The 72,089-nt window shown below is 35.4% G+C and overlaps 1 protein-coding gene across 3 annotated transcripts; it reads left to right on the top strand.

The window, feature by feature from the left end:
* Window positions 1–22,198: 22,198 nt before the first annotated feature.
* LOC145693073 (synaptic vesicle 2-related protein) lies at window positions 22,199–69,264 on the top strand. Of its 3 annotated transcripts, XR_014132708.1 has the most exons (14): window positions 22,199–22,353; window positions 34,233–34,445; window positions 35,622–35,806; window positions 36,601–36,672; window positions 36,950–37,074; window positions 40,476–40,539; window positions 43,595–43,720; window positions 47,011–47,219; window positions 49,667–49,848; window positions 52,234–52,345; window positions 60,929–61,013; window positions 62,656–62,791; window positions 66,015–66,104; window positions 68,799–68,845. XR_014132708.1 is itself a non-coding variant. In XM_081768753.1 (13 exons), the coding sequence occupies exons 2-13, from the start codon at window positions 34,256–34,258 to the stop codon at window positions 68,946–68,948; spliced, it is 1,590 nt and encodes a 529-aa protein (XP_081624879.1). In that variant the 5' UTR covers window positions 22,199–22,353; window positions 34,233–34,255; the 3' UTR covers window positions 68,949–69,264. The 3 variants fall into 3 exon arrangements, 2 of the variants coding, with proteins under 2 accessions (XP_081624879.1, XP_081624880.1); XM_081768753.1 differs by lacking the exon at window positions 62,656–62,791 and having other exon boundaries at window positions 68,799–69,264; XM_081768754.1 differs by lacking the exons at window positions 62,656–62,791; window positions 66,015–66,104; window positions 68,799–68,845 and adding an exon at window positions 61,933–62,231.
* The last annotated feature ends 2,825 nt before the right edge of the window (window positions 69,265–72,089 follow it).

The raw sequence follows: 72,089 nt of genomic DNA, 5'->3' as shown, positions 1-72,089 counted from the left end.
AATGACGATGACTGTTTATTTACACAAGCTATACATACAACGAAAGGTCACTACTGCTTATCTTTCGGTCACGATCTGTTGGTCACTACTGCTTATCTTTCGTATTTAGTAAGCATGCTAAACCAAGGTCAACTTTTAATGTTGAATGTAAATCAAGACCGGACTCTGTGTGTCATAAAAGTTAGTTCCACAGAGTTTAATTAAATAATAAAGATTTTGTCTATCTTACAAAAATCATCATATTAGCAAAGTGATTTGAAATGATACGCCAGGCATATGATAAGCCTTGGGCTATATCGCTTAGAGCTGCCTTAAGAGTGAATCTATCATTTATGCATTAAATTCCATTACTGGCTACTTACATGTTTCCGCCTCGTCTGTGGGTTGCAGTCCACAACAAATCTCTTTGTGTGGCTACGGAGTCGGAATCGAACTTTGGACCTCTAAGGATAGCATCAGTGGTAACCCACAGCAAACCTCTTTGCGTGGATATATAGAACTGGATGGATCTCAGGACATCTGAGGTAGGAAAGTCACGGCCCACAGCAAACCTCTTTGCGTGGCTTATGGAGCTGGATAGAACTGGATTCAACTCAGGACCTCTCTCTTCCGAAATCGAGGAATGGAATGGAGAATTAATTTGCGGAGCCCGTTAATCAAGAACTCATCTGCGAACGTGCAGCACCTTGGCCTACCATCCGAGAACGATCCCTGTGACCTCAAAACCCGAAGTTTAAATACTGCTTGCTGTTCTTGGTTTCCAGGTCACAAGCTACTTTCTGTGACTAAATTTTACTTAAGAAGTTAATTTTTAGCTTGTGTTCCGTGTCTTAATGCAGCCACGGAAGCTTTTCCAACGGTTTCCTACTGACTTGTAGGAAAGCACAGGTTTATTTTGTTTAATATTGGGATTAAAGTTTTTTTTATTTATTTTTTTAATTCTTCCAGTGTATATTGTCCTGATCCTAGGTGATCATTACATTCCTCTTCCAAACAATACTACTTTGGCCAATTATGATAATGAATGGCACAGAACGTCCTTTTTCATTCTTCCAGTGTATATTGTCTTGATCGTAGGTGATCATTACAATACGATGTCAAGGGTTTGTTGCATTATTCTTATTCTTATGTTTCTTGTACTATAACCTCCGTTGATGACGCGTCTGCTCCCGACGGACGTACTCTCGCTCTGGCCCCTTCTATGCTCGTGTCTTGACACTGTTAAATAGCATTCTCGATTTTGATAGGTTTTTATTTATTTTTGCATATGTGGCATATGACTGAATGCGCATATGTACCTTACGGGAAAGCTCTCGTAAAATTAATCTGCATAGGAAAGCGACTCTTGCCTTAAGAAATAACTTCTGAAATATTATGTGTGAATTTCGTTATAAAATAATTGCATATATTGTAATAGTATAACATGTGATCATTTTCAGGGTACTTTAGTTTGCGAGCATATTATCAATCTGTGCGCAATTATTTGTTACTATCGCAGATTAATAATAGTACAAAACGTCTTATTAAAGCAAGAAAAGTCATATATATATATATATATATATATATATATATATATATATATATATATATATATATATTGATGGACTCTTCTTTTTTAATCTGCACCTGATGTTCTTATATATTAATACTTACACCTATCATTGCCTCAAAATTTAACAATAGTTTTGGGCATGCAAGCACTGTAACTACGTAAATCGTGTATATTATCAACAAAAATACTAACAATATCTTCCAGCGCAGATATTAGCTTCTGTTTATTATTATAATCACACTTTAAACATCAGATAATTATGGAAAAGAGTAATAAAAATATACTTATTCAACAACAGCTGCTCTCTCATGACGCCATCATAGTTTTGTTTTGTATTTTCCTGCACTCAACTCGAGCGCTGATTGGCTAATGAATACTCTTAAATTGGAATGTTTAGAGCAGGACCGAAACGAAATCTCTTGAACGAAACTATTGAATTTAGGAGAAAAATGACGTTAGTCCTAACGTCTTTTTCATCAAATAGTCTTGAATGGTCTTGAACAAGAGTATTGTTCAAGCTTTGTTTGATCGTCTACAAGAAGTAGTATAATTGGCGTTCAAACATTTGGGCACCCGTTTCCCCCGAACGCTTGTGCATACCCAACGATCACATGGATTATTAACTAGATACGTTACGTTCGTGTGATATATGGAGGTCTCAGCTATCGCTTTAAGTGAAATTCGTCTCTTACTCAAGATCAGGTCATAAACGTGATCCATATTTTCCTGAGTTGGCACTGATACTGATTTCCCACACCTTTTACCATCTTCTGTTAAAGTCACCACACGAGACCCATTTCTTCACAGTGGAGTTGAAGGACAAGTACATTCAACGTGTTTAGCATTTACCATCAATATCCTTCGGCGACTTCTGTTGCAGGAAGAAGGACTTCACGACACCTCGAAAATCTCCTCGGTGAATTTCACATTTTGCATAGCATGGTTCAATCAATAACCTGTAAAGGAAAAACCGTTATTGCTACAATCATTCCCAGCTGGCACTTACAACTTACAAAAGATCAATGTTCTAAATACAATGAATGATATCAGGTTGACTTGCGGGCCGAGAACTCAGCAGTTTCCTCATAGTTCACAACAGAAGTCAGTCGTAGCAAATTGCATACAAGGAGGACAGAAATTTCGTCTATTGTTAACATCATCTTGCACGCTATATGTTCTAGGTGTGAAGAAAAATCGATATTTTGTAGTCAGGCTAATAATTAGACGTGTAAGTCAGAAAAATATTAGTTTTGTTCTGAGTGCCCTAGTGGGTCCCAGGGATCTGGCATTACTTGTTGCCAGCGTGCAGTTAAGGAGTATTTGACCTGGTATCAAGTGATGCCACATCCCTGGAACAAACTGAAAGAATGTTTAATGTTCCTCTTAAGTGATGATGATGTGGTGTTCTGACCGACGGCAAGTTTTAGATCCAGAATGGTTTGCCATTTCCTTGCATGGGATGAAGGTAATGAAATCCTTAGGATATGACCACATCAATAATAAAGTTATTTACTTGGCAAAAAAATATATTTACTAGGAATATTACAATTTTAAAAAATCTTTGAGACATAACATTGATACAGAGCACAATACATTTGTATAGAAAAGTGACTTCACTGAAAAGGAACACAAGACTACTGCATAATTGATACTAGTCCATAGTTTTTTTTTTCTGCTGACCTATATGAAAGTTCTCCATGCAATCTGGACACACAGGTTCATCACATTTCTTGCAAATGTACCTGGTTCTCTTGCGACACAATCAGTCATGGCATCTAGGAGCCTGGCTGACCCTCACTTTTAGTGGAAAATGGTTTATACCATCGTATCGGAGTAGATTTGGCGTTTTGAAGATCTTTTTCTTCTTTGGTTGAGGTTCATCTTCGATTGATGGACACCTTCGTTTCTTTTCATTGTTCTTTCCAAGGTATATGAGTGTCGAAACGATAACGGCTTTGAATTCAAGTAATGAAACATTTGACTCTTCTTTGTAACATATCCAAGCGTCAATGATGCTCATGTTCAGGAGATGAAAGAACGCTCTCAGGTATTACTTTCTGGTTTTGAATCCATGAGAATAATGAGTAATCAATCTCTATATTAATCTACGCCCTCCGTAAATCTGTTGTACTCAGCAATAGCGAATGATCTAGGTATTTGAATAAGAGACTTTTCCTTTTCCATCTTTGTACCTCATCTTCTGGCTGGGCACCTGCGTAAGACGATAGGGTATGCATACTTCTCTCGTGTCCTTGATCGATCTGGGATTGATCTGGTCATTCACTTCAGAGATATTAGGGTCGCTGTCATCTTCACGTGAATGAAGAAAATCTTCCTCACAAGTGGCACGACTCTCATTGGGTGGATAGTCATCTTCATCACTACTGCAGAAGCCGGCCTCGGAATTCGATGGAAGTTCTGAATACAAAAGGCTGGTAATTTCACCCTGCCTCAACCCTTGAGCCATGGAGATGCTGCGAAAAAATAATTAATATTCAAATACAAGTAGGAAAACATACGATTATTCCGCCTACTAATACATGTGTAGCAAATTTCATTGGCGGATCTAGAACCCCAAAATTTGGGAAGCTATTGCAAACGATTCGAGAATGTGACACATCACCTATATACTATTTCTTAATTTAAGATTTCAAAAAATATGTGAATAATAACATGATTTAATTTTTTTTCCAAGAAGAGAGGGGAGAACTAGCCCCCGGACCAGAACTAGATCCGCCACTGAGCAATTTACTGCCAAAAACTGTGTAGAATTTAATCTGCCAAAAATATTTTATTTCTTGTAATCTGTGCTATGATAATCTAATTTTGCGGTGTGATGAACTACCGTGAACCAAGTACCAAGTCTTTGCAAGGACGCCGATCCTGGGGAGCCGGGGTGGGGCAAAGCTCATGTGGGCCCTCTGCATTGTTATGAATATGTATTTTTATGTGTATTTTTCTTGTTATATGTATTTTTATGGATGTCCCCCCAAAGTTACAGAGAAATCGTGTAACGATCCCGTTACGAAGAGCTATGGCGAGAGGAGAAAATAAGAAGATAAGGATTGTAAAACATCTGATCAATGTCAACCTTGCATTTCTCTTATAAGAGAATGTTAAAATTTATCTGTATTTTCATTTTTGTTTCTTTTTGTAAAAAGACTGAAAGGTAAGAGAGGAAAAAGAATGAAAGAATTTGTAAGTTGCGAGCTGTTATCAGTTGAGTGTATTTAAGGAGAGAGAGAGGGGAGGTAAACTTCTTACTGCCTCAAGGTCGTGGTCGCTACGCGTGTATCCCGTGACGCGATTGTGGCGCCAGGAACCATGGTCGGTACGATCGTCCGTAGGGACGGCGTACTAGCTATGTTGTGTTGAAGACGTGTAGATGTGTTGGTATTGGTGTCTGGGGCATGCAGGTGCCTTTGGTTTTCGTTGTTCAGAGGGGAGAGTACGTCTGTTCTGTTAATGTTCGTTATGGTAGAAGCGGACTTCTGTTAATAGGACTATTATTACATCGTTTGTTTCTACCTAAAGTCCTTATTGGATTTCTTCCTTGTGTGTGTAATAAAAAGGAATGAGAATAGTGAATTGTTGCCGTGTATTGAATTTACCAAATTTTCAAAAAAGAAGTGCAGCAAAAGAAGTGAATGAAGAGGATTATTTGTGAACGTAGTTTAAAGCTGCTTGTGCCCAACTGTTTTTCAAGTCGAGTGAAGTTTTATTTTTTTTTCACTCGTCATTTTGTTCCTCGCTTTTTCCGTGTTCGGGGTGAGTGTAAAGAAAATAAAGTAAAGAGAAGTATATTTGACTAAGTCTTGTCAAACGGCGAGTTACCTTGTCCGAGGAAATTGCCCATTGAAATCGTTTTTTTTTCAGTTCTCAATTTTTGTGGAATGAGAACGTAGGGGATTTGCGAGTGAATAGGCTGAAAGATCCTGTGTTAGTTTCACTAAGCATTCTATAGAGATATTTATTAAATCCAACTCGCTTTATGCTAGTTCTCAATGAGAAACTGCGGATTCATTTTTGGTTGGTGAAAAGGGGATGTGGGAGGCGTAAGTACGCTCAGCAGTTAAACTTTTATTTTGCCTTAATAAGGTTAATTGCCATCATCCTTGGAAAGTATCATTGCTGTAACTTTGACATTTGTTGGACATACGTTGACGTTCTAGAAGTAGTGGAATGCAAATGTGGGAAGACACTAGCCTGAATCTTGGCCGATCGATCAGTAAGAGGAATATTAATTGTGGAAATATCTTCATTGGGCTTAATAAGATATTCTTTGGAATATTAAGTATTTGCCGCTCAATTGTAATTATTACAAGGGAGTGTTGCGAAGTGCGACAATTTGAATGTCGATTGAAAACCTGTGTTTTCGCAGAAATTGACTAAGAATAGTCGGAATCTTAATATTTCCTGTCTTGTATATGCAACAACAATTAAAAATTATTCTCTATTCCTCGTTATCACTTGAGAGACGAAATGCAGACCGAGGTTCAATTGCATAAGGAGGTAAATATGAATCCAAAGGAACTGTGAAGGTGAGTGCTAAACCATTTATTATATTCTTTGGTTGGTCCGTTGTGTGTGTTTTATGTTGTGTGGGTTGTTAATTTGCATCCATTGTGGTTATTTGTGGTTTATTGTGGTTCAATTCGTCGCCTATGCGTTTTCATTTTCCGAGAATTTGATAATTCAGCATTTATCATTTTTGGCTATAAGCTGATATTACTTTTCGTATTTGTGGTAGTGTTATTACTTCTCCATTATATTTCTATTACTGAATTATTTCTTATAGTGTAATTAAGTTTGATTAATTTATTGATTAGTCAGAGATTTAATTGAAAGATTTTTGAACGAGATAAGACATTTCGGGGTTCGATGTTGAAATTTACTAATGACAACCTTTGCTTTAAAATTTAAATATATAAGAAGTATTATTGTTGAGATTGCATTAGTATTCATCCTCCCCAGAGCTTGGACTTTTACGAAGAACTTAATAATTCGAATGATATATATATTGAAACTACTGAGGCATTTTGAATCTCGATCTCTCTCCTTAATTGAAATTAAATTTAGTAAATACATTGATTTTTGGATATAATTATAATATTGAAGAATTAATTTTTGACTTGCATTTGACTTAAATTGACATTGAACGCAGTTAAATTGAAGCTGATGAATAGAATCTATGATACAGTACTTCGACGGTAAATTTATTGTTGTTTTTAGATATCTGAGCGATCAGATATCACCCTGTAATTTAATTTGTTAATAAACCATTGTTAAGTTGATCTGAGTCTTTGGTTATTTATTAGATATAAGTGCTTTATATTTGTGGTATTTCTGGTATAATATTGAATGCTGAATTATCACTTAATGCCTGCTTTTGCTTTGGATATCATGGAAGGACATCAGCTCGTGTAGTTCCCTCTGTAGTTGGTTGGGGGAGCTGCTGATTGGTCAACATATCGTGCGATCTTTTGCTAATCCACGTGTGTTGGACACTCGGCGGGTTTCCTGGCTTCGACGGCGGATGGGAACGCTACAAAATTTGCAACATAGCTAGTACCATACCATTTTTTTTGCATGGTTAAATTATTAGTTCCATTCCATTTTTTTATGGTTAAAGATTCTATTCCATTCTTTTTGAGTAAGATTAAAGTATTGGTTCCGCTGTATGGTAAAAGGTTTTTTTTGAAGTTAGTTTCACTTTATGAGAAGAGTTACAAATTTTTGAATTAAGTTCCGATGGGATTCCTCTCTTTACCGAAATTTGTGAAAGGTTATTGCTTCCGAATTGTTGTACGAAGTATTTAAATAGTTCAGAATTGGATAATTTATTCAAAAAAAAAGAAAAAAACGGATTGTTATAATGATATTGGTAATTTCAAATTACTATTATTTGAACGGTCGTGCTGGTTGATGTTGGACAATTATTATAAATTGTTAGTATTTTTGTGAGGCTGCCATCGTTTAAAAAAAATAAAAATAATAATAATAAATAAAACAAAACCTAAATATATTTTAATTCAATTGAGTTAATGTTAAAGGTTTTTTGTTCGATTGATCCATTCTGTTTCTCCTGGTTTGTCAGTAGTGTCCGTAGTTAGTTTAATATTAAGTTTATTTATAATATCTTGTGTTGATTCTTATAATATTATATTGCTGTTTGTTGAATTTTTGAATACCTAGTTACAATGAATGATCGGTCTGAATATGTTAGCATTGATATGCCTGAAGGTTACTCGGAATTAGTCACACGTGACAGAACGGGTTATTGTGAAGGAGATACGCATTCGGATTTTGGTAATTTAAGTATGTCTCTTACTCCGACTATGCAAGGAAGCCTATATGCCAGGCGAGTTTCTTTAGGAAACAATAGTAATTTGGGGAGAGTGAATGAAGACTCAAACTCTATAAGTTATGGTTTCAGTAGGTTGGCAAATGCTAGTAGTTCTAGAGAACCACAGAGGGATATGAGACAGGTTACCTTTGAAGCTTCGATGAATCAACCCATGCAAATGGGTTTTGGAAATAGGAATTTTTCGAATGAGCATGCTGTTGGTAATATTCAAGGTAATGGTTCAAATAGATATCTGAATCTTAGGAATTATTATCGAAGAGTATCTCAAATTCGGAATTCGACTCCTAAAGCTCCTGTGAGTTCTCCTATTTTTCAGCCTATTGGTAAGTCTATAGAGACACATAACCTAGAACCAGGTGCTTCTAGTGGTAATAACAGACCTGATATGAATGATGTCGAACATAATCTGATGATTAAATATGCATTTAAACGAAATAGTGAATCTCTTGAATTAAGATTCAAGAATTTAGTAGTGACTGATGGGAGCAATAGTAATTTGGTTTTTCAATTGTTGCTTAAGATCGAAGATACTCTCTTGGAGACTAGTTATTCCCTTAGTATGATATTAACAGTGATAGTTGCCAAATGTACAGGGGCCTTATTAAGGGAAATACTATTTGCTATTAATAATAACATAGGTTGGCAGAATTTAAGAGAGAAATTATTACATAATTTTGTTACTCCTATTAGTCGCCATGTATTTGTTTCAGAATTTATTTATAGAAGGCAAAAATTGTCCGAACAAATAAACGATTATGTGAGATCAGTTATTGTCGCGATGAATGTCCTAGGTTTTTCAGGTCCAGAGTCGGAATTAATAAATATTATAATTTGTGGTATAAACCCCAATCAGAGGTTTCGAATGCTTAATAACTATATTCCAGCAACTCGTTTGGAGTTATTAGATATAGCTGATAGACACGTGTTGAATTTCCGAGAACAATCTGATTATAATATGGAGATGGGTACTAATAAACGAAAGGTTAATACATTTGTATCCAGTTATCAAGCTAAAGGTGTATATCAGAATAAATTAAAGGAAAATGAATCTTTGTTAGAAAATAATAGTAGATCCACCCTTAATAAAAATAGATCGGGTAGAATAAATGGAAACTCAGGGAATTTTCGGAATTCCAATAGAAATTTTTATAAATCTGAGCCTAGACGAGACGAGAGACTAGGTCAAACGCAAGTTCCTTCTGAGATGAACAATACAGTTGCTTCATTCATTGTGGGGAAAGTTCATAATCAAGTGACGGACATATGCGTAGATGGCGGTTCGAGTTTCAACTTAGTTCGGATGGACTTGCTTCGCGCCTGCGGTTTGGAGAACAAGATAGTGATTACGCAAGAAAAACATGTAAATGCTCCTTTGGGTTTGCATTTTACTACGAACCAAGAAATTAATTTGACTTTGAATCTTTCGGGTCACTTCGAAAGAGTGGGGTTTAAGGTTGTTAACCAATTACCATGTAAATGTTTACTCGGAACTCCGTTTTTGCGTACTACATGCTCCGTCATAGATTATTCGAAGAATATTTTAGTGCTCCGCAATGGGAAACGGCGTATATCATTGAACTTTAAGAAGACGGTTCGTCAACCTGAATTTCATCCCAAAGGATTTAAATCAGTATCTCGAGATGGCCAGTCGAACTCGGACGATACTAGGGAGCATCATAGAAGAAGTCAAATTGAGACCAATGATAATATGGTTTCGATTTTCATTTACGAAGATATGTTCAACTATGGATTACATGATGAGGGCATCCAATGTAATCTGGATTCATCAGAGACTGAATCGAGACTGTTGGAGATTCGAATGCCAGATGACATCCAGTTAGGACAGATTAGAGCCATGATTGACTCCGAGGTGGACTTAGGGAGTCCTATAGAAGATACGTTGGCTAGTATGGCAGATGCTTGTCGCCAGGAATCGTCGACCAGTGGTTCAGGTGGAGCGAATGATGTGTCCGAATTCCGGTTTTCATCATTGGAAAATTCAACTACAAGAACTTCAGGAAATTCTAATACTACATCAAGGAGTTCGTTGGAGCGAATTGGTGTTAGTGGAATGACATGTAGGAGGAGACCATTGAGTATTAATGAACAGAACTACAGACCAGCGGTCAGTCGTGCTACATTTCCAGCTGGAAGAGTTGGAAGTTCAGCTGATGTTGTGGTTGCTTCCAGATCTCATCATCGTGGTGCTGAAAGTTTGGCTTCAGTTGACTCTCAATGGAACTTTGAAAAAAGTTCTCCTTCGAATAGGATGCAAATTGGTGCGCAAGAGGTTTCCAACATGGGACATCCGAATTGTTGGGCCTCTGGATTTTCGGATGGACTTGGTGGTTCAAGTGAAATGTCCTTCCAAGGATCTTCATCTGCGGAAATAGTTTCGCCTGTGAATTCTGCTGGGAGGCATAGTGATATTGAAGTTTCGCATTCCTATAATGGAGTTGGTGCGAGTGGAATGTCCAATGATCATCGAACCTTTGCTGATAGTGAACCATCGAATTGGGTTTTGAATACCGAAACTCAGGATGATGATCGAAGAACTTTAGAACCTGTGTCTGGTGGTAATCCTATATCAGATGGTGCTCAACCTGTGGATAATGTGAATATTGTTCACAATTCTGATTTAACGATAGGAAACGTTTCGAAGGCTGGACAGTCTGAGAATTACAGCAAGAAAAGACGTGAACGTCGTAGGAGAAGGAAGGAAAGAAAGATGAAAGAAGTTACTAAATCATCTAAATTAGCTGATGGGGTTGAAGGATCTTGTAGTGATAGTGATCCAAATAAGGGTGATAAGGTGGATGATTCAAATCGAAAGAGTGTTTCACCAGGTCAGTGTAGCAGTGGATCAGAAGCGTCAGACGTGGATTTTGAACAGTCTGAGAACTTTCATAAGCTCATACAACGTAATAAAAAGTTCCAACCTATTGACCATTGCTTGGGGTCATCAAATGGTGCTCAGAATAACACACAGGTGTTTAACCATTTTAATACACAGGTGAAAGATCACGGCTTGGGTCAGGATTCTCGGAAATACGAAACCCCTGAGATTTCTGAATTTATCAGCTCGATGAAGATTAGGTTTGCTGATGTTATTTCGGAAAGGGTTGGATGCATTAAAGGGTATGTAGGTAGACTCTATCTAAAGGAGAATAGACCATTTAAGGATACACCCTTCCCAATTCCCAAAAATAAAGAAAAATATTTTTATGAGCAAATTAATGATCTTGTTCGAGAAGGGATATTGGAAGAGGTGGACCATTCTAATTATGGTAGTAGTTGTTTTCTTGTCAAGAACAAGAATAATACGTTTCGAATTGTTGGTAATTACATCAAGGCCAATAATTTGATAGTGAATGATGTGTATCCTTCCCCAAACTTAGAGGCATGTCTAACTGGATTAGCTGATAAGAAATTCTACAGCAAATTTGATCTCAAGCGGGCATATAATCAGATATACCTCGATAAAGCGTCTCGTGACATCACTACTCTTGTTACACCTAAAGGGTGTTATCAATATACAAGAGTACCCGTTGGTATAAAGACGGGAAGCAATATTTTATCGAGGGCTATGGAGAAAGTACTTGGAGATCTTACTGATAAAGGCGTCAAGGTGTATTTTGATGATGTATTAGTAGCCAGTAATTCAGTAGAAGAACATAAGGAAATGGTGGAAAAAGTTCTACAAAGGTTCAAGGAGTATAATATTACAGTGTCACCTGATAAGTGTTTTATGTTCTATAAGAGAATAAACTATCTAGGATATATAATTGAGGGAGACCAGATGGAGATCGACCCGAGTAGAGTGTCCGCAATTAGGAATATCCCACCTCCTCGTAACAGGCGTGGTTTGTTAAAGATTTTGGGTGTTTTCAGTTATTATTCCAAATTTGCCTCAGAGTTACAAGAGCTTATGGCTCCTCTTAGTGCTCTTAAATCACCGAAGGTAAAATTTGTCTGGACACCCGAACATCAAGAGATCTTGGATAAGTTGAAATGTATTTTGATTGAAAATATTGTATTGAAAACTCCAGATCTCAATAAACGCTTTGTTGTGCATGTCGACGGGAGTGGTAAAAGTATAGCGGGCTGCGTGCCTCAGAGAAATGCGAACGGGGATCTTCAACCCGTGTGTTACTATAGTAAAAAATTGTCAGAGGCTGATAAACATCGTAGCATCTATGAGATTGAATTTATTAGTTTAGTTAAAACCATTTCTCGCTATAGACTCTATCTTATAAATGAATTCGATGTTTTGACCGACAACAAAGCTCTGTCTTGGATCCTCAACAACAGTAAAAGACTTCTGAAATATGGTCCCTTTGTGGAGACTCTTTGTCAATTCAACTTTAAGATCCGGCACATAAAATCAGGGGAGAACATCATAGCTGATTTCCTAACGCGGATGTACGATCCCTTTGAGTTTAGTGTTTTGGACGGCCCAGTTGGATTGGCGGCTTTTAAGAAAAACATGAAATTAGCGCATCTGTGGGATCTTCCATTGGTGAAGGAGCCCATTAATAAATTGCAGCGAGAAGATCCAGAAGTGGAAGACATCATTAAGAAATTGGAAAATGGCCAGGAAGTTAATGGATATATCCTGAACAAGAATGTGTTGTTAAAAAGAACTAATTCAGCTATCAATCCATATAAGATAGTAATCCCTAAGAATTTAAGACGATTGCTTATGGAATATCATCACGAAGACTCACTAATTGGCGGCCATGCTGGTGTTTTTCGAACACTGGGCAAGATGATGAAGAAATTAACGTGGGACGGTATAAAAGATGATGTTAAAAATTTCGTCAGAACCTGCGATACATGTCAGAAAGTGAAGGAATCCAATCAAAAGAAGATGGGACACTTAGCTTCAAACTTTAGCCGGAGGATTAACGCACACTGGATGTATGATATCGTTGGAGCATTACCTAATTCCAGCGGTTACAAGTTTATTCTCATCGGGGTGGACAGTGCAAGCAGATTTGTGGTGCTTGAACGTCTTCGAAGTTTGAGTTCTGGTGTGGTGGCCAACAAACTGATGGAAATTTTTAGTAGACTAGGCTTTCCGGAGGCCCTGTCTACTGATAATGCCTCTATATTTGTATCGGAATATTTTAAGAAGTTCTTATTTGGCCTGGGCATTAAACACATTAGACTAAGTCCGTACCATCCTGGTGGTAATGCAGCGGAAAGATTTATCAAAACGATGAAAGCTTCTCTCAGGGCTTATATTTCTACAAAGCAACATCTGTGGTCATCCCTTATCCCAGAGCTGCAATTTACCTTAAACATCAGCGAACATTCGGGATTGAAGATGTCACCAATCGAGGTCTTTTATGGACGTCCTTATAACACACCGCTCGAGAATCGATGGTGCATCAACGATACCGATTTCGGAGGTAAATCTTCAGCAGAGCTGTGGAAGAAGGCGATAAGTAACATGGAGAAAAGCTGGGCATCTAGACGAAAATTAATGCTGCAGAGGAGAAATCCCGTTAATCTAGACATTGGGTAAAGGTGCTTTTGAAGGCGCATGTAAAATCGTCGATTAAAGACAAGATAGCTAAGTCGCTGAGTGACAAATGGTATGGGCCATTTGTCATCAGAAAGTTTCTTACTCCGAATACAGTTTTAGTGTCGGATGAAAACAATAATGAAGATTCCTATAGACGTTCGCATGTTTCTGAGATCAAGGTCTATCGAACTAGACGTAATGAATAATGCTAAATAGGAGCGTTTATCAGATATATTGGAATTTGTAAGTATGTATAGGAATATGAGGCTATAATTGTTATTTATTAGTGTGTCAAAAAGTCTTTTGTCATTTCGTTGTTATTTCATCATGGCCATGGTGAACAAAAGTCTGTGCTTATCATGTTAAATAGAAATATTGTGTATATAGAATTTGAGACTTATTATATGTTATGATGATTTCGAGATGAATAAATATTCTATATATATGAATCATTAAAATTATTGTGTATAGTAGTAATTTATTATTAGTAATTGTATATAATATTGTATATAAATTATGGTTTTATATAGTATTTATTTGTGTAATTTATTACTTTGTACTTATGATGTTTGTATGTTTCGTAGCCTCCCTGTTCTATCATGACGAAAAATTCCAGGATGAAGAATTTTTCTTTTCCATCGGTGGCCAGCCTGTAACGATCCCGTTACGAAGAGCTATGGCGAGAGGAGAAAATAAGAAGATAAGGATTGTAAAACATCTGATCAATGTCAACCTTGCATTTCTCTTATAAGAGAATGTTAAAATTTATCTGTATTTTCATTTTTGTTTCTTTTTGTAAAAAGACTGAAAGGTAAGAGAGGAAAAAGAATGAAAGAATTTGTAAGTTGCGAGCTGTTATCAGTTGAGTGTATTTAAGGAGAGAGAGAGGGGAGGTAAACTTCTTACTGCCTCAAGGTCGTGGTCGCTACGCGTGTATCCCGTGACGCGATTGTGGCGCCAGGAACCATGGTCGGTACGATCGTCCGTAGGGACGGCGTACTAGCTATGTTGTGTTGAAGACTTGTAGATGTCTTGGTATTGGTGTCTGGGGCATGCAGGTGCCTTTGGTTTTCGTTGTTCAGAGGGGAGAGTACGTCTGTTCTGTTAATGTTCGTTATGGTAGAAGCGGACTTCTGTTAATAGGACTCTTATTACATCGTTTGTTTCTACCTAAAGTCCTTATTGGATTTCTTCCTTGTGTGTGTAATAAAAAGGAATGAGAATATTGAATTGTTGCCGTGTATTGAATTTACCAAATTTTCAAAAAAGAAATGCAGCAAAAGAAGTGAATGAAGAGGATTATTTGTGAACGTAGTTTAAAGCTGCTTGTGCCCAACTGTTTTTCAAGTCGAGTGAAGTTTTATTTTTTTTCACTCGTCATTTTGTTCCTCGCTTTTTCCGTGTTCGGGGTGAGTGTAAAGAAAATAAAGTAAAGAGAAGTATATTTGACTAAGTCTTGTCAAACGGCGAGTTACCTTGTCCGAGGAAATTGCCCATTGAAATCGTTTTTTTTTCAGTTCTCAATTTTTGTGGAATGAGAACGTAGGGGATTTGCGAGTGAATAGGCTGAAAGATCCTGTGTTAGTTTCACTAAGCATTCTATAGAGATATTTATTAAATCCAACTCGCTTTATGCTAGTTCTCAATGAGAAACTGCGGATTCATTTTTGGTTGGTGAAAAGGGTATGTGGGAGGCGTAAGTACGCTCAGCAGTTAAACTTTTATTTTGCCTTAATAAGGTTAATTGCCATCATCCTTGGAAAGTATCATTGCTGTAACTTTGACATTTGTTGGACATACGTTAACGTTCTAGAAGTAGTGGAATGCAAATGTGGGAAGACACTAGCCTGAATCTTGGCCGATCGATCAGTAAGAGGAATATTAATTGTGGAAATATCTTCATTGGGCTTAATAAGATATTCTTTGGAATATTAAGTATTTGCCGCTCAATTGTAATTATTACAAGGGAGTGTTGCGAAGTGCGACAATTTGAATGTCGATTGAAAACCTGTGTTTTCGCAGAAATTGACTAAGAATAGTCGGAATCTTAATATTTCCTGTCTTGTATATGCAACAACAATTAAAAATTATTCTCTATTCCTCGTTATCACTTGAGAGACGAAATGCAGACCGAGGTTCAATTGCATAAGGAGGTAAATATGAATCCAAAGGAACTGTGAAGGTGAGTGCTAAACCATTTATTATATTCTTTGGTTGGTCCGTTGTGTGTGTTTTATGTTGTGTGGGTTGTTAATTTGCATCCATTGTGGTTATTTGTGGTTTATTGTGGTTCAATTCGTCGCCTATGCGTTTTCATTTTCCGAGAATTTGATAATTCAGCATTTATCATTTTTGGCTATAAGCTGATATTACTTTTCGTATTTGTGGTAGTGTTATTACTTCTCCATTATATTTCTATTACTGAATTATTTCTTATAGTGTAATTAAGTTTGATTAATTTATTGATTAGTCAGAGATTTAATTGAAAGATTTTTGAACGAGATAAGACATTTCGGGGTTCGATGTTGAAATTTACTAATGACAACCTTTGCTTTAAAATTTAAATATATAAGAAGTATTATTGTTGAGATTGCATTAGTATTCATCCTCCCCAGAGCTTGGACTTTTACGAAGAACTTAATAATTCGAATGATATATATATTGAAACTACTGAGGCATTTTGAATCTCGATCTCTCTCCTTAATTGAAATTAAATTTAGTAAATACATTGATTTTTGGATATAATTATAATATTGAAGAATTAATTTTTGACTTGCATTTGACTTAAATTGACATTGAACGCAGTTAAATTGAAGCTGATGAATAGAATCTATGATACAGTACTTCGACGGTAAATTTATTGTTGTTTTTAGATATCTGAGCGATCAGATATCACCCTGTAATTTAATTTGTTAATAAACCATTGTTAAGTTGATCTGAGTCTTTGGTTATTTATTAGATATAAGTGCTTTATATTTGTGGTATTTCTGGTATAATATTGAATGCTGAATTATCACTTAATGCCTGCTTTTGCTTTGGATATCATGGAAGGACATCAGCTCGTGTAGTTCCCTCTGTAGTTGGTTGGGGGAGCTGCTGATTGGTCAACATATCGTGCGACCTTTTGCTAATCCACGTGTGTTGGACACTCGGCGGGTTTCCTGGCTTCGACGGCGGATGGGAACGCTACAATCGGCGCCCTAGGATCTTTGGCGCATGAAATTTCAATATATGGGTAAATTACTGTATATGTAAAATTAAACACTAAGATCAGACTCACTTTTCAAGTAAGGCTTAGATTTCAGGAGTCTGAACCCCCACAACACCCCTCCAATCCGTACTTTCCTCATTCTCATGTTTCTATGTGATTATTGTGGAGAAATATAGCCATCACATATGACTAGTGTTTTATTGTGATTCATAGGCGACCCCCGTGTTACAAGTTCAGGCTACGACACTGAAAACACGTTTTATGAACCTCTGCGATTGTTTCAAATATATATTGTTACATAATGTGGGCAAGAAATTGTTGTTAGATATTATTTTTATTTTCAGTTTCAAAATATTTTCAGTTGCATAAATACGACCAGTCAGAACTAAATCTGCACAGAGGTATCATTTGATGCCATCATTTAATTGGTTCATAATTTTCGAAAGGATCGACATAACGACATACATACACAATAATTTGGAAAAAGGAGATACCAGTGCTTCAGAATATAATTTTTACTTACCTTCAGTTTTCAGTCTTCTTCGTGAAAAAAAAAGTATCAAAATCGCGGTGAAACACAGTAGGCCGTATGCAGAGTCATTGTGATGCGTGATTCAGGGACGGCGCCAGAAACGCTTGATGGGGTGGGCGGAAAGAGGTGGACCTAGTTGCAAAGACATGTTTTTGACAATAATTAAGTTTCATTTTTTATAATCTTTAGTTAGCTAAGGCTATGGCCGAAATAAGGAAGGAACAACGATGTGGAAAACAGCTGTCTTGGCCTTATAGAAGGTACAATTCCGGCATTCTCCTTGTGGGACTGAAGAAATGCAGGACTTTGGATGGGCTGCGGGATTTCGTAGCTCGACCTACCGAATTCCGCGAGGCAGACACACTACCTCTATTTCCAGTTTTTTAAAATAATAATAACGGGTCTACTGTGTAGTCGATAAAGTTCAAGACAGGTTTACCTCCTCTCCCTCCAAGAATAGGGGCCGCTGTGGCTCAGTGGTAGAGCGTTCATCTCTGATGCTTGGGGTCCCGGGTTCGATCTCAGCCCCCGCCAAGTAAACTTTGTGGTGGACAAACACCGTGTGCGTGGGTTTTCTCGCGGTTCTCCCGTTTCCTCCCACTTTCTTCATTCCACCATTTCATTCATCACTTATCATCACCGTCTCCTTTAGCCTAACCGGCATAAACGTGGGACGTAAAACTCAAAGATTTCATTTTTTTCCCTCCAAGAATGCACATGAATGCATAGAAATAAAAGAAGGTTCAAACAACACAGACTAACAAATAATACTCTATATTTCGTTAATAACATAAAATACACAATAAGTAGGTAAAGTAAAACAAGCTTTCTGACGTGATGTTTATATGCAACAGCAAAGACCTATGCTACTAAAAGAATAGGGAAATTCGACAGCATGATTGTTTGATCATAGCTTACACTGATATCTTTGAAACTGAAACCCAAGTTAGCAAAAATAAATCAAATAAAATAAATAAAATTAAAAAATAAAATAGAAATTACTAAAACAATTATAAATTGGATAAAGAAGTAAATAGCAATTAACAAAACTTCATCATGATCCACAGAAAGAACAATGCATTTTAAACTATGAAGGGCTTATCACATGGTACGAACAAGTTTACAATAAACTTTTATACCTACACCTTAATGAACAGCAATGCGTCAATTTTTATAACCAGCATCGAATGTGTTTACCACACCCTTTACAGCAATATTCATCACAAGTTTTCTTTCTACTGAGAGGAAACAAAGATCGCTTAGGCGACCGTTTGCTATTCGATTTCTTAGATATATTTTAACTCGTCTAAGACACGAGGGAGAACGTTCACATAGTGAACTAGATACAGGAATGGTGACAATTATGGCTAATTTGTGAATTTCATGAAAGCAATCTTGAAACGATTCGTTACTTCAGTAAACTGACAAGTGAGAAACGGAAGTAATTTTGCATTGCTTTCATTCATCATAACGTTTCAAAACTTCCGTAGAAGTTTCAGTTTCACCTCTACACTATCGACATCACATCCATAATGACGTACAAGTGGTTCAATTTTCTCAAATCAGAGGAAGCGTTTAGTTTTAGTATGAAGACTGCTTATCCCACACAGATTACCTGTATTTCCTGTAAAACGCCTATTTATTTCTGCAAGTATTCTGTCAACTACAGGAAGAAATATCCTAAGTCTGTAGTCTTCTTGGGATTGGATATCTTCTTCCTCAACCGATATCTGCTTAGCCATAATATACTGACGTAAATGATGGGGTAGTGACCGTGTTCTGGACATTGGACCCGTTAGAGATATACCGTTATTTTCAGCAAGACTCATTCTAAATTTTTTGGAACTCCTCGACTGTGTTTCGAATTTCAGTAAAATAATCCACTACACCCTTCGTAACTAAAACAGCATTAGCCAGTGTGCTCTCCTTATTTTGTAGATAATTTGACAATCTTTTCAACTTTCCAAGAAAAAGTATGAACAAGTTGAGTTCGAACACAAACTGAAAATTCACTTCATTCAATAGACGTTTTGCTTCAGAAGGGCGACTGCGATTTTTCATTGTGTATCTCAGGAAGTGATAGAATAACTGCCCTAAACGTTCTCTTCATAGCCACATAAACTTCAACCTAAGATAAACGGGAAAAATATTTCGTTAGTGGTTCAAAAGATACTTAATGTCAAATAATATATACTTTAAAAAATGAAATCTTTAAGTTTTACGTCCCACGGTAATGCCGGTTAGGCTAATGGAGACGGTGATGATGAGAGATGAATGAAGAAAGTGGGAGGAAACGAGAGAACTCCGAGAAAACCCACGACACGTTGTTTGTCCACCACAAAGTCCACACGGCGCGAGCTGCGATCGAACCAGGGATCCCAAGCACCGGAGGTGAACGCTCTACCACTGAGCCACCGCGCCCCCAATACTATATATTGAATACAATAAGAAGATCGTACAATAAAGCCGTCATTTTCTGTGTAGTATCACTGACGACACCTCAGCAATCTACAAAGGACTCGATGACCGATTAGTGGAAGGCCATTATGATGATGCGGTGTCCTGCCCAAAAGTCGATCTTTGACCCGAAGGTCCCTGGGCAAAGTGAACCCATGATGGCTTGCCATAAACTTCCATGGAACGATGATAACGTCCTAAGAACGGGACCTAGAGTAGGATCCAAATCACTTGTATTTCCACTGGGAATCGAATCCGGAACTCACCGAGGACACTGGAAGGTCAATAGGAGTAACATTATTAAGCATATGTTTATTTTCATGGTAACTGTGTGGACAAAATGTGGACCAGTAATAATCTTCGATAAGTACAGCAGGAAGCGCGAGTTAATCCGAATATTTGCTTGAGCTGTTCAGGTTATTAAATTGTTTGGCGTAAAAAGGGAGTGTTCAGAAACCACAAATCTAGTTACAAACGAATATTTGTCAAGGTTTAGTTCTAATCTAAAACATGTACAGTACCGTATATGTAGTTAAGCATTCAAAAGTCATTTGAAACAGTCTTGTATTCAAGAAAAGTGATCTGATCTAGTCCAATAATTCACAACTGTTTCTGTTCGAGCAAGCAGTCTAAAAATATCAACCCCGCCGGCTAAATGGCATTCGGACAAGCGCAGGGTTCGGATTACGATGAGTTTGGATTAACGCAAGCAGCCTGTACTGCCAATGGAGAAACAAAATACGGAAATGTGTAATTAAATGAGCTCGAATAAAAGCAAGTCACCTATACTCATGTTTAATAGAACAAGCTACTGTATTAATACAAATCATGTTTACACCATGCGAGGGGAAACAATATTAGCAATTCTCGCCGTGATAACTTTATTGGTCCACTGCAATTTGCGAATTATCTGGGAATGATGGGGAAATCCCCCTTTAAAACTGGATACAAAATGCAAGTTTTGTTGTTGTTGTTGTTGTTGTTGTTTTTGTGTTATTTTCTCCTGGAGTAAAAATTGGAATTAGAAAGGAAGGTTTACGTGGATTATGATGCAAACTAATGAATTCAAGGAATAATAAATACATATTCCTCCTATCAGTATATTTGAAGAGGGGTGGGAGGAAAATTTTAGTTTTCTTTCCTAAAAAGGAAATTTACAGTAACAACAATACTGATAATGCATAAAACAATAAAAATCACGTATATGTCAATAACTGAAATTCAAGTAGAGATATTAAGCAGGGGTGCCCACAAGGGGGGGCTATGACGCAAATTGCGTCATTGAAATATTGTGGGGGGGTTAAAAATCCATATAAATATGTTTGATGGGGGGGGGTAAAATTAATCGAAAAGAAGATTTTTTTCATGGAAGAACACCTACGAATAGACACTTGGGGGGGTGCGTCATGGACATAAGGGGGGGTGGGCACCACTGTATTAAGTAACAAGTTTTTTTGTTTGTTTTTTGTTTCATGTGTCTGCGGCAATTATGAGTGATTATTCTTACATTTCTTCCAACCCTTTCACGAGGTGCTGGAATTTAAAGCCCGCGTAATTTAAAGGTTAATCACGACTTTTGGCGTCATTATATCACTACAAGTATCTGTTTTAAAATCATTATTCATTGCAGAGTTAAACAGAATCCTAGAACCTTTTACATTACAATCAAAGTAATACCTATTGCTTTTGAAATACAGGATGTCACCTTCATTACTCTACTTTTGTTGGGGCTCCCGCCCACCCTTAATGCCGTCCCTGGCGTGATTAGTGCCATACTAAAGAGTTCGACTAACATAAGGTTCCTGTAGTGGTCAGACCTTTTGTATGACTCTAATCATACGTCAAAAAGACTCTGCATAAACCAACAGCTAACCGCGCCAAAATTTTATACACATTGTGATTGCTCCAGCCATTGAGTGGCGCGTCAATAAGTCACCCTGGCAAAGTGGCAACAAGCGTTGCCAGCGTGCAGGAATGGATACTATCTCAGTGCACTAAAGTACATTAATTTCCCAATAAACATTTGGAATCATTTGATGCCATATTCGTGAAGTTGTTAAGGACTGAAGTAGTTACAAAGTAACAGGAATGTTAGAGACATTATAAAAGTAATAACCGTCAGTGGCATTGAAATGCATTATTGCACATAACTACTTAGTGTAGAACAGTGTTATGTTGCTTCTATAACAAATTTTGGACATTCTGTTAGGTAAATCTGACAATGTACTTTGTTTTTGAATGTCGGTGTCATTGATGTTGTAAGGTTTTCTTCTATTTTATATGAAAATAAAAATAAAAACATGTTTGAAAGTTTACAAAAGTATTATTTTCTAATAAACTTTATGCTTCCGTTATATCGGATGCAGTTAATAAGTTAATTTCATTAAAAGTTTAAGTAACTCATTTTTAATTTCCTAGTTCAGGTGTTAAATCATATAGTGAGAAGACTGTTCTAAGATACTATGGTTCCATTACAATGTTGCCACCTCTGGTAAAGACGTCAATGTAGTTCGACGTAAACAAGTGCTGTTGATCGTAGTAAAGAAATAATTCGTACTACAATAGTTGAGCTACAATAACATTGCTTTAGAATATTAAATTACAATGTAGTTATAAAATCATGTGTGCAAGTGGACTTTTACTTCAAAATGGTTATTTTATTTATGAAAGACGTCAATTCTGGACATTGAACTGCAAGAAGTTTGTAAGTATATGTACTTCCGCTTTGTCGTGTCAATTGTAACGGGTCTATCTGAGCGTGGAAAACGTGTTATGGTACAGATTTCTGATGTATTAAGTAAAATATAGCTTTTGATTGTGAAGCAAAAAATTGAATGGAGCGTGTTTTGCATAATGTATTGAAGGTCATGTATTGTCACGCGATTAAAAGATTTGAAGAACAGTCTTTGACAGCTTCTGATATCGTGCATTATTTGTTGTAGTATCATGTATTCAACTTAGGCGTTATTCTTACCGCTTTTAATTTTCGTTATATTTACATCATGCATGAAATATAACCCGTAATGTATCACATTCCTAACCTCGTTCAATTTGTGAATTGATGCTGTTAAAATACAAAATTTACCAATTGGCAAGCAAAATACATGTACGGTGAATATATTTTCCTAAGAAAATTTGTGTTGGTTGTAGATTATTTCTATAGTATATGAGCTGTAATAAAATTAGAATAACATAATATTAGTTATGTTATTAGAATAACATAATATTCTTCAGTGGGGAACACTTACATTCAACATCACATGTACTCTTCCTGCCTTACAAAGTGTTTCTCAAAGGAGCGGCTCCATTTAAAGGTGCAGATTGGCTTCACGAAGGCTGAGTATAAATACAGACTGGGACGTATGGCATAAGAAGTAGAGTATATTAAGCACGTACAAACTTATTCTAGGTAGCCACTAAAACGCACAAATGGTATCTAACCGAGTCAGGGCTGCAGCGCAGCAGGGTGGCCCGAGCGGCAGCGACGGTCCCCCCCCCCTCTGTGGGAAGCATTCGCGTCAGCGATGGTGGGTACATGCATAAATGAGGATAGTGGAAAAATACTTCATATATGGCATAAAACATAATGTATTATGTATTGCAAAGCTTTGCGACACTTGCATTGTCGCTTTACACACTGCCTCGAGAGCAAATCCTTTCATCATGCTTTTGCTATTGAGTATTACGTAGTACAGAGCATACTTTCCATTTCGTACTTCTTTCTTACTATACATTTAATGTGTAACATTCCAATTTTCTTTTATTACTTTTACAATCCTATTGTAGAATCAAATACACAACTTCTTCCGTGGAATTTAGAAATTTATGTCCCCATAACATGGGATATCACAGAAAATTTTGACCCATTTCATTATTTTATAAGATGCAAGTTCACTTTAACTTGTTTCGGCTCTACATTTATATATTTCCCTTCATTTCAGCAGCACACACACATTCTACGACATAGTGTGTTTGAAACACTGTCATACTGCACTCTACTGTTTGTTCCCCTCGTACCACATCAGTCCGCAAACTCATATACTCCAGAATTTAACATCGGTTCTCTCCCTTATTAATCAACCTACACTGATGAACTTCGTTACCTTTTTTGTTACGAGATGACATTTCGTCTGATTTAGTTCATTTCGCTGTGAATTTTGCATTTCGTGACCGCCATCTGCGGCAGTTACCCCACTTTTTTTTTCGTTCTTTTAAGCTGTTTCTGTGGAGAAGATCGTTTGATTTATTTCTGGGACTAGTTAGACGACTATTTTTTTGTAGTTGGTTATGGAGTGATGTCAATCTCAATTGTTTATTTACTGTGGTGAGCGTTAGGTTAGGCGAGTTTCGTTTGATATTCTTTGTTTGGCGTTTAACACTCATTCAGCACTAAGGCTATACGAGAGCTGGATTTACATCTACATATAAGATCCCGACGACACGAGCTTCCACCGGGAATCAAACTCGGAAGTGGTGTTTGACCACGAGAGAGCTCGTTAGGTTAGTTTCATTGAAAGAAATGACGGGCCGAGTTTACACTAGCATCGCAAGTTGGTATCCTTTTCTGGAAATTATCATCCATTGAAAGACTGACAGCAATGATACCGGTACCAGAGATGAAGTGGGTCAAGTTTTCTGAGTGGGTCAGTGGGTCAACAGCATGTGACCCACCACCCACCGTGACCCACTGCGACCCACCGACTCAGTATGATCTACCGAGCCTCTCTGCTCACTGCATTGTAGAGAGTATCTTCTGAAGACTGGTAAATTTGTCTCCGTTTTACTTTCAAGACCTTCATTTCCCTTTCTTTTCCACTTGTTTCTGTCTACTTACCTGAGGTGAGTATATCTAACCAAGTAAAAAAAGAACTTCAGGCACTTTTGGATATTGATATTTTTAATACCGGTAGTAATAATAGCAATAGGACTTACACTACAATTTGGCTTTCGAGACCTGTGAGTTTTTAGAGCTAACTACTGGAAAAAATACATTTTTGAATCACTGTAATATATAAATTATTTATAAAAAATTGAATGTAACTATGTGTGCCTGATCATCACGGTCAAATTGCAAAGTCAAATGGGGTACTTTTGCTATATAGTTAGGCCTCAATCCAAACTGGGATGTTATATTGCTTTCATTATAATGCATAATATCCTAAGGAGGTAGTGAGGATCCGAATTTTTGCATCTCGCAAGCCGTTAAACTTACGGAGCTGAAATTCAGTGTATTAACTCTTTATTGAAAATAAACAGAATGTGTCCTAGCATTTTTTTAAATTCTCCTTTATGGGGGGGGGGGGCACTTTCTATATATGGAAAATTGGTAGTGAATTGGTTTGTAAAAATGATCGAAAACGATCGATGTTATTTCAGAAAAAAAATCAAAAACAAAAAATACAGTGCTTGGCTTCATATATCCATTGCTTTCTGATATAATAATTGCTGAAGCTTATGTTTATTATATGGAGCGCTCACAGCACAGAGCAATCAACCCATAAAGTTGTGAGAAAAATAGGCATAAAATTTGTACTGTAAGCTTAATTACACGGAAATTTGAAGTTGGGTTGTACGCATAATTGTATGGAAAATTTTACACTTTTTTTTTTCCCTTTACGTTGGTCTACTTACTTTGATTTGGAACTCTGAAATTTCATCCTTTTTTCCACTGAAAAGTATCGATAATTCAACAAGAAAATAATTATACTATGATAATTTAATTGAAATTCATCGCAATTTGGCACATGGCAATAGCAGTGTGGTAATTGAAGTTGAAGAAGGAGGGAAATTCCCATTCACCTCTGAATACTTTCCAGAAACCTCGTTCCCTTTCGCTTTCTAGACAGGGGAGTGAACTTGGTAATGGTATCAAACCTTCATGTGTAATTACAAAAATTAAATTTATAAACAAATAAGAAATCATCAGTTTATCAGCCTTTAATTGATAATTTATTCACAAGATTCCCTATCAAAGGCGTGGTAGATGAAGTTTCTGTTCTACATGGGTCGACATTGCCAACTGACATGGTCGATATGGAAAAGATGTTGTATGGTGATAGAGAGATTATACTTCTTGCTGAGTATTTCAAAACTGACCGAGAAAAATCGTTATCAGACTTAAGTCTAACAAGTAGATTGTCGATGAGAAGTTGCAGAAATCGGGTAGAAGTATTATCAATTTCCACGACAGAGTGCGAACGGGGATTTCCCCTTATGAATTTACAGATGACTGATATTAGAAATAGATTAAGTGCTCAAAAATTGTTTAACTTGTTGCTCATCAATGTTAATGCCCCACCGCTAGACAAACTCAAAGTAGACGAGCTAGTTATTTCTTGGCTGAAGGATGGACATCATTCCACTGCGGATGATTCACCGCCAAAAAGTTACCAACAGGAAATAAATCCGCTTTCAGATTTGTTTTAAGGTGGAAAATTACGAGTTACGGAAAATGTATACTTGGATTACTAATGGCTTATTTGTGTTATTCAACTTTGTACCTACTTTTTAGTAACTCTCTTCTTTGCTTTAGGTAAACTACTTTTGAATAAATATTCATAATAATTGCAATTATGCATATTTGTAACTTAAATTTAACGTGGTGTTTTAGTGATTACACAAATTACAATTATGAGCATACTTTATGGAGATGCTCTCACATAGGGTACCCGAGCACCTTTATACCCTATGAACAACTGATTTTTCAAGTTTTTTGTGAGGAAAATACTGTGAACTGAGAAACCATAACCTTTTCCATATTGTACAGGGGTATTTTCCTGCGAATAGAAGTTTCTTGTGGAATGCGTTCAGAAATTAACACTTGCAAGAATAGTCTCTTAGTATAAGTATATTTTCGGCACACGCTAATTTCCCCCCACCCCAACTGGTTTCAATTTCCTCACTGACAAACACTTTACCATTTTATATCGTAAAGGTCAGATCCACCGTTATTGTAACAAAGTGGTGCTTGAGCGATTGACTAGAAATTCAATTCTTCTTCTCTTAGTTTTATTATTGACAATCTGGTGCCTTCGTCTCAAATAGGAATTATAGGAAATTCGTATTTTGTAATTGATTGGACGAAAGCGAATGATCGTGACTCGCTGAAATTTAAGCAATATAATTAAGAAGAGAGCACTTGAATATTAGACATGTGTGTTTGGAATTTTGATGTCAGGCATTGGAGTCATTAGCCCGTAAGTACTCGCGCCCTTTTTGTAACACTAGTATACCCCAAATTGATATTAGTTCTATTACAATAAAAATATGTAGCATAACTCTAGACATGTTTTTAAAAGTATTTGCTGCGATTAGATTTTTTGGACTCGTTTTGAGACATTTTTAATATTTTTTCATCAGGATTTCTGACTAGCAACACAAAAGTTATCTGGTTGGGGGTCTGTGAACACCCCACTCAAGTGCCTAAGGGTTAACACGTATCGTAGGAAAACGTAGATAATTAAAGTGAATTTTATTTTAGGAAGGTTTTGGTCAACAAACTGCGAAATTCTCAACGGGGCTCATCCCTCCTCATTTTTCGGGAAAAAGAATAAGTTCCTACACTGATTTGCGTGTCAAATACGTAGGAGGCATTCTATATACGTTAACGACTCTCGCCACTATTTTGTCCTTCTAGTGAAAGAGAATACACTCTTTGTTGTGACAGTTGTTTTAAAATTTTATTTATGCTAAGTTCTCCTCATTTAGCGTTCTAAAAACTTCATTATGATATAATTAAAGTTTGATTATGTTATTTTCAGTTAAGAAACCTGCACCTCCTAAAACTCCCTGTGGTCGTACTTTGTATTAAAAATCGTTTGTGTGAGATACAGAAATCAAAAATATTTTGGAAACCAATGTATTAGCCAATAAGTGAGCATTTGAAAGGGAGAACAAATTGGAAGGATGGTACTCCTACTAAACTCTATTGAGGGCAAAACAGCAAAGCACCCGACTAAAGAATCGCAGATCAAATATCCACGAATTCTAACATCTCTTAGTTCTATACAGAACACATCCTTCAACAAATGCAAAGGTATAGACCCAGCAGTCCAAATATGCACTCAGTTTTGTCTTAATTATAATTGGAAATGTTTGAATAAAGTGTGTTTAATTTAATAATTAAGACTGACCTGGGTAATTTCCTTTCATGTGATTTTTAGCCTATATGTCAAGTGTACGTACAAAATTGTGCTTTTGGGAATATAGTTTAAAACTCAGTTGAGTTCTATATTTCAAATGCTTCCCGCAGACATTCTTCATCTGGACTTAAGCTTAAGACTCTTCTTGCAGGTTTTCATATAGTTTTTGTAACAACAGGAGGGTGAACGTTGTGCTATTATAGCAGGTAGAGGTAAACCTCAACTTCAACTCTTATATCCCAAAATAATATCTTTTAATTTTGACAAATAGCACAATAACCCTTTGCTACCTATATATCATTTGCATGAATTAAGAAGAATAATTTCAAACTTCATGAATTAAAAGAAATTTGAGATTTTTTTTTTTTTTTAATTTTATCCATCACGACTCTGGAACTCACCAAAGGAATAACTAACAATTGTGACCAGAGTATAAACTTACTTATTAAAACTAAAATACAGTGTAACGCTTTCGATAACTTAACTTTATCTTCATCAGATTCTAACCCTTTTTTGAACTCTCAACTTCTAAAATTGCGTTAACCTTAGGGAAGTCATGCCAGAGCCTCCTAGCGTCTATTGTATTTGCATTGCACTGACTTTTGGGCAATTATATAAGACTTGTTTTATCTTTTTAAAGTTGTGATATTTAAATGTTTTCTTTCTCTATTTATAAGGAAGTTATAAACAAAAATGCCAATGCCAAACAATAAAGACCGATTTTATATATATATATATATATATTATAGAAACAAATAAGAACACTCACTATGAAAACTCACAGACATACTTTAAAACTCTTAGGATGGCGATCATCAACGGAGAGCAAGTGAAACTAAAGTAATAAGTTACTAAGATAAAAGGAAATCGGTGACTTCCAGTCGAGAGTACTGAACTAAAGGAGTAAATTACTACAGGAGTAAAATTTTCTCTTACTACTGTAGTAAATTCATTTCCTCCAAAACTGGTGGAGAGCACCATCAAAGAGTACGCTACAACATTAGTAACTTAAGGAGTAAATAAGACCAAAATTTACTCCTAAGCAGTAGTATGAGTAAAGTTAGAGAGTAATGTGTGTTGTTTGCTTTCTGTGTGCTAAATATCGAATTCTATGGATTACCTGGACTACGAAGAATATATAGAGATGGAGGAAGAGGTAGACATAACAAGAATGACGGTTTTAATGGAGAGAAGAGATCCATTTACAATGTATACCAACAATGATTTCAAAGAGCGGTTTGGGTTGCGTAAGGAATGTATTGAGTAAGGAATGTATTGGTATGTTGGAGCCGTTACTGCAGCTTTGTTTCATAGGCTGCATTACCTTTGCGGATTGCGAATCTTTCGCACTGGTACTTATAAAATCGTAGCAGAGGATCTCATTAACATCAGGGCCGAATAAAGGGAGGGACTTAGGGGGCTATAGGCCGGGCCTTCAGGTGGACAGGGGTCTCCACTCTGATCAAAATCTCAACCGGCTATCTTAAAGGAATCATGAAGATACAATTATCATTATAAAATAAAATATGACCAAAAATATGAAACGTATTCCCTTAACTTTCCTATTGCACTTTCACAGAAATGTATTAGGTTGTCAGCAGGGCCCACATATTTTGTCTAGTCCCGGGCCTCCAGATGAGTTAATCCAGCCCTGATTAACATCGATCGTAATACTGCTGAAAGAGCTTTAAACAGTATGATAGATAGTTCAGTTGTCTTAAAGCTACTGTGTGTGTCCATGCCGCAGAACGAAGAAAATATATCAAGGAGAAAAAGGGAATTGGTTGATGTCCGAATGTCATAGGGGCCATAGATTGTGTACATATACCCATACTTTGTCCTTTTGGAGCACATGCAGAACTATACAGAAATCGCAAGAATTTCTTTTCTATCAATACTGAAATCATTTGTGATCCAATATGAAGATTTTGAACGTGATAAGCCGTTGGCTGAGTTCCATGCATGATGCACGCATTTGGAACAATGGTAGAATTGCTGCAGAATTGGAAGACGAACAATATAATAGTTTGCTTGTTGGAGATAGTGGATATGCTCTCTCCAAACATCTTATGACTCCTGTGTTTCGATCCCACACAGGAGCCGTAGGGCGCTACAACAGAGCCCATATTGCTACAAGATGTGTAATAGAAGAATTCATTCAGTGTTTGGAAGAAACTTTTCCAAATTCTCACTAAAGCAACGCGATGTAAACAAAACAAGCCTGGGAGTGTTATTGAGGCTGCTGCAGTTCTGCACAACTTTGGAACAGAAGTAGGAGATTTGTTTCTCACAGTGACGCTGTGCAGTGTTTCTTTCAGGGAAAAAAAAATGTTCCGGATTGGCACAGTTAGTATTCGGAGAAGAACATATTATTTTTACATGGTACAGGGCTCATAGCGAGTAACTTTTTTAACTTGAAAAAAGTGACTAAAAGTTACTTTTTTTTAAAATTTGTCATTAAAAGTTACGTTTTTGGGATGTAAAATTACTTTTTCGTGTGATTCATGTTTTGCATTGACAGTTTTCTAAGAAAAATATAATAAAAATAAATGGAAAAAAGCAGAAACTTGTTACTCATTACTCTTCTGAAAGCTTCAGTACTTGCTGTCACATGTGAAATAGTCAGCTTTTTTCTTACTTCAGCTTTTATTCTTTCTAAAGCACAGTGGATGGTTGGTAGGTGCTTAAGCTTTCAAGGTGGGGTTGAGAACCCTTCTGTGTCTATTCTTTCTTCTATCATAATAGTCTTTTAGTTTTTTCTTGTAATAGTTAACGCTCCGCTCAACGTTGTATGGTTCAGTATGTTCTTTTTGTTATGCTTCTTCTATGTTCTTCTTAAGAGTAGGTGATGAATTTGAATATTTTATGGCATTGAGAACTCTCAATGCTAAGTTAAATATAATGTCTGGTTTGAAGAAATTCGGAAATAGGCCAGAACTGGTTCCACTTACTCAGAAGCTTCTTAACATCTGCTAAGTCTGCTTACCGTAACTACAAAGCATACTTAGAAAACCTAAGAAAGGGGAAAGCTCAAAAAGAAGGAAAAAAAATGAAACAAAACAACAAACAAAAAGGGAGATGATGGAGAAATTGACAAAGGGAAAAAGGGGGCATGATGAGATTGTGGTTACTTTTTGGTCACTTTTTTGTGTGCTTGTGGCAGGGTTAGCTGGTTTAAACCATCTGTTTTTTTTTTTTTTCTTTCTTCAGAAAAACCAACTGGTTTAAACAAAAAAACGAAAAATGCTTTAAATCGTGTGAACTTCATGGTGACGTCTCCACATATCAAACCATCTGCATTACGTTTATCTACTTTTTACCTTTTAATCAAGAGGTCCCGTGTTCAATTCTCGGTCGAACCACAACCCATCTTTCAAGTGTAAACCAAGTAGCGATTCGAGGTGTCCCTTTAAGCGAAAGTCTTCTCAAGGTTGCTTAAATATATTGATAGAAATTGGCAAAATTTATCAACTGCCTACGTAGCTTCCAACATCAGCTTAAATTCGACTTTGTTTTGATTTTATTGAATGATACGTACATACCAAATTTGTAATTTAATACCTCAGTTTTAGTGTAGTGATTATGATACGTTGACCTTAAAATTTTACATACAAATACATTTAAAGTAATAACAGGATTTTTCCAATGGCTAAGGCGGGAGTTTCCCGATTTATATGTAATTCCGTGTAATGTTTTTACTTGTGTAACTGTTTATCTTTTTGTCCTTCTGAAATGACTCTTGACAATTATATTAACAACTAGGCCTACGTCAAGATCAGTACAACGTATTTTTATCAGGAGTTCTTCGTAAGTTAGTCGGCAATCACATTTGCGACCAATTAGTCCCGGTTTCGTGTCGAAATGGACAATTTCTCTTGGATGTAAGCCGAGAAGCGGTTTGGATTCCGCTTTAAGCTTATGTGATCCCTTCCAGCATAACCTTGTTGTTGCATAATAACACCAAGGTGATACAACCTAATTTCTGTCCATATCTAATATAAATACAGAGAGTAAATTATTAAAAAAAAAAAAAAAAAACTGGTTTAAACCAAAAAAACTGTTTTTTTTTCAATAAAAACCATGGTTTTTGCCAACCCTGGCTTGTGGTCACTTTCAACAATTTACAAGAGAGCAGACCACTGTGAGCCCTGACGGTACAATTATTTTTTTTTATTATAATATTATAGACGTATTATTTAACTCTCCTCCGGAAGAAAACTCTGAGCTTTTGGGGGCAGTGCCCCCATAAACATGTCTGGAAGAAACGCTGATGCTGTGGATGTGAATGACAACTAATATGCATTTCAGCCAGAAGTAGTTGCTGGAGATAAGCTGTCAGAAGGTCTATTATGCTTAATTATTTTAATTAAAATTGTACCTAATTTGCTAGTAAAATAATAAATTAGTATTTTTCTTCTTAAATGAATGAGTAAGGCATTGGATCGTCACTACTACTGTGAAATGTGACCCATGTTATTTATGTATAATTTTACAGTTGTTTCTCTCTTTTTTCTTTTGTTTCTTTTTTTCCTTTTCGTTTTTTCTTTGTTTTTATTTTCTTTTTTTTTTTCAACTAGGAGGTTAAGATTTTCATTTTATTTCTTAGTTCAGTACACAGAGCTATACAATAAAGATGTTCTGATTATTTCTAAGAAAAATAAGATGTCTACTTTTATAATTTTGCTAATATAAATAAATATTAGAATGTGGTAATTAGAAAAAATAAATGTACTGATGCAGAAATAATAAACACAAATATTATGTCATATAAAAAAGAAGAACATATTAACTATTGGAAACAATATCAAACAAATACAAAACATATTTATATTCATTTACAAAAGCATAAATTTTTCGAGCACATTGGCTGGAGAACCGGAACTTGAAGTTTGCTCCATTTCGCTCTTGAATTCGTACTTATTCATAACTTCCATTTTAAGGTTATGCTCTTCTTGCATGATTTCTCTTTGTCTTTCAATTAACAACATTTTTGTATTATATTCTTCTTATATTAAATGCATTTTTAACGAATGAAGCTCGTCTGTTTTTTCCAACAACTCCCTGTTCTTCACTACAATTGCATGTTCTCTGCCTTTTTGCGTTCTGCGTTCCAGCAGTGTGCAGAAATGGCTTACTTCTTTAGTAAAAAGGCGTTACTACTAGTTACAAATAAAGAAGTAAATAGAAATTGAGCTCTCCAACAGTTACTAAAAAAGTATATTACTACGGAAGTAATTTACTAAAGTAGTCCAGACTAAAGAAGTAAGGGTTACTACAGAAGTAATTTATACAAGTTTGGTGCTTGCCACCCTTAGGCTTCAACATATTTAAATATTTAAAACATTTACAGATCCTGAAGATTTTGGGAAAATGTAAATAGCTTATATTGTCAGTAACATTAAGAGACTTGGTAACGGCTCAGCGGAACTAGCGACTTCTTAGTCAAAATCAGAGTTCAGATTTATTGGGAAATGTTCGTCTTTATACCTGGAAACCTAGTCAAAATCAGAGTTCAGATTTATTGGGAAATGTTCGTCTCTATACAGGGTGTCTATCTGTCACGAAAAAGTCACGAAATCAGAAAATTCATGTCATCATTGTCATGAAAGTCACGAAATTTAGCTTTTGGGTCACGATCTTTTTTTAACTGTACAAATGTAAGCAGAGATTGGAAAATTTTGTTCTATAAAACGTCAAAATTCACCACCAAAAATGTCTATGATCGGCTTTAGACGCTACCAAATCATCAACAAAGTACGTTCCTATCGCATGGATGAAAATTCGGCCTAATTCGCACCCAAATTCTCGCTTGAAAATATTAGGAAATTTTATAATTTGGTAAAGAAAAGGTCACGAAAAAGTTACGAAATTTCATTTTGGAATTTTAGTAGACACCCTGTTATACCTGTAAACCTATTTGTACATTTTCCCTCTCAGTTCACTGTACTACAAAGGCCCATGCCCATTTACGGTAAGAAGGAAAAATCCACATCACTGCATCAACATCGAAAATGTTCTTCAGCTGTAGTGTGGGCATTCATGTCACAGATGTTTACGAAAACATGCAATTCAGCAGACCTTAAACAAGGTGCCAATAAGCATTGCTTTGGTACATTTCTTCTTGAAATATTGGATAGAAGAGCCTTGAAATTTGAACCATTATGATTCCACGTAAACTGTAGATCCATATATCAAGTGATATCGGTGTTCAAACAGGACACTAAACTTCAAACATCCAACCAACCATATTATCCTTGAAAAGCGGGAAAAGTAATCACTATGCTAGTTACATGATACTGTATTTCATTTTCACAATTGAATGACCTTCAGTTAGTAATTCATGGTTATTTATGTGTTAAAAATATTCTGCATATTTTCATATGATGTATTACGTATTTTGGAATATAATAGTAAATTTATTTTGGTACATTAATAATTCCAGGCCCATAGGACATCAGATCTCTAATGTTATCCACAATTAAGCGTACGGTTCGAAGCCAGTCTTCGAACAGCTATGAAGATCTCGATGGGAAGACGGAACCTGGCCAGGCCATGGATTCCCTGCGAAATGGGATTCTTGATGAGGATCTCAATGAAGATATTCCAGACCCAGGACATGAAATAGAAATGACAACAGTTTCCGTAGTACCTGATGGTAAGTCACTTCGCACGAATGATGATCAAAACATAATATGTTAATGGCATTTATTTATAGAGATGTAATTTAACGCACATTTGTATAATACGTAAAAACTAATTATTTACTGCGTCTAAATTGTACTGTAATTGTACACTGTTTCAGGGAACACTTTTGTCTTCATCGATAACTCAGGATAACTCACAACTTTCATCTCTTCTTACCATGTCAGATTGTATTTATTGTGTGTGCCCAATTGAACAATGTTGAGGTTAAAACTCTTGCTAATGTGGATCCTTTATACTCGAACATCTCTTCTTTTCAACGATTTTTTTTTTTCTCTCCCCCTTGCAATTGTGAACACTTCGCCCGACACCTTTTGTAACGACAAATGTAATGTAAAACTAGTTTTGTGGAATTGTGTTGACCACTGAAAAGCACTTGTAAAATTACTGCTATAATCATTAACATATAAAATTACATACTTTTAAACTTACTTCCTAATTACTTGAAATTCTTATTAAGCAAACCAACTGCAATGTACTATTCTAAAGTTTAGATTGTAATGTAAAACGTATTTTTTGTAAAATTGTGTGATTTCTGGAATACTTTCTCGTATAACTTCTTAAAACTTGAATTCAAGTTAGCATTTTTAACAAACTATGAATCGCGTAATAACTTAAGATTACCGATAAGCAATTGCATCAAACTTCTGTGAAAAATTTGATTACGTGGATTTGCATAGGTTTAAATGTTCAGTTCCTCTTTCCTTTGAATTTGCGCAACTCTGTCTTATTCACATTCTACAGTTCAAAAAAAATATAGTACAAAATTTCAAACTTCTACGTCGAACAACCTCGGAGATCTAATGATGAATGTATCTCTGGCTTTACTCTTTTGTAGATATGAATTGACAGAAATAAGTTTAATCAAAGAAAATCCACTTTTCTGAGGAGACGTGATCGTCCGTATGAAATTGTTAAATTTTTAGAATTCTTATGTTTCCTATTCTTATGCTGGAAGCATAGGAACATTACTACTATTAGTGGAGGATATGGATGGAATTTCTTTATTCAAAATGTCAAGAAGATTAATATAAATATGGGGATACTGGGTTTGGTATGAAGATTTTAACTTTGTTTGCTATTGTATAGAAAGTGTTATTGAAACTGTTGTACGTTTTGAATATTTCAGACACGTATACAGTAACTCAAGCAGTAAATGCTTTCGGATTTGGAAAGTTCCAGGTGAAACTTTCATTATTCACGGGTCTATGTTGGATGGCTGACAGCATGGAAATGACCATTCTTAGTATTCTGTCTCCAGCTCTTCATTGTGAGTGGCACATAAGCAGATATCAACAAGCTCTTACCACTACGGTAAGTAGAAGTCTCTGATTGGTAGGTTCGTTGATTTATTGATTAGGGATTTAATGGAAACTTCAGTGTTGGGTCGTTTGTTATCATTACGAAGAAACCTCTGTGATACGTTGTTCATTATTTCTGGTAAACAATGAGTTTCATTGGGATTAATAAAAGAATTTTTTTCATTGTGGATTCAAATTTTAGAAGTAACGAATAAAGTAGGACCTACTAAAATTTAAGTTTAAACTGCAACATGGATATCTGAGCGTCGGAGAGAATTTTCTTTAAGATAACCTTACCGTAATTATTCTGTTACTTTTGCACATGAAGAAACTTCCATAATCATAACTCCCTTATACTCCCTAATTATGAAAAAATAAATAAATAAAAGTAAAAAATAAAGCAACCTTACCCCAGCATGCCTCAGTATGTGAGGAGATGTAATTTTTTCAGTATTTCTGAAAATAAAGATACGGATGAGGTTGTTTTTAAGCTTTTAGATAGAGAAACCTTCCAATAATTCGAAAATCTGCTATTGTCTGGTGGGGATTAAAAAAAAAAAAAAAAAAAAAAAAAAAAAAAAAAAAAAACTTCTTTAAGTGAAAATAGAAGCAATGAATAAAGTTGAGAAACCTTCTTTAAAAATGGACAAAAAGAATAATAAACAGAAATAATATATATCCATTAAATTAGCAAATTTTATATTCATTTTTCCAGACAGTATTGGATTCTAATGTTTTTTAGTGTTTGCGTTAATTTACTCTTAGTGTAAGTAACTTTAATACTGATTATTTTTAATTTTCTTTCAGATTGTATTCCTTGGAATGATGCTTAGTTCTGCATTCTGGGGAAATTTGAGTGATAAATATGGAAGAAAGAAGGTGAGGATTGTGTTATTAAATTGATTTTACAAATTACTTTAACAAAACGTTCTTCTGAAGTTAAAAGTGTCATGCTTGACGAAGAAAATACGCTTATTACAGCAAGTCTTAAGATTAAATAAAATCAGAGAGTCTAAAAGGTATAAAGTATTGTCATCGATAGAATTTGTCTGTATTTTTATTTTATCTTCGTATTTTATTTGACAGATTTTAATTTTTTTTAAAGTAAGATTTTCGCTTTATAATATTGGTGTTATGTTGACTGTTTCTTTTATAGGCTTTAACTATTTGCGCAGTTTTATTATCATATTACGGACTTATGAGCTCGTTTGCTCCGAATTATATATGGATTATTTTCCTCAGAGGATTGGTGGGATTTGCAATTGGCTGTGTACCTCAATCGTAAGTTTTATTATTTTTATTTTATTTTCTTTCTTTATTATTTTATCTTTTGTTATTCCTTCTAGTGTATACCAAATCAGGCTTCTAATCTGACCATCTTAAACTGATAACAATTTGATGGGGTGATACAAAACACATGGTATAATATAGTAATTATCGAAATTACATACTTACCCCGCACATTTTGATTTGGCTTGGCTTTGAAAGTTTAAAAAAAAAAAAAAAAAAAAAAAAAAAAAAAAGCTTGCACTGCGTGTCAAGAAAACGGAAAGTGAAGTTTTAGTACCTTTGACGTGAAGGTAAATTAATTATCTTTTAAGCTATCGAAATATGTGCTTTTGTAGGTCTAGGTATGCTAGTTCGTAGCGGTAATACTATTCATATAACTAGGTTACAAACTAAAACTAAAAGCTAAATTCCTGTCTCAACAGCCTTTACAGGGCCTACCTGCCGGCTTGTAGCACTCTTGCCTTTGGGGTGATTGTAGTCAGCGAATTTGGTCCTCTCTTTGTTAAGAATTCCCAAATTCTTTCTTTCAAGTCATTCCTCAATTATCTACACGACGCTGGGTGAACCTACACCCATCTTTCCACTGGCTAGGCCCAGTATGGCTTGACTACGCTGATCTCACGAGAACGTAGAGAATGTCCATTGCGGCTAGGGCATTGGCAACGAGATTACAAACAGATGCAAAACATTCCGTATTCAAGCTTCCTTTTTTAAAATCTATAGCTTTGCTTTTGAGTCGTAACCTGCATGATTGAAGTTTAGCCGTCTCTTTTTAACACCAAGATTACATCAAACGGAATCTCTGCAGAAAGTGGGATCCGAAGCACTATTCAGATTCGTGTTCGAGATTTAATGTTCCTACTGCCGATCGAACCCGCGTACAGAAGGCACGTACCGTAGCTATTTGACCGTGAAAATGCACAAGAATATCTATGGTTGGCTTGTTTCGAAGTTGGAGAAATGTTTTAAGTAAAGTTGGAATTACATTTTCCATTTTCGTTCTTTATGAAGACTATATTATATGTGTGGTCTTCAACCTTGTCTTCTTTCTTCCCCAAATCACACTGTTAAATATATCCTTTCTCTAGTGGAATGTGTATTTTGGAATATATTAGTAAAGAGGGGTATAATAAATAAATAACCCAAAGCATTAACTGTATAGTTTGTACAGTTGTTGCACCAGATACACATGTGACAGCTTCAGACTTCTCCGGTAATCATTCTCTTCGTAGACTTCTTTGTAAAATGAGAAGTTATATTCATTTTCTGCTGCAGTTCAGTTAAGTGAGAAGTTTAACATACGAGGGCGGGATGAAAAGTTCTAAACCTGACAATGAAAGACTGTGAATTCCAGTTCAAAATTATTTTATTTTTCGACATAATCTCCCTTAACTTCAATACACTTGGTCCAGCGTTTCTCCAACATCAGTATTCCTTCCCGGAAGTGAGAGTCTGGAAGGTTGTAAAAATAGTCATCCACGACCCTATCATCTTGTTCATTCGATGTGAAGCGCCTCCCAGAAAGAAATTTCTTCAAGTTTTGGAACAAATAGAAGTACGATGGTGCCAAATCAGGAGAATATGCGGGATGGCCGAGCAGATCGTACCCAACATCCTGCAGTTTTCCCATCGCCAACGGACCCTTGTGCACAGGTGCGTTGTCCTGCTGAAAAATGATTTTCTTCTTCTTCATTCATGCCTCTTCTCGCGAATTTTGGCATCCAGCTGGTCAAGAAGGTTGGAGTAATATTCGCCTGTATTTTTTCTCCCTTTTGCTAGGTAATCAATTGACAGGATCCCTTTCGCATCCCAAAACACACTGGCCATGACCTTTCCGGCCAATACGATCGTCTTCGCTTTCTTCGGCGCTGCACCACCGGCTTCCACCCACTGCTTGCACTGCTGTTTCCTTTCTGGCGTGTAGTGGTGAACCCATGTCTCATCCATTGTCACAAATCGCAGCACAAAATCGGTCGGATCCCTTTTGAATCGGTCCAAAGATTGCTGCGAAAATCGTTTTCGCATTTGCTTTTGGTCGACAGTCAGCAAATGCGGCACCCATCTTGCGCAGAGCTTGAATTCTTTAGCATTGTAATAGGTTTCGAGAAACAAAATATAATTTACTCCCAGTCACTGTTGCTGTTATTAAAAATATGTCTGGTTTATTGTAAGCCATTTAAACAGGTCTCGACACCGCGAAACCTTTTACTTCAAATCTTAAATATTAATTGGCTACACCGTGTCCTATTTATGTTTACTTCCGAAGCGACAATGAATGGTTTCGGTTAGCATTTGCCAAACCTTGTTGGTCGTTAAGCTTTTTCCTGTCAAAACATGCTTTGCTCACATGTGAAAATAGAGAACTTCCAAAAAAACAGGCAATTTTCATTTAACATGGCTGTACAGGCCTAGCTAAAGTGCCAATTTGATACTGAAAGATAGGGCGGCGAGAAGAGCAAAAAGGAAAATTTTACCTGGTTACTGTGAATAAAATCCTTAAATGTAATACATAACTATTGTGAGGAGAAAAAAGAAAAAAAGTTCAAGAGTTATTTTGCTGGTGCCATTAAAAACGGATGCATATAATATACTACCATTAAACGAAAGTCTAAGTAATCTTGGTAACCCTTAAGGCCAAACTACCTGACGTATTCTATGTAGTAAGTTTTTGTCTGGTTGTTAGAATGTAGTTTAAAGAATGTTGTTCATTACGATATGAATAAATAAGAATATTTGGTATAAATGTATTCTAAATTAAACATAATGAACATAATGTAATTTGTACTATATCATTAAAATACATGTGTACGAGGGCAAGTCAAAAATTATCTACACTTTTCATTCTACATTTTATTTACATGAAGCTAGGGTTATACTATGCACATCATTTTTCTACGTAATCTCCCTCCTTATCAACGCACTTGGCCCAACGGTCAACGAGCTTAAACATTCCTTTCAAGTAAAAGGTTTTCGGTTGGTCGTGAAGCCACTTTTGCACCGCATTTTGCATGTCGAAATCTGCCGTCCTGCTCCCTCTTCATGCGTTACACTTGTTCGACTACTTCTAAACTTCTCAAGCCACAAAAACACAGTTTTACGTGATAGTGCACTTCTCCCATATTGCGTTGAATGTCTGACTCTTTGACACCCTCCGACCAGAGGAATCGGATCACTGCTCGTTATTCCTCTTTGGTGCAAACTTGTAATGGAGCAGCCATAATGTATCTGCAACAGAAGGAAGAGAAATGGAGGAATTAAGACCACACTTTCACAGCATTACCACAACAGTATAACAATAAAATATGCGATGACAAAGGTGTAATTTTTGACTCGCCCATGTATATATGGTGTTGTAGATTTAATAATTTTAGATATTCTAATTTTAATTTCAGAGTTACTTTGTATGCGGAATTTCTACCAACAAAACAGAGAGCAAAGTGTGTTGTATTGCTAGACGTAAGTATTGTTGACGTTTTCTGTTCATTTATAAGCAAAAATTGTAATTACGATTCTCCTTTCTCCGCCTTTTTTAAAGTTTGAAATATTGTTGGTTAAAATGGCTTTTATTTATAAGTCATGTATTTTTACGTTTAGTAGTTCTGACAAATTAAGGCAGAGAAAGTTATGGGGCAAGAAGTGTGACAGTAATATAGTAGTAATCAGTTAGAAGAACAAGTTAAGTAAATGTTGTGTTGATTGTCCCACATCATGAAGAGTGAATAATCCAGGAGCAGGGAAGTGCTAATATCAAATAATTAATGAGTTACAGTTCTGAAACTAGCATCCGTATGTCAGATAACGAAACTCGTGGATAATGTTCGGAATAAGAAGTTTATCATATGTACTTTAACACTGGTATGTGGAGAATAAAGAACATCACCGAGATTGAAGTAACTTGTTTTTAAGATAGTTGAAAATAAGTATTCTAATCTAGGTTAAAATAATATCTCCGGGACTACTATTCAGAGTTAATTGCTACTCGAGCTGTGCAAGTCTAGCTTGAACTATACAAGTTCTTACAAAGCAGAATAGATTAAGTAGTAGTACTAGGCAGAGCGATTATCTACAATGAAGATTGTATAAAAACCGTAAAGGATGGAGTAATTGGTGGAATGGCACAGTGAAATTTATTATGTTATGAGAATTATCTTGTACTAAATTTTTAGTAGCAAAGCATCATCACTTTTGTAGCTTGGTTGTGAGGAACCCTCACATATCCTCTCACATCCATCATTCTGCGTAGGATGTTCTACTTCTGTTCGGAATTTTGTAACTTAAGTAAATAATCCGCCAGTTATAATCCTTTTCCAGATAATCCCTCGGTCTGCATATCGACACTTTTCCCATCAAAATGTAGCGCTGGTATTTTGTTGACGAATATTCTTCGAACAATCTCAGGTATTTTCATGCATTTCTCGAATGTCGTGAATTCCTGTCCTTCCAACTGCTGTTACAGAAACTAGACTGTAGAGCGGGTGGTTGAAGGCTTCGAAACCAAGTTTTGAAGTCAACGGTATAGGTCAAGGCATAGGAAGATGGCATCATTGACGTGAAGAAAAATTATGCTTTCGTCTGTGAAGGCATCCCTCTTCGTAAAGCGCAGGTAACTTAAGTGGTTACACTTTGTATTGATTTCGCTTCATTCACTTTGCAAGAAACGCTCGTATATGTAGTTATTATAGTTGTCCCACGTCCTAGACAGAAGGCTGCGAATGGAACATCTTAAGACGTGTTAGCCAAGTTGACAGCTGATTCTCTTTCGATTTTAAACATTCAACAGCATTTGTACATACGTGATCGAGACAGTGACAGGTTAATCTTCTAAAGAATTCAGGCTTCACTCATGACTCACTTTCGTAATTTTTTCTTACTTTGTGTTAGGAAGTCTTAATTTATCCTATTTCCCAAAAGAACAGAAATGTCACTATCTTAAGTTCCTACTTTTTTAGTTAAACGTGCCAGGATTAATGCATCGACGCTAAGGGATAAAATGGATGATAATGTTAGAATAAAGAAAGTGGAAGGAAACAGGAGAACCACGAGAAAACCCATACATATATTGTTTGTCCTCCACAAAGCCTATTTGGCGCGGGTTGGGATCGAATCAGGGAACCCACTCACTAGAGATGAGTACTCTACCACTGAACCACCGCAGCTGTGTTCCTGACATGTTCACCCGGTACTCAGTAGAAACCATGGTATTTCTTCAAGGCATATTGAAGAATAATTTTACGATTTTCTTTTCAAATGAAACTACATTATCATACACTTTAAATTTAAAAATAGTTAAATCTTCAGTTTTCTTATGAGGAAATTACAATAAAAAAAAATTTATGTATATAAACAATCAGTTTATCAAGAAGTTTTATTTCAGTCGTAAAACATTAACACCAAAAGTACAAAATGTGTTTATGAGTCGATCATTACATGAGTGGCTTAATTTGGTGAACAACGCCGCAGAATAAGTGTTCGAAACCGTTCAGCAAAACTTACAGAAGCATTCGACGAAGTAAGTGTTTCACTTACCTCCTTGACAGCTAGATTTAAAATGCGCCAATTTCTGTGTTTATGTATATAAATATCTTTTTATCAGTTATTCCATTTGTTTATATTGCCGTCTCATCAGTTGGCAGGAAATTATACTGAAACTTAAGTATATGTCAATGACAGTAATTTATACGTATTAATATTTTAAACTACTCATTTTGATCCTAATTGTCGAAAATATTTGTTCCTTTCTATATTTTCAAAATGCTGACACCAAGTGCAAATTTAAGACTACTGTAAACGTTTCAACAAAAATGTTTTACAATGTTAATATTCTTTATTAGTTTTTGTTTATGTTCTATAAAAATTTATTTTGTACAATTACATTGGAATGTAGTAACTTCCTCCATGTTCACTCTGGAATTATTAATAATAATTATTAATAAAGAGAAATGCATACTCTGGAATGTAGTGTTTCAGCAATGTAATTTGTTCTGTCAGTAACTGTGAATGAGTTGGTCATCATATATTGGAAAAATAATATAAAATGAAACCTTTCATTTTAATATTCTGCTATTATGCCCTTTAGCCTAAGGGAGACGATGATAAAGGTAAATGAATCATGATTAAAGAATTACTGAAATCAGAATGTTGGAGGAAACGGTGAAATCAGAATGTTGGAGGAAACGGGAGTGCCCGGGAAAACTGACGGAAACTATGTTGTCCACCACAAACTTACTTAACCGGGGAACGAACTAGAGAGCCCGCGCATCAGAGGTAAGCGCTCTATCACTGAATCACTGTGACCTCCAAGTAGTTGAGGAAATAAGCATTTTCTAAAGAATAGTGACCGTAAATATTAGGGTCACTGAAATGTTTGATGAAAATTGTTTAAATATATCTACAAGTTTGTGTATATTTCGGTCGGTGCATTTTATTTGATTTTCTATTCAAGTTTTGTTTTGTAATTTTGATTTGATGTTTAGTTTATGTATTTTATTTTATATTGTTAATTTTTTGGTAGTGCTTTTGGGCCCTTGGAGCATGTTTCGAAGTCCTCCTCGCCCTTATAGTGATGCCAACGCTGGGATGGCAGTGGCTATTAGGTCTTTCAACGATACCGTTATTCGCATTTGCTTGTATTTGTCCAGTAAGTAACTTTTTTTTTTTTTTTTTTTTGTAATACATTGTCGTTCTAACGTAGAATTTATACCTGCGTATTTGTAATTCATTTATAATTAACCAAACGTTTCTCACAATGTTGGTTATTTCTCATTGGTGAATTGTTACGTTGATATTTTGCGGGTCATGAAGAATAGCGAGAATGAGAATAAAAAGGGGTACCTTATAATACGGAACTAAAGTATGAAAGTCATGGCTTGGAATTCCTGGATTTAGTTTGTATGCAGCATCATTAAATCTGTATGTCTGACAGGAAGCTCATTCGCTTCAGATAACTTAGAAATGTTTCAAGCGCTTCATTAAAAATATAGATGTTCGGAAGGCTCAAGACGATTGAGGCGGTACTACAGTATATTAGTTAGCAGGAGGAAGCGACGCCAGCTGATATCATCTGCTTGTGTAAGTAATGGACAGTGCGTCACGGAAGAGGGCTAAAAGGAAAAAGCAGTCCTCTATCAAAGACTGTTTCAAAACGGAAAAATATAAATTTGTCCCTTTTATTTTAGACCTGCCTTTTCACATTTATAGAATCAGTACCAATGAAGAGTACTGACTACGTAGAATTAGGACTACGTTTTACGTTAATGTTTTGTTTTAAACATATAATAAAGTGCATAACAAACATTTATAAAGTAGTGACCTGTACTAAGAGGTCAGGAAATATGAATAACACTGGGTTTTGGTGTAAAAAGTGTTTTTAATGGCATTGGTATGGCAGAGCTAATACAAATTTATTTATGTGAGTAATTATAGAACTCCATTCTATTTGGCTGTTTTGTTATCCGGCCTGCCTTTCCGTCACATTAGCCGATAGTTGGGTATCTACTGTATTATACTATTTCATGTTGCATGCTAGAGTGTCACTTTCTTCAATGAATGTTGCTGAAGGCTTCTTAGAAGCTTGGTGGACCTCATACAGATTTTCTCGGGGTCTAATACAAATTATTTATATGTGGATATGAAATGGTTAATTAAATATGTTAAATAAATGTCTCACAAAACTACATTTGGTGGCTTGAAATAAATAAGGATGTAAGTGCCATTTTTGCACAATCGTGGAATGTGATTTTTTGTGTAAATCCGTGAAAAGATTTTTATTTATTTATTTATTTACTTCTTTTATCCAAATCCAACTAATATTTTCTACGTCGAAAATATTAATGCAAAAGATCGTACTTAACTATGCATAGATATAGCAAATGTCCAAAGTACCACAGATATTGTACTCTCTGTGGTAAACGTAAAAAACGAGTGGACTAAAAATTATCAGATTTCAACAGTGGTTGTAAATAGTATTTCATTAATCTTCATATTGTATGCTCTTGACTTTTAAGAAGAAATTTACATTAGTAGGGTGAGTGTATTATTGGCTTTGTGTTGTAACTTGTTACGAAACTCAATACAACTACTCCAAGGTTTAATGTGAGTGATGATATTTTTAATTTGAACAACATAACGCATGGTAACAACGTGCAGCTATTATGCTCTAGAAATCCTCAATTTGCTTTCCACAGGAATTTGGTAGTGTGCTGAAAGAACCTTCAAGATATAAAAAAGTAAATTGATACTACTGATGCACCAGAGTTGTATTTTGCTACAGTATTTCATAAATTTCACCATTTCTTTATCCAACAAGTGTATTTCACTTGATCACTTCTTGAATCGCTATATTTTGTATTATTCCTCTTGTTTATGGGAAGGAAAAGATAACTTCAGCACTCGACTTAAGTAAGTGGATTAATACGCCTATCCTCTTCCAGGAGTGATAAATTGTACAGAGAGTACTTTAATTTTGATCAAATGGTAAGCGCAACATTACTTAAAAAAAAAATGTTTCCATATCCGTTAACATTGGATATATATATATATATATATATACGTATACGTTTATTATCTCTGAGAAGTAACAGACTAGTGTAGGGTTCTTGGTCCTAATGAAGAAAGATTCACATCACATACTTGTTTATGTAAACGAAGAAATTTTATGCAAAATGTTGGTTTGTTTTATGGAATGGGTAGATTCATTTAAGTGTTTTGATCGCTTCGACGTGTCCCTTCCTCATACGTATGTAAGTCCGGTTAGAAGTACATATCCACATCAAATGGTTTATTACTCTTCTCATGTCTTGATCATATACTTCAAGTCTACAGGCGCAATGTTCTCTTGCTAGGAATTTGTGATACAAGCTATATCCACTTGCTACAAATTTATGAAAGAAGGCATACAAAATAACTTAAGATGTTTACTTGTATTCGTTTGTGATAAACTCACACTGGGAGCCACAAGATGTCTGTATTTGTCAGTAAAAACTGCTAATATCATATTTAAAATATGTAATTGTTGAGAGCTCCTTCGTGGCTAAGCGGTTAGCGTAAGCGCCTTTGGCGTGGGAGGCCCGGATTCAATTCCCGCTGGGAGCTTATGTGGTTCGGATTCCACGTTAATAAGTAGGTCCACGTCTCATATAGCCTCTCTGCTGAACGGGATGTTACACTGAAAACAACTGAACCAACTATGTGTAATTGTTGAGTCGCCTACGTGATTGAGTAATCCAATCGAACGCCTATGTTCTGAAATCTGGGCTGATACCATAATTACGATGACTGAAATCGTAGTTGTTATCTACTATCCACCATATTCCTATTAAGTCCGTTTTTTCGTAACTGTATCTTGACAATGTTATCAGTGAAGCAAGTGAATGTTCGACAAAATGTTGTCAGGAAGAGCAAGTTCAGAAGTTACGTAGTTTTGAGTTTATTTATATGTACCTATATATGTTTCATAGGTATATGTACCTTATATGTTTTTATAGGTATATACGTCTCATGAACCTGGGTTATCCCATATTTCGTAATAATTTCTAACAGAGATAGAGTCAAAAGTTAATATCTATCTAGTAAACTTTAGTACTGTGTTAATAAGAGTCGCTTCACATTTGTTGAAATTATGGTAGGCGAATTCAATATGGAAACTGGAAGTAAAAGTTCATAATCAACACTATTGTTCAGACGTAGGAAAATGACATATAATTGTGTCGTGTGATCTTGTATGGTCGCTCTCTTATAGCCTAACTAATTTTGATTCTTGAATTCCTGAAGTTAAGTTAGTCCCAAGTTGAAATTTTTCTTGTTATAATGTGGAATAACGAAGAGGGAGCATCATACGGTAATAGGCTGAAAAAATGTGTATAATGTAGTGTCACATGAAAGCAAAATTTTCTGCGTATTATTATTTGAGATTTTATTTTTCTTTTACAGTGGTTACCAGAAAGTGCGCGGTATCATGTTGCGAGTGGGCAGCCGGAGAAAGCAGTGAGAACATTAACAAAAATAGCCGAGGAGAATGGAAAAGCGATGCTGCTTGGACGCCTCGTCGTTGATGACATGCATCATTTACAGAGAGGGAGAGTTAGAGACCTTCTTTTGCCGGAGCTAAGAAAAACATCTATGCTGCTTTGGTTTATTTGGTTAGTTACCGATTTGTTTTTATATATGAATATGTTTAATAGGTGTGTAATTATTTACCTTGTAAGTATATAAAAATGTATGTATGTTCCAGCCAGCGTAACTCTGAAGCAATTTTACTCCAACTTTGAAACGCCTGGAGTAATTTTAACCAAACTTGGTATACATTATTCTTTCAATCTGGAAAAAAATTACAGTGGTGCTAAGACCCCGGCACATTTAGGGAGAGTGGGAGGAGGTTATATATGATTGAAAACAACCGACATTAGTGTCGAATACATACTTTTCGGGGTCGCTGAGATGAATAGTGACCGCCAGATGCCGTTTTAGTCTATGTTCAGCCTCCATCGGCATGGGAGGTGAGAAAGGATGAAAAATAAAATCTCAAATGGTTCAGATAAGTGTCGAATCCATAGTTTTCGGGATCGCTAAGCTGGTAGGTGATAACCCCGATGACATATAAGCAATTTCATCCGAAGGTGGTAGACATACAATTTACAATCTGGAAAAATACAGTGGGAGCAAGACACTCCAAGAGGGGAGTGGAAAGGGGTGAGAAGAAAATAATTCAAAAAGACCGACATTAGTGTGCACTTGTGCAGTCCTTAGCTTTCGAAGTAGCTGAAATGAATAGTGACGCACCCAGTTCCGTTTAGATCCAAAGTTCAACCCCATCTGCAGAGGAGGGAAGGAGAAGGAGTGAAAAGGTAATGTCAAAAATGACTGAGATTAGTGTTGCATTCATAGTTTTCGGGTCGGGAAAACGACTGACCCGTTTGAAATGACCTTTGAAACATAGTACCCACCTCAAGCTTTTTTTTTTTTTTTTTAATTAGTTTGATTAAGGCGTTTTATGTTTGGGTAGGATATTTCGAAACTTATTCCAAAAGAAGAGTATCTTGTGTATTTTTGTCATTACATTACCATTGAAATACGTATACGAAGGGGAAAGGTGATTCAAATGTTTTCCATAAACCTACTCTTTTCGTGCGAAAAACAGGCATTTCTAAGTGTCTAAGATGACAGAGATTATTTTTGAGTCCAGCTAATCGATTAGCATACGCGCCTTTAGCATGGGAGACCTTTGCTTCGATTCCCGGCAAGAGCTCGTGGTTCGAATCCGAATTTAGCTGTAGCTCCATGTCTCGTATAGCCTCTCTGCTGAAAGGGACACTAAACTCAAAATCAAATCAAATCAACTTTCGAATTCATAGTTTTCGGAGCCGCTCAGGTGTTAGATGTCAATCACGATGACATTTAATCCAAGTTCAGGCAAGAACGGAATGGGCATATCAGCTGGCAAGGTATTAGTTGAAGAATATTTTCACTTATGCAGCCATCTACTAAGTATATTCAATTCTCTCCTAAGAATTTTCAAGAAATTACTTCCCTGATTCGACAGAAGGATTTGAAAAATATACAACTATGTTTACACGACTTTAGTTCTTTTGCATCAAAAGAGATATTTTGGAAAACAGAATTAATGATGTGATCGACACTTTCGTGTAAGAGAAAACATCTTCGGTTACGTATCTTCAGGGTAGTTGATTGTCAGAAGTTCGTGGGTAGATACTAATGATCATAGTACTGGACGTTGCTCAGATTTTTATGGGAGGTAAGTGGAATGTACGTATGAGCAACTGATTACTATTTGTCTCTATAGAATAAATGTTATCATATATTCACCGTTATTTATTCCTTATTTATATGTCAACGTCATCCGACACTTGCCAAGAAAGTCAGGGAATTTCCTGCCAAAGGACAGGGAAATTGGTTTCTTCAGATCATTAGGAACTCTGTTTTAGTATCTAAATACTTCTTGCATGTCCCTCCTGTAAAATCGCCCCTTAAATTCTTATTATTCACATAATATTTATTGATTGATATTGAGGGGACGGCTCTTTTTAATGACTCGGTGTATCAAAAATGTTAAATGCTTGATAATATTATCGGTATATAGAATGCAATAGTTCCTTTTTTTATTTATTTATATTATTTTATTATTTATTTTAAGTATTCTTTATAAGATTGGCAAGTTGCAAAGATTATAAAATGGATAAAATTTTCTTTGAAAACTACGGTTTTATTGCATTCTTGTACAAGATAGGTTGCCTGCATCAAGTTTGTTTGTAGAAAAGATTATAAAAGTAATTGAGAACCGATAAATAAGTTGGATGGTTAATGTTGGTTGACGTAAAGCTTATAGCGTCTATTCCCACACTGAGGCTATACCGGGAATCGAACCTAGATCATCCGCTCCGAAGGTCCATATGCTAACCAAATAGCCAAAGAGGAATTGCTTATTAGGATGGTTAAGTGTGCATTTTGATTAAGTATTTCGCAGTAAAAGAATATACATCACGTATTCGTAATATGTCAAGATTATTTCCATGAATTTATATAAAATGTGGATCTGCATAATGTATTCTTTAAAATATTCCTTCTGTAGGACTGCTTGTGCATTTTGTTACTACGGAGTGGTATTGATGACGACCGAATTGTTTGAGGCTTCTGAAGATCTGTGCATGAATAGAGGAACAGAACCATCTGATACTTGTACTGCAGATTGTAAAGAGCTCACCACAACAGATTATATAGATCTTCTATGGACGACACTAGCGGAATTTCCAGGTATTTTATATTATTATTATTATTATTATTATTATTATTATTATTATTATTATTATTATTATTATTATTATTATTATTATTATCACGGTTCCCGGTATCTTCTTGTCCTGATATAAGGATTATTCTCTTCCGTATCATCGGTCATCTTTTCTTACATCTTACTTTCCAGCATATGTTTATTGGTCTTTAATGCTGTTCGTTCTCTACAGTTCTGTCAAATATTCTTTATTTCTTCTCAAGTTCAAAAAGCTAATTTTCTATTCCTCGTCATATCACCAATTCGAAAGCTTCAAACTCATTTTGCGTAGCGTGCATATTTCCTTCACACAGTGCAGTATTGTATTTTAATAAGTTTATTTGTATTTAAGAACTCGCAAAATTCATTTTTCATTTTATTAAAGGTTCTTTCACCATTACTTCTTCTCTGTCTTTATTTATTTTTATTTTCATTTTGAATTATTATAATTTAAGAAACGTTCGTTCTTTCACTGGGATTAAACTGTAAAACGTTGGAGTAAATGCGCTGAACTTCGAGGGGCTGTATCGAAAATTAAAGTACGTTAAAAAGAAATTAAAATTGTTTTATTTAATATCAAAACCAGTTCCTTACAAAGACATGATCGTAATTATTATTGAACCGAGAACTAGTTGTGAAGTATGAATGTCCATTTAAACGTTTCACTGACATTTCTCTGTTCTTTAATTTTTCTTCTCTTTTCTGCCTATTTCTGCCCCTCCCCAACTGACGAAGCGTTTATGGTGTACTGCAAATGAAAACTATCGTATCTCAAAACCCCCCAAAAGACTCAAACTTCAAAGAACTGTTTCAAGACACTCCTGTCCTCATCCTCGGCATATCTAAAAAGAGAGGAAAAAAAAAAAAAAAAAGATCTTGCTGCTACGTAAAATTTATAATGTGTGAAATTCTCTGCTGATCCATTCTGTAGAATAAAAGCGATGGGATAAATTTGTGGTTCGATAATAAGATTTCCTCCTCTTCCTAGCTTATGGCTAATAAAGAGTTCGTTGTATGTGTTTCTGCATCAGACCACAAATAGCAAACACTTAAAAATCTTGGAACTAACATTAAGTTAAGATCGTAGGACTTCTTAGTATCGAACTTCAAAACTTATCCTATCATTTTTATTGTACATGATGGATAAGCAAAAAATTTCTCGAACAATGTCTTTTATGTAGAAGCTATTTTTTTTTTCTTCATTCAGCTGCACCAAGGTAGAAGTGAGGAATACATGTGCATCGAAACAATTTATTTAAAAAAAAAAAAAAAAAAATTGCACGTTTCCAAGTATGAAAATTTTCATTTACTGTACTAGATTTACATACCACCGTATAAATTAGTTATCATTTTAGTGTACTTTTTGTGTGTACGTGTGTGCGATGTATATACAGTAGTATATTTGAAGAAAATACATATAACGTGTAACTAAAAAGGATTTTTAAGGTAATTTTCTATTAAATATTAATTTCATATCATCTTATCCATCTTTAAAGCAATCATGCACCAGAATAATAATAATAATGCATTCAAACGTTAGCTGGAAAGTACTTAAAATTTTATATGAAATAATACTTATGCTGAAAACATTTTCTTATGACAACTGATGAAAAGTAAACGCGTTTTAGAACGATTGAATTTTTTTGAGATTTTGGACCGCTCGAACAAGATTGTGACCCACTGTGCATCGTAAATCAAGGTAATTCGAAACATTGCGGTACATAGCGATTATAGAACGACTTGTATTTCTGAATTTTAGCTTAAATCTGTTTCGCTAAGCTGAATTTGAACGAAATAGTTTTGTTGTGTAGAGTTTAAATTAATATCATTATTAGAAAACGTTAAGATGGACATTTTCTGTTACTATATAATAATAGTGTAGAAGCAATAATGATAGTGGTTCTCTAATCAAAAGATCGAAAGGACTGCTGTTTGAAATTGTCACGCAAATTTTGCAATCGTATAGTAAATTGTATTGTTTATTTCAAACAGAGCTCTTGTCCTATGAATTTCTTTTCTTTCATCGCAGAGACATAAAAACTGTATTCTCAATTTAGCAGTTAGCAGTACGCTTAAAGCAGCGCTGTAAATTGCGCTGGAGAATTTCACGTAATACAAAAGCAGTTTTATCTAAGCGTTGACAAACAAATCAAACAATCTTTAAAAGTAAACGCTTCAGTTGCAGCCTAACCTTGTACTTAGTATATTTATTTATTTATTTATTTTAGTTAGACTTTGTTCCAACCTTCTACATATATTCAAATCGAATTTTGTAATGTAATCTGAATGTCTTAACTGGCTTAGGACAATTAACTCAAGCTGTTGCTATTGTAATATTATTATTAATTTTTATTGTGTTCATTTCTCAGGTATTTTTGCCACCATATTTGTAATTGAGAAATTTGGTCGGAAGAAGACTATGGCGATTCAGTTCGTAATTTTCACAGCTTGTGTATGCTTCTTATTTATTTGCACTTCAGAGTAAGTATTTTTAAATTAAATATGTAAGTAATTATGTTCTTTGTCGGAGACGAGTAGAAAATGAAATATTAAATTAGATGAAATATTAAATTACAAGGTTAACTTAAAGTGTTATGAAAATTCCTATATACAGGATGACCCACATAAAACCGGTACGCCTGATGTACGAGATTCAAGTAACACTGTAATAGCAACAATGAACTAATTAACAGTGAATAGATAAAATATTGTTAAATAATTAACTGTTTATAAGAGATGCTGGAAGGGGTGGCCATGGGCATCCAGGCATCGCTGACCTCGTTTGATGACGTTACCAGCAACATCGTCTCTTGTGTGAGGATTGTCAGCATACACTTTGCTTTTCAATATGCCCCATAAATAAAAATCACACGATGTTAAGTCCGGAGACCATGGAGGCCAAAGGCCTCTACTGACTAGTCTGTCTTCAGGGAAAATGTTGCTGAAGTGGGTCTCAATCAATACGAACTTCTCACAACAGCTGACGCACGAACACACTGCTGTACTCAAGGTTCAAGGTATTTTCCTTCCTTCTCTTCGGAAGTTTGGTTCCTGAAAAAAAGAAAAAAAATAGTGAAAGAAAGTACTGCTCTTTTTTTTTTTTTTTCATTTAACCTTTTCCATTTTCTTTTTCAATCAAAATTCAAGAAGTTTTTGGTTTTTTCACTTTCTTTCTCACTTAGTTCCCTTCCATTTACATTAAAGCCTAGCCTCCAAGCTAATTTAACCAAATTTCCTTCCTTTTTCATTTCATCGTTCCATTTCCATTTTTCCCTGATTCTCACCTTTCCGATAAAATGCAGTGTAGCCAACTTTCGAGACTGTTGTCACCCCACAAGCAATTTAACTAGAGATGATTAACCCTTACGAAAGGCGTGCCTGTTTTATGTGGGACACTGTAACGCCCCCGTCCGTTGCCAGTCAGACAAGGTGGGGAAAACACTAATCCAATTTAGCCACAGGAGCTTACGCGACAAAGAGCTACTAGGAAATGTGATCATCAAATGTCAGTCGGAAATCCAGAGAATGACATAAATCACACAATATAATAAATGATGATACAACAATTTCCATGAAATTTTTTATTACAGTATTTTACAACCCATAAATCTTTAGCTTGGCGGGTTTCATACTGCATCCAAACATAATATGGAATTGAATGTGAATAGTTGTATGCCTCCAAACGTAACCAGCAATTTTTCAAGGAAAATACCAGAAATCTCAATAGTATAACAAATTCAAAGAGAGTACAAAACTTAATATCAGCAAGATCAGGCCAATCAAGGACCTCTGTTATGAAAATTAATATCACTTACTAACCCGTTTCAAATACCATTATTATCAAATGAAGATTTCCTTTACAATCAGGGTCAAATTGCTTTCACCTGAAGCAAAAATCTAATAACTTTCTTCAAAATTAATTTCAAATAAGTTACGCTTCTACAGAGCAGCCTAACCAACAAAATATAAAGCCGTATTAAATTCATCAAACTACTAATTATTAGGTTCATTGAAATCATCGACTAAATCCGGTAGCAAATGTTAACGTCAAACAGTATGAATATCTCAAACTGAGATTTCTCCAAGTCAAATTTTGAATTTAGAAAAATTTTAAATATTATATTTATAACTGATCTAAAGAATATTTCAGCACCACTGCTCGATCATCTTATTACTCTCCCATCATTAAACCTTAAAGGAATAACAGTCACATCGAACATTTCTAAGGTTTTGGGTTCAAACCTGCCACCTTCTCACCCCAGAATTTTCCGGACCAGGACATTTGGGCGCGAGACATTTGGGCGCAAAGTCGTACATCTGAATAGTTAATTTACTTAAATGGGTTATAGTGTATTTCATATCTGGAACCCGGATGTCTACGCACTAAAAGCCTTGAAAATAAGCAATAATATCACAAAGATAAACAAATAACTGCACAACTTAAAATATTCAGGAAGAAGAAATTTCCTTTAAAAAGCTATCTTCAAAAACTCTAAATTTTCGTTACGTTACAGTATATCGTATGGTAAACAGTCATTGAAAGTCTCAGTTGCATTAAATGCTTGGTTTAGTTCTAGTAAATTTTTGTATAACGCAGAAAGAAAAAATACATAGGTCTAATTATTTTGTTTCTAGAATAAAAAATATATCCTAATTTCAGGAAAATCGGGAAACCATGATTCGCACATTTTTTTTTTTTTTTTTTTTTCAACACGAATCTGTATTGGAGTGAAATAAAATTTGCTGTAGTCATCCTGTGACACCAGAAAATAAAATTCTGTGATGTTACTTTTATATCATCTCTAACGTAAAGGAATACGGCATTTTGGATATTCATAAACTTCATAGTTATTCATAACATTGTATTACTGTTTATTACTATATTTGCAACAGAGATAATTGGAAAGGAAACAACAGTGAATATATTATATAGATATTGAATAATTTATTTTTGCCTTATGTTACACTTACCATGACATTATCATTCCATGACGGAATAATGGGCCAAACCTCACAAGTATTCTACAATGTCAACGGTTTCAAAATTCTGTACAATACGGCGAATTCCTTCATTTGTCTGAATATATTTTCTTTTTTTGGGCGACTTGCCTCGTACACTAAGTCCTGCATTTTTTGTGTCGTCCTAAGTTCATTAAAAAAAGCGACAAATCGACGGATGGCCCATTTGAAGCTCCGATTGCAGTCCACGATGAGCTGCTTCGGCGTGGTGTTCGTTCTTTACTATGGTCATTGAGAACTCTGCCATACAGATTCCACACCCTTATTGGAAATAATGCTGTTCCTCCTGTACCATGATGCGTTGTAATAATTTATTATAGAAAATGAAAGTGCAAAAAGGAAAATATGTACAGTATTGTACACATTTTAAGATAAATTCTATAATGTCTGACTCAAAAAATCAAGTACATAGTGCAGTATGAGTATATAGTCACATCTTTGAAATAACTAAACAATAACGAAGTTTTTTTTTTTTTTTTTTTACACAAATTACATTTTTTTATTACATGTCTTATTTTATTAAAAACAAGTATTCTTTTAAAACTAAGCCACATAGTACGGAGTACGGATATCGCAACCCGGATAACCGAAAGTCTGCTGCAGTTCCTTCCTATTTCTTTTAAACTGGTAGAGACAAGTTGTGCATGACATGCAGAAACTTTGCTGAAATTTCCAGTGCCTACACATCCGGGCTCTAGTTATGAAATTCACTGTGACATATACAGGTAAGTAAACCTATTTGGATAAAAGGTTTTGCGCCCAAACGTCTCGCACCCAAACAGCCATGCCTAAACGTCTGCGTCAAATGTCATGGACCCGGATTTTCCGTTCTATCAAAGGTAAATTCCTTACACAAATTCCTATCTCGAATAGAATGGAGTGCAGAAGACGACCCACTTGTAATTAACACACACATCACAAACTACCAAAATAATTAAAATATGACTCATCTTCAATAATTCGTGATTACCGTTACCTTTGTTAAATCCCTTTTCCCTGGATCTCTGTAATCTTCTCCTCTCTCACAAATAAGAATAGACCCATTTACTAGCGAGAAATTATGCTCTGAAGTCAAACCGGAAAGATTTATATGGTATAATCAAAGAACGCTAAACTTCAAATCAAATCAAATATTTGAATTATAATGCAATTAATCACTATGAGGAAAGAATTTGAAATTAATTCTTCCAAATCTTACTTCACTTCATTAAATACAATAAAGAGAACTGTACCAAGCCGCCCTTCGCTACCTTTCTCAATAATTTTGCTCAACACAGTAACGCCAAATACAAGAAGAATGCTAAACGCACTAATTAAAGCTCGAACATAAGCGATCAAACTTAACATTATCCTCACTAAATCTTCACTGCAAATTGGAAATACACATATAACCATATAACCACATACAAATCAAACTCGAAAAAACAAACTAACCCAACACTGTCCATTTCGATGTTCTCTCATTTTGGCGACAATAAATCCGAGCTCCTCACCGGCTGAACACTAGGACCCAAGTCAGCATGTCCAAGCGTGCTGCTTGCAATCCAAACCTTAGCATGTGCATGAGACACTCACAGGCGCGGAAGCAAAAGCAACCTTGAGGCTTATGATTTCGAGTGCAAAAGAAATCCTCTTACAAACATCATACTCTAACAACTTTTTTTTTTTTAAACATATAATAATGTAATTTAATTCCTTCATTTTTCTATAGTTCCTTCGATATCCTGGTAACGAGATCGTTACAATACCCTGTGTATATATATATATATTTATATAAGACAAACCTCAAAAGAAAGAAAATTTCATTTTTTAGGTTCGTATTCAGGAAGTATCTATGAAAAGCTAACATTTGGTGTTTTGTATGGCGACACTATCATATAGTCAAAACTCACGTGCTTTCCAAATTAATAAGAAGGAAAATATAACAGTTATATGGGCATTTGTTGCTGTATACAAATGCATAACATCAGAAAACAATTTTTTCTGCTATTCTAATAGTCCCATTTCTGATTGTTATCCATACAAGATTCGGCAATACCGTGAGTCACAATTCTGTCCATATGATTTGGCTTATCTCTTTCTAGCGTTCACTTTCAGTGTAAGTGCACACAAAATAGTCAGGCATCTTCTAAACGTCTGGCCGTTCGTACATAATAATCACTCTCTCACTTGTGATTGAAAGTCTTCTGTTGTGCTTTCCCTTGTGGCGAGAGAGGGAGAAATAAGGCGAAGCCTCTAAGTTCTGTGCTGATTATGCATTCTGCACACAAGGAAGAAAGGAGGGGGCTTGTTCTGCTTCGTGGGTGAAAAAGACACTCATATTTTATGTAGGTCGAGAAAAGTATTTTTCACTTGGAAGCGAGAGAAGTACTGTTTGTTCGGAGGCGAGGGAATCCGGCAGTAGATTTTCGAAGGATTTCGTTCGCCTTGTGACACCTATATAGAAATTATTATGAAGAAAAATATAAAATAATTTCTTAATGCACTTCGCAATTTTGGAATTTAGTAACACCTGATTATGTTTATTATTTATTTGCAAGCATTAAAAAACGAATGAATATGTTTGAATTACATTTGAACTATTGTTTCATTAATTTGATTTTCCTCTAAAATGTTACTGTGAAAGCAAACATGCGAAGACACAGAGAAATATTACAGTGATGCCTGATAATTCAGATATATAGTTATAAAATACGGATGGTAGGGAATAGCAAAGTGTTGAATAATAAAGTTTCAAATTTTACAAAGAAATTCATAAACATCAATTTCGAGATTTAAGCCGTTATCAAGTCATGTAGGGTCAAAACTAACAGGAGTTGAGGAAATTCGGTTCCCACTAGACTTGCAGAGCTTTCTTTGCTGAACATATTTTGAACTTTCCTCTTGAATATGTGGTTAGCAAGCACGTTTTCGGCATGATATGAGGATTCGGTTCCTGGTAAAACCACGTGTGATTCAAATTCTACATTAAATAGTAGAATAGTCTCTTGGTGTTGAAAATTAGTGATCGAGTGAATCACCTATTTGCTTTAGAAACGATTGAAATCGAATACATACTTGAGTTGCAGTGCCTCATTAAATATTATCGGTCATTATTTCAAAAGTTAATGAATATTAAAATATATGAGAAATGAAACTAATTAACTTTCCACGATTACTGAGTTTATATATATATATATATATATATATATATATATATATATATATATATATATATATTGGTAAGTATGTAAACAAATAATTCTTACAGAATTGATTGAGACATTCAAATTAAAGAAATTATCAGTGTTGACAACAATTGTTTTCCACTAAATGCGGCAGTTATACTTCTTGAATATCTTAAATTCTTTCTGCTGAGTAGAATATTTAAGTTCCATAACTTTATGTAAGTTATATTGGATGTATGATTATGTAGTGTCAAATTCGTTGTTATTTTTCCGATAATATTTGTTCCCCACATCAGAATTTAAAGAAAGTCTGTAAAATGGAAAAACACTGGAGACCCCAAAGCCGAAAAGTGGATTTTGCAGAGGGACCCAAAATCGGTTTGGCCGCTACTGATTCATCATGACGTTCACACTTCGTACAAATGAAGACTAACATATGGAAGAATTTTTACAGCACGTTGTCATTATTTTGTGAGGGAAAATGCAAAAATAGATTATTTACACTTTTAAAACTGAGAGGAATCATTATCCCACGCATTTTAAATAAATACCGTATATGCTCAACTCTAAGACGCACTTTTTTATGCCAAATTTTCAGCTGTAAAATGGGGATTGCGTCTTGGAATCGCATACAAAATGATAGTGAAAGTTCGTGTTCAGGCAGTGAAAGTGCTTAACCAAGATATCCTCTATTTATTTATTTATTTATTTATTTTAATCTCGACATTTAAATGTTTAGTTGAAAAAATATACCCATATGATTTAATTGGTATTGTCAAATTCTGAGTTGTTTCGTTGAAACGTAAACGTATCCAGGATGCGTCTTAGAACTGAATACAAGAAATTAACACAACTTTTGAAGTTAAGAAATGGGAGTGTCTTAGATTCAAGTATATACGGTAGTTGAGAAAGGTAAACATGCTCCCCACTAGAAAATAAAGATAGCTGGCGATTCAATTTACCCAACTTTAATAATCTATAGATTATCTGACTTCTCTAAGAAAACTATTATTGTTATTATTATTATTATTATTATTATTGTTGAAGTGTCCTCCCGTCTCTCGTTACTCGGCAAATATAGATACGACAATCTAATTCGGACCAAACTCTTTGCAACATAGCCGGCTTGATCGAGTTTACGGCTTCAGTGATTTGTTCCTGGATGCCATTTAGGGTTGTGGGTAGTGGAGATACATACAGTCCACTTCCACGCTCTCGGTGATAGCTCATGTGGTTCGGATCCCAGGTTAATCTGTAGGTCCATGTCTCATATAGCTTCGCTCCTAAAAAGAACGCTAAACTCAAATCCGTCCAGTCTGTTCACGCATTTCCAAAAGAAGAAATCACAAACAGTTAGATCTGGTGATCTCGGGAGCTGCTGGTAGAACATCTGGTCATTTTGCCTAGTTCAGCCGATTCATCTAGCAGGTGCTCGTTGAAAAATTTTGAGAGGCCAATACACCAGTGCCGCATCTTGCTGAAAAATGTAAATCTAGCTTTGGATAGTAGTGGTTTGTTCCTCAAAGATAAACGGGACATACTCCACCCCTCAACACATTAATTTTTGCAGTCATGATAGCCTTCTGGTGCTGTGGCGGGTTCTCACTTCTCCATATGTTTACATGGGGTCTGTTTAACGTTTTACTTCAATGGAAAGCCCCTCTTCATTGAAAATAATTTTTGATAAGTTCTTATAATTTTCCATTAGTTGCGTTTTATTCTCATGTGGGTTGCATTTTTTACCAACCTTAGCTTATCAAGGTGAAACCTCAAGTGTTTGTATAAACTTACTTACTGTCTAGTGTGAGACATGTGACTCTCGACTAGCTATGTATGATCACAGATGAGATCTTCTCAATATTATTGTTATACCGCTTCCAAAGGTACCTAATACAGTGTTTCCCCGAAAATATAACTTTTGAACCTAGTATACTAGTATAGAACCTAGTAACTTTTGAACCAGAAAATAACCTAGTGTAATTTTTCAAATTGTTCGTAAATCCCTACTCCGAGTTGATAGGTACAGTGTTGTCAGAGGTACTGCACATTTTCGCTTATTATACTGCAGTTTTCAGATTAAGTCACATTCCTCGTTGAGTAATGCGCAATGATGAAAAGCTCACGATTGAAGTGTAAGAAATTCGGTGATTGTTTACCCGTAGACAGACACAGCGCACGAAGAGCAGTTTGTAAATTGTTGTACATGGAAAAATAAGACATCCGCTGAAGATAAACCTAAGGATAATCTCTGTATGATTGATTTTACGATCTTGGTTTTGAGTATTATAATAATAATAATTTGAGCCCTGAAAGGCTTTGTCGAATGGTTGGCATACGCGCATTGGGAGGTAGAGACCCAAGTTAATTTACAATAGGAGCTCTTATGGTGTGGATCCTAAGTTAAACTGTAGGTCATGTCAGTACTGGAAGGGATGTTAAATTTTAAAAAGCCAAGCAATCAGACGTGGGACTGTGTTAATGGCGGTAGATGTTGCCAGGAAAGAAGGTCCTAAAATATCGCCGATATTAAAGGCAGTACTAGATTTAAAGGTACGTGTCCGAACAACAATAAAGAGTTGTTTTCACTTTCGTTTTTGAGAGGCATAGTCCCTGCTTACCTTTGGACATATTTTGCCGTTCCATTACAAAACAAAATCGTGAAACGTTAGAGTTTTATTTATTTATTTATTTATTTTATTTTTTTTATTTTTATTTGTTATTATTATTATTATTATTTTTTTTTTTTTTGTATATTTTGAAGTATTTTTTTAAACATTAAAATTGTTATTTAAGGTTAATAATGCGCTTTGTCAGTCAAAGTTAATGATGTTCTTAATCAGTGGGAGAATGTTGTTTATTTTGTATTATTTATTTTCAGTCGAATTTTTCTGACGATTATGTTGTTCATAGCAAGAGGAATAATTGCAGGTGTTTTTCAAGCAGCATATGTTTATACACCAGAAGTAAGTAGATACATTTAAGGTTCTATATTAAATTAGTATTCTTACATTGATTCAGGGTTCAAACATTATTTTACAATAATATATTACTAAAAATAATGATTCAAGTCCTATCGGATGTGCTTCCACATGTGTTTGAAATTACTTTATTGTGTGACAGTGTCGCAACGTGAACCACATCATCTGTTGACCAATATCAAAATAAAATTCATACTTAAAACTGACTTTTTCGCGCATTAGACATCTATAGATATCCGATCCATTTTAAGTTTATGGAAATAGAAACAATTTTTCTTGTTTTAAAGTAAAGAATCTCCTCTTACAGTTTATCTATATAGTGTAGTTCGTTAGCACTCTATATAATGACAGATATAATGGTATGATACAGTCAAACTATATCCATGGGGCATTGATTGAGAAGCATTGATTAAGTTTAAAAACATGTAAGATTCAGCAGTCCTGTGAAATAATTAATTTGATTAGATATAAGATACACTATTATTCAGTCCATGTTCTTCACTAATGTGCTGAGTACCTTAGTATGATTATGAAACATGCATTTTTGGATAGGGCACATACTAGTTCCTAAGTGAAGTCTTGACCCGACTACAGTAGGTCCCATAATTTTTTAGCTATGGACCTTTAAAGTTCATTTTTTCTTCAAGATTTCGGGAGCCTATAACTCCGAAAGGAAGCATTTGTGCACCCAGGATGGTCTATATTTTTTTTTTCTTGGTGTCAGGAATCACCTCCTAAACGTTGTCGGTGTTGTTTTGAAACACCCTGTATATACTTCCACATAAGTCTACTTTACTTTAAAATATAAATTGAATAAACTAAACTAATTTTCTATGATAATTGATTTTATGGAAGTAATAAAAATGTAAATCTTTAAAAATTCTTACCATAAATTAATTTTCAGTACAGGTTACAGTGGACTGCGAATTGCATTTTTAGAACATCGAAGTATCGAATAACAGTAAACGGAAGCTTGTATTTGAAGTTTTCCTCTGTTATTTGACATCACAGAATCATACTTGAACAAAGTCAAATCGTACGAAGAAAGTTGTAGTTGATATCCTTTTAGTTTCTCTCCTTCTCCACAAAGAATGTCAGTAGTTTCAAAAGGTTAAGTATCCATGCTGTCATTCAAGCTTAGGTAATTTTGTATTAATTATCTGGTTCTTTGATAATTCAATTTTTATTCTGTTCAGTGCGCAGTCACAGAGATTTTGCTTAGTGTGCAGTTTTACTCAAAACATTAAAAATAAATACTTAAGTATAACCGAGTCATTATACACTATAAATGTAGATAGGACTGTTGAGAAACTTGAGTGGTTAGCTTAAATTTAGTAAGGGTGGTCCTATGTTCGGTTCCAGGGTAAAAATATTTCACAGGCGCACAGTTTTTATACGCTTTTGTACAATCAGAGATGTAAGTAAAAATACAAAGACTTAAGAATCTCAAACTTGTTTAGCTGAAATCATTGCTTGCAAGAGCTATATTTCCGCAATTCTGAATGCTGTGAACAAAGACCTTAGTATATTCTATGACGAAATTTGATTTGAAAGACTTATGCTTCTATCATTAACTATAGCATAGTTGATCTGTTTTTCTCCATCTGCCCCTTTTCACTTTCCCCAGATCTTGTGGCATAAAGATGGTGGGTAGTGGATGCATAGGTGCTTTAACTGCACTTAAACTCAATGGTGGCAGAGAACTGAGGTGGTGGTTGCATGGATAGCATGTGTACAAATAATTCTCATGTACCATTTATAAGGTAAGAATTGATTTTATCTTTCATATGTATTATATTCTTTATCTTTGTATATACTCATGATACTGTTTATAGTGATAAGCAGTTCTTATTACACACTTCTAGGACTTGTAGAGGATGTAAAGTTGTTTTTTTAATTACATACCCTATATGTTCATGTAACCCCCCCCCCCCCCCCCTAAGAGTTGTTTTGATTTAAATTATTTAAAGTAAACAGTTTCACAGCCAATAGATTAATAAATGCTGAGCGACAATCCTTCTACGCTTACAAGCTTTCATTCTTTTATTGTATAAGGTAACCAAGAAAGTTCTGTCGCTTTTTCATCCACCATCTTCGAACATCGATATGTCACCTAAGACATCATGGAAGATCAAAAATAGTCCACATCAGCATCGACGACCTTCTGCCAACGTTCTGGAAGGCCATGGATTTCATCACAGAACTTGGTGGGCCGTGAAGCGAAGAAAGTATCAAGTGCATTTTGCACCTCTACTAGGGATTTGAAATGGCGTCCTCTAAGGTGATTCTCCAAGGAATGGAACAGGTGATAATCGGACAGTGCAATGTCCAGGGAGTATGGCGAATGCAATAGTGTTTCCCATCCAAGGCGTAGAATGGTGTCCCGGATCATCCGAGCCACATGCGGCTTAGCGTTGTCCTGTAACAGGAGGTCCCCTTTGCGATTCAGAAGTGCTGGCTCCAGAGTGTTTTGAGTTTTTTTATATATATATATATATATAACACGGCTCAAGTGCTGACAATACACAGTTGCATTGATGCTCTTACCAGCTGGTAGCAGTTTCGTGAGCAATCCACCAGACACCTGTGTTTCTTCTGGTGCAGTGCTGGTTTCGGCTGTTTTGAAACCGGTTCATGGAATGCTAACCAACGATGAATGCGCCGCGAAACTTCGTACAGGACCCACTTCTCATCACATCGCAACACCTTGTCCAGAAATGGCTCCTTCCTCAGATGAAACAGAGAAGAAACACAGGTGTCTGCTTGTGTTGCCTTCTGGCCCGGAGTCAAATCCTGGACCCGTCGACCCAACTTGTAGTGCTTCCCAAGTTGCTGGAGGTGCTGCCGAATGGTTTCTCCACTCACACTGAATTGTAGTCCCAGTTCCTCCCATGTCTTGCCACTGTTCGCCTCAATTGCTGCCTGAAGATCTTAATTTTGTACATGTGTTGGTCTTCCGGCACGTGGTGCGTCTTCGAGTGTTTCGTCACCGTCCTTAAACTTGTTAAACCACCGCTGCTGTCGGCGTAGTCACGACACCCTCACAAAAGACCTGGCATACTTTCCGCCCCGTTGCAGCGGACTTTGACCCCAGTTTAAACTCGTACAGCATACACGCCCTTATGACGCTCTGTGGAGGTCCCATGTTCACTCTGTCCTTACGCAAGTTCACGGTGTAACTGAACTGCCACAACAAGGTAATATGTTGGATATACCCACACCAACAACTGACCTTCTCCTTATCTCCATTCGCATTCAACTCATGGTATGAGGGCCAATGAAACACAGACCTCCACAAAAAGCGACAGAACTTTCTTGGTTACCTTATTTTTTTTCATATTTTGGTCCGTAAATTCATATAGAAATATAAATCTTGGAGTAGATATATCAGGTGAGTTCTTGAGAATTGATTTATTTCATTGTAGCCAAATATCATCATAATATATTAATTTCGAAAGTCCCCAAAATTTTGTCATACTGGTATTTTACTGTATAGTGATGCAATGGGCAAGGTAATGTTCAATTTTACTTCCTATGTATGCTCTAGAAGTGTGCAGTAGATTCTAACCATCCTGCATAGAATGATCATACAACTTAAGATATTTGCATTGATAACTTCCGTAGATAACCGAAGAAGGTATTACTACTGTTCACTTTACTGAATATTTTCCTCTTTCATTTCCTTCACTACATTGTTTGTTTTACATTATCCGGCCTTGCTTTATATGTAATGTTATTGTAAGAAAATGCACGAGTCTACTATAACATTGCATATGTTTTTAAGAATAAACTTAGATTCATATAATGTTTCTTTCTTCATGTTAGGCGGATTTACGGATACTTGGATGACTTTACAGTGATTTTAGAACTCCTAGTAGCAACATCCAAATATGAAATTGGGTTTTGTAGTATATCATAGTTAGTGTATTTGTACGCTTTTCTTTTTCTTAGACCTCCTCACTGGTCGAGTGAGTCGTGCATCCACCTTTCCGACTCTCGACTCTCGGTTGGAAAGCAGTAAACTTTGAATTGATACGGAAGTTCGGATTCCGCCTTAAGCTGAAGGTCCACGTCTCACATAACCTCGGTACTTGAAGGGGACGTTCAACTTAAGCAAGCAAACAAACTTACTGCTACTTCTTTAGCTATTTGAGTGGCCCCGCATAGCGTAGTCGCTAACACTCGCCTTTGGTGCGAGTAGTCCTGGGTTCGATTTCTGGTTGGGACACTCGGTCGAAAAAATGTAACAGCTTTTTCATGCCAGCTATCCTAAATGAGGCTTTTCCTGGGTTTTCCTCATTCACACCATGCAAATGCCGAGATAGTACCTAACATACAGGTCGCATGCCACTTCCTTCCTTCCGACTTTCCGGATAGTATGCTTACTTGCCGAGGGATATCATTCCTCACACGTGACGAGCTTAAGGCGGTAGATGCCGGTAATACCAAGAAATATGTATAAATAAAAAAACAAATTAAAAAATAGCTATTTGAAGTTGTATGAAATAAAGTTATGAGTGCTTTTCTGGAATGGCACTAACATACATTTAACTGAAAATCTATGTATAAATAACTTCAACAAGTGTAGGTGATTTGTATTAAAAATTTTCCAGAGACCTTGGGCACATTTTTTGTCTAACAATTACAGTACAATATTTTGGAAAGGTTTGTTTAAGAATACTGAAATTGTAGCATATTGATTATTTGTAAATAGTGCTACTGTGTATAAACAAGTAGTGAATATTAATTAACTGATCATGTATATCTAAAGAACACTAGCTCAGTGTTTTTTTTTTTTTTTTTTCTCAGTTACCCAGTTTCTTGGTTGATAAAGCCAAAAACGAGAAAAAAATGAATGATTTTGTGTAAGTTGCATATTAAACTAAACTGATATAAATTATTAAAATATAAGTATGGTTTATTTATTACTGCCTTTGTCGCCTGATAGTGTTTATACTATCTATTTTGGATTAATTATTCTTGTAGGTATATCCTACACCGTTGCGGGCTGTCGGAGTAGGCACGTGCAGTGCTATGGCAAGATTGGGTGCTATGGTTACGCCATATGTTGCACAGGTGAGTATTACCCTGTTTAGGCTTGTATATGTATGTAAATATAGATATTTAGATCTGTCAAACGACAGGAAGCTTATTTCTTACTGTGTAATGGTTGGATCCAGAAGCGTGTTTTACTAAAAGTTCTGGTGCAGTATTACTAGATGGAACTGATTTTAAAAAGCCAAAATACTGAACAACGTATATTGGCGGAAATAAACGATTTACGTGCCTCACGTATTTTTATTTATTTTATTTCATATACTTAACTTACTGTTCTTCTATGAGCTTGTTTGGAGGATATCAACTTATGAAGAGTAAATCTAGTACGAATTCACTTTTTTGATCACTTTCTCAAATATTCCACTGGAGACAACCAGTAGCAGATCTAGCCTGGGGCCGGGGGGCTTAAGCCCCCAGTTTTTTGAATGACAAAAATAATTTAAGCTATTATTTATAAATTTTTAAAAGTTTATAGCAAATTCATCATATACCTATCATAGTCTGGATTCTGGTTTTCCCCCCAGTTTTTACCATCTAGATCCGTCTCTGGAGACAACCCTCAAAGTTTACTGTTAAACGTACAAATTTCAACAATCAATTATAAAAATGCATTTGAAGGCTTGTTAAAAAAGATAACGATTTTTCCTCTCGCCATTGTGATTGATACTACCCAACACATGTAGTGTGTGATGTTCCTTAGGTTGCTTATATAATTCCAATTTTTATGTAGCAAACTTTATTTAATGGCGTACTAAATTTAAAAAGTTTACCAAAAATCCATACCACTACCGAAGAATTTTTCAGCAATTTTTCATAAGTGTAAGTATGAGTAAACCACAAGGATTGTCCATTATGAATTACAATAGAGATTATAAAATCATTAACGCTTTTTTAGAATTGATTGTTGAAGTTTTTGAGCGAACATTGAGATGTTATCTCCAGTAGAATATTTGTGAGAAAGTGATCAAAAATGCAACATTTAGTGTTCTTCCAAGAAGCCCAAAGAAGAAAAGTGAATGAATTATGAGAACAGAAATAAATAAAAATACGCAAGGTACATAAAATCATTTACTTGTTTATTTATATGTAATTTAGGTAAACAATATAAAAACTTTAACGTAACGTACTGTACATCCTGTTCCAAGTACTTATACTCGTAAACTTGTAATTTTCGTGAAATGGGTTCCAGGAGATGTGGAATTTGTAGTGAAGTCATCTATTTGGTATGTAACGGCAAATGTTGTGAAACAGACTAGTAAACCTTATAAACTAATTGTATGGTTAAGTAAAACCTTAGCCATCGCCTTAGAAACAAAAAGCTGTAGTAATCAAATTCAGCTGCAATCGTTACCTAACATCCTTTTTTCCTGCAGCAAACTCTGTGCATTCCGTGCAATCTGTTCATGTTATACGAATTGATCAAATTATCTGCAATATGCTAGTTTGCACTTACTGAGACTGGAAGCGTTTGAAATGTGGGCATGGAAAGAAGTTGAAAAAGATCTGGGTCGAACGGAAAACCATTGAGGAAATGCTAGGAATAGTAGGGAAGAAAAGAACAATTTTAGATAAAATTGAAAAGAGGAAGAGAAACTAGTTGCAAAATTTGCTGAGAAGGAATTGTTTCATGAGGGACATGTTAGAAGGTATGGTGACAGAAAAAAAGGGGGAGGCTAGTTAATGGACAGTATTAAAACAGAATATTATTACGTCCAGATGAAGAGTTTGTGTGGGATTGTGGGTAATGGAAACTTGTTAAGTAATGGTAGGGTATCTATGATGATGATCCTATAACATACCAGTGGCAGTACCTTCAATTTGAAATAATGTGATACTCTAGGTAAACTCCCACCCCGAGAAATAAAAGAAAAGTAATAAGTTGTGAATCTTTTTCTAGCATCTCGCGAATTGCTTGACCTATCGTGGGGATGACTTTCATCAATACTCAATCCTCTTGGTAAGATACGTTCGCGTTGTTTCTATTCTATGGTCAGGCCAATTACCCGACTTGATATGCCAATTGATAGATTCAATTTGCGGGTTACTGCCACGTTTTAAAGTGTTCATTTAATAACCCACTGAAAGTTTTGGTTTTTTAAATGATTTTAAATATATTTGCAAATACATTTGACATACATATCCATAATACATATAAACGGTAGTAGTGATTGTTGTTCGTAACAGAATGTTCCAATCTTTATCTTGGTTAAATTACATGTCTAGTTAAAGAATATTGTTTCTGTATGTTGTAGGTTACAATCAGCATTGGTAGAAAATGTTCTCATTAAAGTACTGTACAGTAAGTTTAGGTTACATATTTAGTGGAATGTATTTCAGGGTTTAATATTACGTTAGTCACGGGGAGACTAAGTGGACTTGAGGCAAGTCCGATATTGGAGTATTCTTGGAATATAGAAGTTAAATATGAGTGTAAGTCTACTGAACAATAACGATGAGAATCGTATACCATTAGCTCCTGGGTGTCGAGGATTAAACATGTGATATAGTTAGTAACCTTGTATTTAGCCATTTGCTGTCTGATCATTATTTCAAGAAATTAACATAGTTTGAAGTGAATACATCTAGTTAACTTAAAGTTGTATCGGAGAATCTAAAGGCAAAATCTACGTGTTAAATATAAATCTGCCGGTGGTTTTCTTACAGCTTTATCAGTTAATTGTCTAAAAATGTATATATATATATATCTTTCAGGTGATGCTGAAATCGTCAGTGTTCCTTGCTACTACAGTTTATGGCGGAGTCGCTTTGTTGGCAGCTGTGGCATCTGTTCTTCTGCCTATAGAGACCAAAGGAAAGGATATGAAGGAGACTGTCGATCGGGAATCGAACATGCGGTCATAAATTTGGACGATACAAATGTTCATAATGAAATTTTTAAGGACGTACATTGCGTGCGTTTTTAAGTATATGAAGGAAGGAAACAAAAAGCGTGTACAACCGTAATATGTTTATTGCTATTGAATCGAGTTGTATTTATTGTTTAGAGTTAGGCTAGTATTTATTTATTCGAGTACCCGTCCATGAGATGATCGAACTGTGAAGGCCACAAGAAATGTATGGTTTTGATGAAGATGTTTGTTTAAATGAAATGAATCCAGTATTTAAATAATGGTCTGTGGCATTAAGAACGGTTTTTTTTTTTTTTTTTTTTTTTTTTTTTTTTTTTTTTTTTTTTTTTTTTGTGAACAAATATATGAACAAAGCAAATGCTCATTTGCAGAAAAATACTCGTCGAGGCTTAAAGATTTTATTATATTACATTGCGCACCGATCTTCAGAATTCACTTATAACGTGTTTTTGGAATATGATAATAAAGTAGTTTGATAGAACTGGAAGATACTGGCTAAGGATTTCACACAATATCTAATTGGATGAAGAGAATATTTGGTTCCGTTGTAAAGTATTGCATTTTTCTTGTGCTGTTGTGGTGTTCAGTGCCCATTCATTTCAGTAGTGTTTTTAATCTTCAGAAAACAAACTTTTCTGTGATTGTTTTAAATAAAAACGTTGGTATTGGAATGAGCAGAAAAGTATGAGGATATATGTATCACGATGTAATGTGGTAACGAGATACGTACTTCATTCTTATTATTGTTAATGATCTGTGATAGTTGTTGCTGTGTGGAAGAAGATTGCGTCTGTACCGTTTTTATTATACTATGATTTTCCTTCTTGTTACGTTATTATTAAGTAAGCCGTTTGTTTATATTTCTTGCTTTCGTTCGTGATTTTATGAGGTTCATTTCTCTTTTAACTCGTCTCTATATAACACATATTTTTTTAAAGAATAAATTTACAAGGTTACGCTATGCTTGAGTACAATGAATCTGACTTCTCGGTAATTGACTCAAGAAAAATATTTTCATAATATAGCACATAAACTTAATTAAAATTGATCTCCTTCAGTTATCAGTTTAATTATATATAGAGGAATATCTCAGTGATCAGGATTTAATTATTTCCAAACATGATAGAAGTTAGTCTACATACAGTCATGAAGCTAATAGCTGTGCAATAATTGTGTTTAATGGTTCTTAACACTAAAAATTTTGTCTTTTGAACTTTCCATGTTCAAATTATAAGATGTGAAGTGAAACTTCGTAGTGTGAACCGACTAATGGCTTAAGAAGTACTAGACTGTTTCAAGAACCAAATTCGAATCTAGCATTCTTCTTTTGAACCCTTTTTGCCCTTCATTTTTCGTTTGTAGATAGTATGTCTTGTTACCTGTCTACACCGAAAATATACCTACCTAGACACCACGAAGCAAGTTGGTTTTGTAGGATGATGCACAAAATCCTTTCATAATTTTCTTCCCTTCATAAAGTAATTCTTTATTTACTAAAACTTGCCGCTCGTGATCCGTGTTCTAAGTGTCCACCCATAAGTAATTAACAGTTTAATAAGAATATTTTCGTTAAGTATTGTTACACGAAATATTATGGGAACTATACTAGAATCCCTACAAACTAAAATACATGAAAAGCGAAACTCGTACACGTACTTTTTTTTTTTTTAATGTGTATCACCAGATGTACTCGAACCCCGGATGTCATGATTAATCTAGTAATGTTTTGTCTACTACACTAGGAAATAGATGAGCCCTTCCCCCTGGTACAGTGGTTAGCGCAGGTGTCTTTGATGCACGTGTTCTCGGGTTGGATACCCGGTGGAATAGCATTAAACGCATTTGGGTAGTTCAGATTTTGTCTGAAATGTAGATCCACGCCTCGTATAGCCTGGTTACTGAATAGGGACAGCAAATTTCAAAAAAACTTACTGTGAGTTAAATAAAATCATACGAGTAACACGATTGCGGTTGTGATTGCTAGTGTTCTTGAATATGAAATTTCAAAACAGTAAATTGTTGTAAAATTAAAAACAGAGATTTTTCTACAAGTGTTGTCTTATAAACTACATACGTAGATAGACTTTTGAATTTCAAAACTGATAAATACAAACGATCATGGTAGTTATCAATTCAGAAACGCTGATTTGGAAAAGCATAGCTTTGGGTTAGAACACTCACCTGTTTACGAGATCTGATACGACCCCAGTTTGCTTGCTGGTCAGTATGTACTTTAGTCTTACTTCAGTCTTCTTAAATTTACAAGAGATGGTAGCTGAGATATTAAACTGTAGTAAATACCAGGTTAGTTCTTTAAAACCATGGTGTGAAATGTAGACGGAGAATGTTACCGTTACTTCTGATATTTACAGTGAATTCTGTGCGTATCAATGATAATGTCAAAATATAATAAGGGAAAATCGAATTTATGTCTAGACAAAAACATACACACACATGGGATATTCTATATTGTTTATGTATTCATGAATTCAGTATTAATATTTGTCTTCGCATTGAAGAAAATATTGTGCAAAATAATGAACGAGAATTACTTTGAACATATTTGTACTGATAGCGTAGCCTTGAAACTTTCACAATAGAACCAACTCTAATTATTATTGTTATTTGTTAACCTTACTTTTGTCCTTCACTTTTATTTTAGTTGTAAACAATAATGCAGATGAGTCAAAATTCTGAAAACAAACCCTTTATTTTGTCTTATGGTAAAAAGCGCCATCTGATAAGAAGTATAGTGTCCTTTAAGATGGCTGCAAATCTTGTTCGAAATTTTCAGGTTGGTAAATTGACAGTTGATACTACGTAAATTTTACCTAGAATTTCCTCAAAAACACATCTTTGTTGCTAAGATGACAAACGATGAAATTTCTGAAATATAGTTTATTAAATGACCTCAATGTGAATTTTTATTTATTTATTTACTTATTTTTATTGTTATTTTTAATTATATAATCTTCAGTAACCCACATGCTATTTTATGTGTAACATCTATATAACCGATTGTTTGGTGTTAGTCGTTTTCAAGACTAGCTGATGCGTTGCTTGTTCTTCCTGATCCCTTTTCTGTAATGATGACTTATTATTCTGATACGTTAATAGCAGCATAATGGGGTTG

The sequence above is a fragment of the Thermobia domestica genome, chromosome 8 (assembly GCF_964235325.1).
Source record: "Thermobia domestica chromosome 8, izTheDome1.hap1.1, whole genome shotgun sequence".
Taxonomy (NCBI): domain Eukaryota; kingdom Metazoa; phylum Arthropoda; class Insecta; order Zygentoma; family Lepismatidae; genus Thermobia; species Thermobia domestica.
The sequence above is the reverse complement of the archived record's forward strand: the minus strand, read 5'-3'. Positions and strand labels throughout refer to the sequence as shown.

Coding starts and splice junctions, on each gene's coding strand:
- LOC145693073 (XM_081768753.1), top strand. CDS start 34,256: ATGTTATCCACAATTAAGCGTACGGTTCGAAGCCAGTCTTCGAACAGC. Junction 40,540..43,594: donor AGTGTGTTGTATTGCTAGAC/GTAAGTATTGTT, acceptor ATTTTTTGGTAG/TGCTTTTGGGCCCTTGGAGC. Junction 47,220..49,666: donor ATGCTGCTTTGGTTTATTTG/GTTAGTTACCGA, acceptor TTCCTTCTGTAG/GACTGCTTGTGCATTTTGTT.